Source organism: Corvus moneduloides, chromosome Z (genome assembly GCF_009650955.1).
Source record: "Corvus moneduloides isolate bCorMon1 chromosome Z, bCorMon1.pri, whole genome shotgun sequence".
In the NCBI taxonomy this organism is placed as follows: Eukaryota; Metazoa; Chordata; class Aves; order Passeriformes; family Corvidae; genus Corvus; species Corvus moneduloides.
This window is the reverse complement of record NC_045511.1, coordinates 74,090,319-74,162,407: the sequence shown is the minus strand read 5'-3', so window position 1 is coordinate 74,162,407 and position 72,089 is coordinate 74,090,319. Positions and strand designations below refer to the sequence as shown.

Genomic DNA, 72,089 nt, shown 5'->3' with positions numbered 1-72,089 from the left:
AAACAAAACTAAGTATAGTCTTGGGAGGCTGCACCCTCCTTTCACTCTTCAGATTGTTCACAACCCTTGCAGGCATTTGCCCATTGTTTTGTGCTGCCTGGAGGGTTGGATTTGTGTCACTGTCATCCAACTCATCCAACTCCTGAATTCATGGAAAGGCCGAGTCTGAGGGAATGGCCCAAGGCAGCACAGCGGTCTCACCCCGTGCTGACACCACTCGAATTCTCAGCGCCTTCCTGCTGCCCTGTGTGGTTGCCCTGGACAGAGGAGGCATGATCAAATCACTTAACCTGAGATTCTCTGGATGGCAGCAGATGATGGAATTAGGAGGTAGACTGACAAGACTGGGGAGTTGCTGGGCCATTTTAAGTCTTTCTAGCGTCTGCCTGACGAATTGTCACTGAAATTAGAACTTTATAATGTTGGCTATACTGGAGTTCCTTAATATATTTTTTTTTCCCCCCATCATTGCATGTGTGTCATGGAACGATGAGCAGTGTCTGTGGCCCCAAATGTGAAGGACATGCCATTTTTCTGTCTGACTTATTTAATTACTTCTGTGTCAGGGCTCTGGTGAGGGGCTTTACAGGATCCAAGCCCTGAACAGTGCAGTCATGATCTTCTGTCAGTCATGCTTCAACTCCATTGTCAGAGGTTTTATGTAGGGCTGAGGAACCTAATCCCAATGGTCATTTCTTAATTGTTGTGCTTTGCCCATATTCTTGACAATTGTATTTACCAGTTCTCTGTTAGTTTGCTGTTTTCTATCACCTTTCACCTTAGACGTGGTGAAAAACAAGCCAGTAATTTTGATAACCCGAGCTCTAATTGTAAAGCATGTGATTGGATTTCTGTAATAACCTCGATGTCAGGGCTGCTGGAAAAGTGCCAGAAGGTCTGTTCCTCCCTGGGTCAGTCAAGAATTGCTTTGTTGGGCTTTTTTTTCCCCTACATTTTCTGGTCACCAGTTCAATACATGAGGGGAAAAGGCAGCATTAGGAGAAGGAAGATTTTTCTGAAAGACACAAATTTCCACCTGAGTCTTGGGATTGTGTCCTGTGGTTTGAACAGCAGCAGGTTATGTATCACAACTTTTATACCTCAGTCAGCCAAAGCCCATGTTGATCTGTAATGTAGTAAAACAGTGTTAAGAATTTTTTTGATAAGCTGAAGAGGAGGGAAACATTTCTCCTTTAAAGAAAAAAACAAAAGAAAAAAAAATTAATTTTATGACAAAATAAATTTCAGATGGAGGCCTGAATGTGTTTTTTTCTGGTGTAGCCAAATTCTTCCTATTTCTCAGCTCTAGTGGATATCTCTAGTGGAATGAAAGCTGAAGTGAAGTTCATGTATCATGGATGCTGAGACCAACGAGTTGGGAATGACTGGAGGAAAAAAATTGGAAGTGGCAGAAAAATAAATAGTTTCATAATGTATTATGCTCCTGTCTTCCACAGAAAAGTTTGAATAGATACATGATCTTGTATAATCAAGAAATAATGCTGTCCTCTGCAGTCATGATGGTACATTGCTAAATATGTAACACAGACAGAAAGGAAATGCAGCACGGTTTCGCAATGTTATCTCTGCTGATCATCTGCTCCCTGGAGACCTTATCAAAGGGCCATGGAAGTTACTGGGGATTTCTTCTTCCAGATAATTTTAGTCCATATCTGTAGCTTCTCTACTTTTGCGTCCCCCTCATGTCTCCAGCAATCTGAGATGGGCACTGGGAAGAACTTCTACTTATGCTTTGCTTTTCTTGGCATCTGCAGAGCATCCTTAGAAATGAGACACTGTGCACTGGATCCAGCTGTATTTTCCTTACTGTTGGCTTGGACAGGGTCCCCAGTTTCCACACAAACATGCACAAATATGCACTTGGGTGTATCTGTCAATAAAGCTGCTCTGCTGGTAGGAGCAGTCTGAAACAGGTTCCCCCTTCCTGCAGCGTTTTCACAGCACTCATCTCCTCTCTCCCATCTGCCAAGGTCTTGCCCAGGAACACACCCAGATGCTTCATGGGGGGGACTCAATCTTCAGTAGTGTAGACATCCTCTTTTGAAAATAGAAGCTCATTTGCCAAGTTCTACAAATAAATGGCCATGATTTTTTTTTTTTTTTTTTTTTTTTTTTTTTTTTTGATGAGGGAAAGATTATTATGACCAGTTTAAGGACAAGAGCAATGGCTTCGGTTCATAGTTTATTTATTCTGTAAAGACACAACTGAGAGACCACACAGTGGGGAGACAATTGCCTGGGAACAATACATAGATGTGCCCTACAGCTGATGAACAACAGAGTCCCTTCATGTCAAAGAAAACGTGTGAATTCTTTTTGATCATGACTGAAGTCACTGTCGCTTGTATTTAATTAACAAAATGTAAAGACTCTCAAAGAAAAGATATGGAAGAAAGAATAGCCTTACCACTTAGGTGTAAGACTGTGTACTTCAGGCACTGTGAATGGTGGTTAACTTCTTTGTGCCTCAGTTACCTGACTGTAAAATGAGAATACATGTTTCCTCTATTTATTTGTCTGAGAACATCTAAGGAAGGAACTAATATGATTTCTAACCCCTGGGTGTGTTCAGTTCCTGGCACCACAGGGATCTGGCCTCAGCTGGGGCACTCAGGTGTCCTTAATACAAATGCTAATACCACATTAGCATGGATATACAAAATAAATTAATCTTTTTAAAAAAATTAAATATTTCACCACATGTACTAGATCTCAAATACATTCTTTATTTTGTATTCCAGTTAGTACATGTTGCCATTTTAAATGTTTTTTTTAGTGGGAAAAATGTTCTTCTTAACACAGAATCCTTGTAAGAAAGGACATTTGTGTTAAATACCATGGTGAATTAGGCTTTCATCATACAGAATGTCCCCAGAAACCCAGAAGGTTTCTGCACGTGCCAGACTGATGGGAGTCAAGATCTGTCCCAGATCATCCTGCGTGTTTGGAAATGGCAGAATTTCTTGTCAGGGTTATTTTTGCCAATAGATGTCCCACCCATGGCACCACATTTGCTGTTCCCAGCTGATGGCAGCTTTGTTACAGTGGTGAGTTCTTCCTGGTGGTCTCTGGATGACCTTGAATTCCAGCTGAAACCTGCACAGACAGTGGCACTTTCTCCCTCAGAACTAAAACCAGCAGCTCTATGAATTCCAAGCTGCCAGGCAAAACAATTGTGAGTAGATTACAAAAGACTTCTTTTCTTTTGATGATTTCCCAAGTCTGGAATTCCTACCTTTCAAGGTCCTGTTCACCAATGTCCTTATGCTGCCTCTGGGACAGGGTTCCCCCCATTCTTCTCATTTTCTCTTAATTTTATATTTTGCCAGGTCCTTTTGCTATAGAGGTCAAGCCGTGGGATATAGAATGACCAAGGCCACACATATCTGGGAACTTGAAGCCAGATTAGCCATGTCCTTGGCAAATTCCTGAGCTCTGGTTCAAGGCTTTCCTTTCTGATCCAGTCTGTCCTCTCTCACACTATCATGCTCAACTGTAGAGGAGGATCCATGTGATTCAGTTATACCTTATCCTGCCTGGTTATTCAAATGTCCGTCTCCAATAAATAAAGAGTAAAAATTAAATCTTGTGCTCCTGCAGCCCTTGGAGGAGCCCACGCTGGAGCAGGGGGATGCCTGAGAGAGGCTGTGACCCTGTGGAGAGAGGAGCCCATGCTGGAGCAGGTTTGCTGTCAGGATTTGTGACCCCATGGCAGACCCACACTGGAGCAGGGGAAGGACTCCTCTCCCTGAGCAGAAGGGGAAACAGCCTGTGATGAACTGACCATAACTCCCATTTCCCGCCTCCCTGTGCCTCCTGGGGGAGCAGGTTGAGTTGGGCAGGAGGAAGGGGTGGGGGGAAGGTGTTTCTAAGAGCTTGTTTTACTTCTCATTATCCTGCTCTGATTTTGTCAGCAACAAATTCAATTAACATCTCTATTTCAGTCTATTTTCCCCAGACAGAATTTGGTGAGTGATCTCTCCCAGCCCTCATCTCAGCTCATGAACTCCTCATCACATTTTCTCTCCCCTCTCCAGCCACAGCGGAGTGAGAATGTGGCTACCAAACACTGGCCATACAAACCCAACCCAACTGTAGGGAACCAAATTCTCAGATATGTTGTAGCACCCTCAAGTAATACTTGTAGTCCCAAAGGGCTAGAGGCAGCACAACCTCTGCTCTCCAGTGAAGTCAGTGAAACTTCCTCCAAGCCTGGCAATTCCTGGAGTGCCTTTCCTCCCACCAAGCAGATTAGGATCATGTGGAAGTCATTGTGGTTAATGGCACCTAACAATGGGTACAGGCAAGGCAATCGTTTCCCAGATTGGAGTCGGGGAACCCCATGAAAAATTCAGCCAGGTTGTTAACGGCAAGAAGTGGTGGTGGATGTTTGCCTTCTGCCTTATCTTGTCTTAAACAACCACATAACATTGTGGGACTATTGATTCAGATGTGACCCTGCCCCAAAGGTGTGCCTAAACCGGTGATACCTGGCAAGATAAGGCTGGTGTGTACCACCTCTGCAGAGTTTTAATCATTGCTGCATGACAGTTTTAGCTCAGGACTATACTAATTTAAGTGTTTTAAATGGTCTCCAGATGTTGCAAAATCACTACTTAAAAAAAAAAAACCAACCCAAAGCATCTACAGATTTTAAGAAGGCCATAAAAGGGTAGAAGAGAAAGTCAGATGTTGGGCCTCTTATAAGTTGCATAAAATGTCTAAGTGCATGTGCATGGCAAAGGAACATCATTCCTAAATACCTGAAACCTGCAGAAATGCTGTGCCCTGGGTGTGGTGGCAAGTTCCTCTGCCTCACTGCCTACTCTACTGCTTCCATCTCTTAGAGGGTGCTGAATCATGATAATCAGCACTTTTGTGTGAATTGTAAATAAAATAAAAACAACTCAATAATGGAAAACCTTGAGCTAAGGGTGTTGTTTTTGGGACTGTGCTCATTTTCCACCAAATGCTCAAGTTGTGCATTAGAAACTATTCCCTCTGGCAACCCATAAAACAGAAACTTCTCAATTTTTTCCACCCCAGGAAACATTCTGTCAGCAATTCACTTGCAGTGTTCATCTATGAATATTGAGATGGGGTTTTTTTTGTCTCCTTCCTAATATATTAACACAAGGTGCTCTGGGTATCTACAGTATACTACAAACTGCGTGAATAACTACAGCTTTAACAGCAGTAAGCCCAATCAGGAAAACAGAGAAGGCTGGAATGGAATTTTCAAACGACCACAGTCGGCCTGTGTCATTATGAATTTACTCTTCTTCTGTTCTACCACTGTCAGAAAACCCATTAGTTTTAGGGCTCTGGCCTTGTATATTACAGTATTTCTGTGTGTTCTTCAAGCAGGAGATGCTCCAGGTTCCAGTGAGCAGTGAGGGTGCAGAGAGGTCCAGGAACATATCAGTTGTTACTGTGGTGCTGGAAATGCATCAGGACATATCAGCCAGGAGTGGACAGGAGAATTCAAGGTAAGACAGGAGAATTCAAGGTATCACCGAACCCTTAAAGAAGACTTGGCAGAGCATGAGCAGCTGGGAGAAGGCTTTGTGCTCTCCAGGGTGAGTTTCAAGAAGTTCCTCGAGAAGGAACGATGTATTGGCTGTGTGGACTTCCACAGAGTGGAAGAATATTACTGGGAGAGGACTTCAAATTTGTAAATTGGATCTAAAAATTCACAGCGTCACTTCGAAAATTAACTTCCTTTTTTTTTTAAATAATGGAAGAGGGTTCTTTTTATTTGGTTTCTTATTTGTCAAGTCTGTCAGAGTACATTCTGTTTTTTTAATTAATTTATTGTTTATTTATGTATTTATTTATTTGTCGTGTCCAAACTCTAGAAAGAAAGATTTTTAAATTAAAAATTAATACTGTTTTGCTCCTTCTTGAGCTAGGGCTTCAAGAAAACAACAAGTGTCATGAGATTCATGATAAAAAGGATAGCTTTGGCAAAATGTATAAACCAGGGTTGGGGGTCAAATTTTTGCTTGATTGTTTGTGGGGTGGTTTTTATTTTGGTTTTTGTGGGGGTTTTTTTATTTGGTTGGGGGTTTTTGTGGATTTGTGTTTGTTTTGTTGGGGTTTTTTTGTTTCTTTATAGGGTTTTGGGGGATTTTATTGTTTGTTTTGGTTTTGTTTTGGTTTTTTGGTTTTTTTTCTTGTTCGGGTTTTGTTTTGTTTTTTCATTCATTTGGTTTGGTTTTGTTTGTCTTTTTGTGTCAACCCCAATAGTTTTGCTCTATTTCTAGGTTTTATTGACTTCCACTAAAATTATATTGGATAACTCTGTGGTACCTGGTCTGTTGTCCTTCTGATGTAAGGATGTGTTACTTTCAGGAGCCTTCGGTTGGAGCTGCTTTTTGCAACACAGACATGTCTGCTCTCACATCCTCTCCTCTTGCCCATTGTAACCCACCCAGGAAAAAATGCCCAACTCTGTTTTGGAAGCGTTGGGTGCCATTGATTTAATCACAGATTAAGGACTCTGTTTTGTGTGGTGGGGAGTTCTGAAATCCTGCACCCTGGTGAGAAAATGAGCTTCAGCTCCTAGAACTGTTTTAGGTGACAGCAAAATTCTCAGAAACAGAAGAGGAGGGGAAGAAATCAATGAGCAGAAATGATTAGGAACGAGCATGTCATCCCAGGAAAAGGGTGCTTTATCCACCTGCATTCTTAACCATTATCCATCACTACTAGTAGCTCAGTACCTCCAAATACAAGCAGTCTTTACTTGATTTTTTTCTGCATCTGTTGGGTACAGAATATGTAGATACAACTTTGAGTGCTTCCACATGCTTCAGGTGTGACAAAATACACACTTGCACCGGACACCATGACAGCAGCAGTCAGTCACCTGTGCAGAGAGCCTCTTTCTAAAGCACTGCCTCCTCTACCAGTTCTGCGTGGGCAGGGCCCACAGGGTGTGCAAGTCTGCTCAGGTGGGTGGAAACAAGGCCTTGGAGAAGCTGTAGGAGTGGGCATGGAAGTGTTGAGGTGGTTTTGCCCTTGCCTCCCTGCAGGACCCCTGTTTTGATACACACTCCGTGCTCAAGGCTGTGCTGGCTCCTCAGGGTCAGGACTGGCTCCCTGCACCTTGTGCCTTGCAGCTGCACCCATTCCTGCTGCTCACAACACATGGAGGAGCCACAGGAGACCTGGGATTTAGGGTTGACAAGCCTTTTTCATCCTGAATTCAGTTCTGTAGGACTGGTGCCCCTCCAGCGAACTCAGGAGACAGTTGCAATGTGGTAAAAAGAAGAAAAAGGGGCTTTGTGTCCAATGAGATTCATCAATACATGGCAGGTTTGCAGTCCAGTCCATCACGTTTATCTAGGATAGAATGACAAAGGATCTCACTTGTGATTAATTGATGGGGATTCCTGCACATGCTCCCGTGCATTTCCCTCCACATTCCTTTTCTTGGTAAGGAATCGTGTTTTAATGGTCTCACTTGGAAGGGCTCCCAAAGCCGAAAAGCAACCAGTACAAAGTTATTTATCTAGGATAAAATGGAAAGAGTGAATGAATACTGTGCTGCTCTAACACCATGGTCAGTTTTTGCCTAAGGTGTTTTTTCCTCTTAATTTTTAAGCAAATGAAACAGAGAGCCAATAGAATATGGTCCTGGCTATAGACACTGTCTAAATACAAGCAAGAATTTGCATATTTCCTGGTTAGGTTTTCTGTCTCTTCTGCTTTTTTTACTTCCCAGATGCCTCTACTGTCTATCATGGTGCAGATTTTGTCTGCAGCTTGTGTGAATAACTGCTCTAATAATACCTTGTGCAAGCATTTGCCATGACAAAAGTACCCTACGGTTATTTTTAAACGTCACCGTATGAAAAGACATCTAACTGCTAGCACTTGTGCTGCTGCAGTTTGCTGGTACAAATATGTGCACAGTTAATTGCTGGTATTAAATTGCATCTTGCAATTTAGCTGGGGCTGCACTTAATACGTTCTTTGAAATGGATATGCATGTGTGTGCACACCACGTGTTTGTCCTGAACGTGAATGGCTGGGACCACTGTAGTGTGTGATGCATTAAGCAGCAAAAAACCCCCCCAGAAAGATGTAGGTTTGGCCAGAGCCTGTGACTCAGAACAACTTTGGGATGCAGAACAATTGGGCAAACCTCAGGGAGGTGTGTTAGAGGTGCTGAGCTGGGGTGGAAGCTGGAGGTGAGCCGTAGCAGAAGGAGACTGACAGGTGTGGGATCAGGGACAGAGGAGGTCCCTGCCTGTCCTCTTTGCTGTGAGGGCTTCAGAGCAGTTTAAATGTAAATTTGAGTGTTGTTTTCATTCTGCAAGCTGTAATAGATAACCAAAGGATCCCAGAGCTAATACAATTGCTCAACTACCTTAGCAACCACGTAAATTTTATTAAAACACCCTCCTGCTTCCTCTGCCATAGCCTGTTTCAGGTTTTTTGGGGGGAAGTATTTGCTTCAAGTGTTCCTTAAGCTGTAAGGAGATAGTTCTGCATTCCTGCCCAGTCTGGGGCCTCTTGGCAGAGCCTGCAGATGGTGTGATATGGTGGCTCACATGACACTGATATATATCCAATATGAATGGAGGGGGGACCACACTCTCCACTTGCATGGGCCACAAAGCAGCCAGTGATCTCATGTGGTTGTTGCCATCACTTGTTGGCATGTCTGATTTGCCAGGTTCTGCATGAACTTCACCATTCTAACAAAAGTCCGTATTTGTCTTTATCATCATGGAGTAATTAATCTTTTTAAAAGAGTACTCTTACTGTTTACTTGTTTTACTGTTATTTTTTATTTACTTGTTAATTTTTTATGATAAGGCCATTTCTGCTTTTTTTGGGTCACCCAGCTTCTTATTACCCTCCACAAGCAAGGCTTGCCTGTACTGTGTTTTACCAGGGCCTTTCCACCATGGTACATTAGGATATTCCCTGTCAGTGATGACACCTTCACTGGGATTGATCTATGTTTTCTCATTACCATGGGTGATGATGTACTTCTATGTGCCCTTAAAAAAAGGAGGGTAACGAATCCATCCCAACAGCTGACACCCAAATATCAGGTTTTCACATGTGATTATTCTGATGTTATTGATCTGAAAGGTCCATCTTGACCACAATGCTGCACTGCACTGGGTACAACGGGGTGAAATGGTTTGGAGCACCCCAGCCCTAATTCTGGGTATCGAAATCCCTGACTGCCTGATAGCAGCACTATGAAGTTGACTCCCTGAGCAGCAGAGATTGATTTCTCCTCTGAGTAGCCCTACTCTCCACAGAAGTCTCCTTTCCAGTTATGTTTTGAAAGTCATCAGACATGCTGTTACAAATGATCACTGAAGATTACTGGAGATGCTGCAAAATAACAGTGAACGAAGCAGCATCTGTAATTTCCACCACTGGTCTGCAATCATTACTCAAAATGAATCCTGTCTCAGTTGTAGGGCTAAACTTCTTTTTTTCCCCTCCTCTTCACTGCTGTATAAGACAGCTGAAATAGATACTGTCTCATGAATTTTTATGCAAAAAGCTGAGCTGCAATCCTCTGTACCAACAGCTAGCATTCTTTGTGAAGATCAAGACTAGCTTAGAAAAGACTGGGGAGAAGTCGACATTTCCAGTTACTGTGAGTCTCTGTTACAGCTCGCGTGGCTCTGAGATGTATATCTCTGATGCTCTTTCTTCTTTATTTGCCCCAGCATAAATCCAATACCTCTTGCACAGCATATTCTTCACCATTCCTGTTTGTTAGTAGAGGTTTTAGTGTTTTATGAGCATGGTCACCTCCACAGCCCTTGTTTTCCTGTGAGTCACCAGTGTCATAAACACCCTCTGTGCAAAAGCGTAGACATTAATCAATTTTAATGGAAAATGGGCTGTGATACCTGTGTTTTTCTGTATCTTCTGTGCCAGGAATTGTCTCCACAATAATGCCTGAGGCCTTGCTTTGGTAACATGCACAGGCAGGTGCATAACTTCAGCCATGGGAGCAAGCCCAGTGACTGCTAAACTGTGCAAGCTTAAATGCTTGATTAGAGAACATGATGAACCTTCCACCTGACTTGGAGTTACCTCAGTGTTTCTGGTACAACTTCTCATGTGTGGGGTTTCTTTCCCACCTTGTGATCTGGAGTTGCCACAGTTTTTGAAAGGAAACCCAATCACACCTGGCTGTCAAGAAGAGGAAGGTGTGTGGCAAACCTCCAAAGTCTCTTCCTATATCACCACATTGAAAACTCAGGTGTTGCCAGTCAAAGGCAAAACCAGGGAAGAATGTCTGTGCTAGGAAATTGTCTTTTGATTTTGTATTTCATCCACAGAAAAGGCTTTGTTTGCACTTCCTTCGTCTTTCCCTAATTGAAATTTCTGTGGGGTCAATGCTCTCTTTCAAGACTTTGTGCATTCCATGTAATATTTAAGGGAGGTGAATGAGACTGCACCAAACCAAACTCATGGCATGGAGCTTTCTGAAGCCCATTTTGTGCTAATAAATTTCTTTTAAAATGTTAGAGGAACTCATCACTACCTGAACTAGCAACCTCAACTCCTGAAGCGGGATGGAAGCTCCATCTTCTTTTGAAACAGGTAGAACAGCCTGTGTTGAGGTCAAAAGCCAGGGATGCATTTTAGCCCTGATACTGGTGAAGAGGGGAGAGAAAAAAGCATAGGAATGGAAGATAGGAATGGAAGCAATCGTCATAATTTATCAGATATTGCATGTACAAAACCACTTTGTTCTAATTCTCTTCTCTCCACCTTTACATCTCAACTTTTACATCTTCATAAAATGAGCTGCATCTCCCTTCTTTCAAGAGCTACATGCTCTTCCTTCAGTGTGTTATGTGTTCTTAGGGCTGGGCTAATTTCTGTATACATGGTAGGTACTTTAGGGTGTTTTTGAAGCCCTGCAGCTCTTTACTCCTTTGAATTTGGTGCTCTAACGCACTTGAAAGTGTCTGGGTTCTAAGTTTTTACTCTTGGACTTCTACATTCCTTCCAGGGCTCTGATTTCTAGTGTTAGTTACTTAATTTCCTCACTTAGCCCAGAGCTTTGATATAAAAGCCCTTACCTCTTTCACAAGGATTCAGAAAGTAGTGAATTTAAGAATAAAAAATGTTTCACTTTTTTATTGTCAAGTTTAGGTTTAGTCACTATTAGCACTTTCACATGGATCAGATTTAATGGTACCTTCTTCACAGCTTAGCTCCAGCAGCATCAGTAGACTCTGTTCCTGTCAGCCACCCCTTCTCAATAGTTTCTGCCAATGTGTAGGTTTTGTCAAGCTACAAAGCTTGCAACATTTCCTACAGAAATTAAAACAAGAATTTCTGGCTGCTTCTGAGGAATCACACGATATGAAAGCAAAATGATTTGTACTATCTCTTCTCAAAAAGTTTTTTTCTTTTTTTCTTTTTTTTTTCCTTTTTTATGTTCCATGAGAACTTTTTTTGTGAATCCTAAACCACGGATTTTTTAAATGGGCTTGCAATGAGATGACTCTTTTGTATGATTTTGAGAACATCATTGTCAATTCAGATCAATAATTCCTGAACCAATGAGTTTTTTAATACAACTTACTGAAGAAGAAGAAGAAAGTACTATGGATTTGATTGCTTCCTTCAGCTTTTGAAATGTAAAGAACAAACACGGTATTTGAATAAATTTTTCTCTCTCTCTCTCCAGGTGAGGCTTGTGCAGTGTGTATTTAGTCATTCTGGCTGATTCATAGCCAGCGGTTTGCATCTCCAAGAGCAAGCACAGGGTGTTCCTTGCAAGATACAATGATCAGTTCTGCAAACACTGCTTAAATGATATCTTGCCGTATTATGGCAGCTCCTGCCAAGCACCTCTGTAAGTCAGGGGTTGTATCAGCATTTCCATTATAAATATAACATTTACATTACTACCACCTCCCTTGATTTATCTCATGCTCCTGAGCTATAACACAGAACCACATTTGCTTTGTTCACTGCAGCTGTACAGTGCTGTAGATGGGGCTGGGGGCTCAGGGGATTTTTCTTCAAGTGCTCCCAAATCTCTCTCCCACACTATAAAGCGTGGCGTTGCCTTTTCAGCAAATATTGGAGCTTTTTATTCTTTGCTTCAAGACATTATTCTGTCTATATCTTGCGTACCTGGGCGAAGGTGCATGTACAGTTTACGGATGCACGTACTGCAGGTGCTTTAAATCCTTCTCTTTATTATCTACATGGTCAGTCAGAAGGAACAGATGTCTTTCTGCACCAAACACATCATTCTGAATTCTCCCTGTCCCTGGTTTTGCCACTGAGTCAGGACTCAGGTCCCAAAACACAGGATGTGGACAAGTGACAGAAGAAGGAAGCAAGTCTAGGAATGGAACTTTATTAAACCCATGTGTAATAAGCACCCACTGTATTCACGGTCCATTTATATATATCATTACAAATGGTTAATAAATCATTAATACATGATGCTACAGACCCAAATAGCAAGTTATTACAAATGGTATCATTATTCTATCAGCGAGCGGTGTTGGAAATGACATTTAGAAGCACACAGTTGGGCCCACTAGCTTTCTGTGACAACTGACTTTCCAGTTTTTTCCTATTTAAGGACATTAAAATGTCTAATTCATCACTGCTAAGCTATTTAGAAATGGGCACTCTAATATTCAATGCACCTCTTTGTGGGGTTTACTGAAATGTTTCTCTGGCCTATTTTTTATTTCCTGTTGCTCCATGTGATTTTGTACCTTCAGCACTTCATCTGGAGAAGACCATCTGTGAATTGCTTGTTTGCAAGTGGTGAAAATGTTATTGTTCACTTTTTTGTTTTAATTTGGGTTACAAATCGTTTGGGCAACAGCTCTCTAGTTTTGACCATAATTTTTAAAAATGCATTTGTTTGGAAAACCTGGACTTGATGCCATCACCTCAGGCATTGTGCAGGGCAGGGAGGGCAGGGCCAGAGTGGGCAAGTGGACTCAGCCAGGCTGCTCAACCCTCCTTCCCTCACTGCAGAACAGGGCATGGAAGTAACCTCAATTTGTAGGTATATGGGTACCACCTGTTCCCTGGATTAAAAGAATAGTTCTGTAGACTTCAAGCTGCGAATCTAGTACCTTATAAATAATTACTTAAACTAAGAGAAAGAAGAAGTGAAGAAGTGAAGAAAAAAAAATTGAAGTCTATTATTACAAAAATTACCCAGGAAGGTGCCTACATTTTTTCACCTGCTAACACACCTGCAACTTTCTTCCCACCTCACGAATTATATTTACAGTTTCCTTGTGGTTTTTGCCCTGAAGTCAATTTTCACTCCAGCAACTTTTCTTCTGTACTGTGCCTTGGCTCCTTAGGTCATTAACCTCAAGCAAGGAACTTTGTCAAATACTTTGAAAAACGAAGTCCACTCTATTTCCCTTGTCTGTCCTGGTGGCAATACAGCACTTTCAAAGAATTCCAGCAATTTTCTGAGGCGTGACCTGCCTCTCCTGAAACATGCTGGTATCTTTGCAATCTTTTAGCAAGCTGTGCTGTACCAAATGTTCCTCCATTTGATCTTCTTAAATATTTACTCAACTGTTTCCAGTGACTCTCATTCAGTTAACTGGTCTCCAGTAACTTGACAAACTCAGCCAGCTTGATGGATTTCTTGTTTGTTTTCCATAAAAATCTCAAAGTAAACAGTAGAATATATTTTATTCTCACAGCTTACAGTCTCTCCTGATGTAAAAAATTGCTAATCATTCAGTGGCTTTGGGGAAATATGTTTGGTAGTGCAGTAGAAATAGTTGGATCTCTTAAAGGTCTATCTGAGAGCTAACTTGTTAAATAGCCACTGCCCATGTTTACTGTTATGTGCAATGAAAATACCATTTTACTCACAAATGCAGTAGAATTTGTGTTACCTGTGGAAATGTGGTGATCGTTATGAAATGATAATGTAATTGCTTTCTTAGCAGTAAAATGCTTCAAGGAATGGAAGCTCAGGAGGAAGTGGAACGGCTTCTGTCACATTTAAAATAGTAACAGGGTCTATAATGTTAATCCATTGGATTAACTGCTGATCTGAATGGACATGGTGGGCAGCGGGAGGCAAGGAATACTTCTGGCCTTTATTTCAGGTGACCAAAGCATCAAATGAATTGTTGTCTGTGTTGTGATGCTCAGGAATTATCCTCAAAAATGAACAAACACAGTTTTTGAATATATTCCTGGGCCAGACCCTCGGCTGTTTTTCTGAGGTATCCGTCACATCATTGCCTCCAGTGCAGACCTCCTTTCCTCTCTCCTGCAGGGCCTGGCCCCTGCCTCACCACCACAGAAGATCATTTTAAGTTGCGAGTGGAGGAAATTTTTAGACAGCTCTGTTCCTCCCCATGTTCCCATCCCTTCAAAGCTCGCAGGCAGTGAAGCCTCTCCTTTTGCTTAAGCACAGGGAAGTTTGAGTGTTTAGATCAGAAAATCCAAGCTTGCTCTCTGCTGTCACTGAGGAGCTTTGAATGGCTGCATTGTGAGGCACTAACCGTAATGTCCTAGCTGGTCATTGATCTTTTCAGACACATTCTCCTAACTGGGGCATCCTTGTGGCATGATGAACAGAATAATAATTTAGGAAGAAAACATTCTAATTCATCCAAAGGCAGCTCCTTTGGTCTCCAAGATGGTCAGAGCAGGGCAGAAGTTTTCTGAGAGGAGTGGGTGAGTGAGGGATGCAGCAGCAAAACTTTGTGGAGGAGATGAAACACAAGGACCTGAAAATTTCTGCATGGAGGGGAGACAGCACATGTTTGGCATTTCTGTTGGTGTTTTCTTGGACAGCAGAGAGAGACTGGTGAGGAAGTGGATTTTTTCCCGGTGTTCAGCTTTTCAGCCTTTTCTTTCCCCCTTCTCTTTCCTGCTCCCCCTCCCCTCATGCCATGGCACTCACTGGCTTGCAAACTGAGCAGCATTTTTCTTCCAAAGATAAAAAGATTGAGGTCCATCTCCTTTGCATCCAACCCAGGGGCAAACCTTCTCTTCCTACTGTGCTGCAGTGGGTGTAATTTCACACCTCAAAGCATTACTCTTGCTGTTTGGCAATAACTAGATATGTTTCTCTGAAGCTTACTCTAATTTACTCCTGAATAAGTACCAGTCATTCTTGTTTGTTTGGCTACACTGGGTATCCAGAAGTCACCCCAATAAAACAGATGGCACAATCAAGAATGTATAGACTAAGCAGAATGTACATTTTTGTTGATAAAAATGTTTTTTTATTGAAACTTCTTTTTTTATCAGGGACTAGTATTTCAGTTAGACTAATTTTCTTCTCTAAAATGTCAACACTCTTCTACTTAATTTTTCAGAAGCTGGAAAAGGGTTTTTTTTTTTCCTTCAGCCACTGGAAAGTTAAAGTTTTCATAGATTTTTGAAAGAAAAATTTAAAGGGAAATGTTGATACTAATGAAAAGAAATTTACTTTTTGAAATACTTCTACAGAACCAAACTTTTCTTAATTAGCTTTTAACATGCTGCAGCTATAAAGAGAATTTGAGATCTCTGGTTTTGTAAGCAGTATAGAAATTCTCCTTACGCCAACTGGTTTTGCTTGGGTTGCCTGTTTTAATATTGATTTTTTTATTTCTTGAAGAATCTAACACTGTCAATTCACTTCAGATAATACATGTATGGATACAGTAGTACTGCTGATCAGTTTTCTGATGCAAGGCTTTGCTAATGACTGTGGAAGAGATCTCTGCAAGGCAAACACTGCTCCTGGGAGCCTGGGGAAAGGGGAGAAATTGAAGCAGGTGTTGTTGTGTGGACATTATAAGTGCACACTCTAGGTCTGCATTGGAGGTTATTGCTATTTTATCTGTGGTTGGAATGCTTTTTTAGTCCCATCCTTGCATTTCTGTTACAGATGCTTCATCCATTAACATACCTGAACCCTTTCAATGCACTCAACACATACCTTTAGCAGGCTGCCCTGCATTTTAATAACCAAAATCGTCTTATGGTGTGGCCATCAGCCTTCCAGTCGAAGGCTTCAAGGGGTGAGGATCTGAGACTGCCCTCTGGTACTGGAAAATGTTAGCTTTATTCACTGGATGCTAAACATGACACAAATCTGCCCCTTCTTTTTGGCAATGAGGTGACACATTTTTGGTTTCAGCTGTGTGCTGATAATCCCCAAACCTCTTCTCGCTGATGCCGCTCTCTCCACCAATGCCAGCCAACAAGGATCCTCTGCATGTCTTCAAAGATTCTGTGTGGTTTTTTGTCCTCCACTGCTCAGAACTTCCCTGTATTCTCCCTCTGCTGGGTTACAATTACAACTCCTGTAAAGTCACCGCTGTGCTCAGTGGTTTAGCAGCAAGAGTAAAGGCAGGATCCAGAGGTGATATTGCTGCTCTGTATTTCACCCTGTCAAAAGTTATGGATGCATACCAACGCTGGGAATGGCACGGTAAGAGAACTGCTTGCACCTGAAAATGCATTGCTGTTTATTGTCTCCTTTCCCATTTCTATCTCCTGAATGCCATTTCTTAGGAAACTCCTCCTCATAATACCTTCAGGATTTAATTTTGTTTGGGGCAAACAGATATTAAGATGCTTTCCACTCCTGTAGACTCATTTTTGTTCATGATCCATGAAAGTTGCATTTGCTCCTCTCTAAAAATTCAGCAATTCCTTTGTTCATCCCAATACTTTTTATTTGTGTCTGATGCTTCCCTGTACTCTCCCTACATAAATTGTCATTTTCACCTCCTGACACTGGAAAAACTTTCCTGGTACAGGTAGAAATAGTTAGGAGAGGATGCAAAGTAAGAGGAAGGTTTCAGTTTTCCAGCCCTCTCCTTGCCCAGTGTGTGCAGACCTGATGCACTTTGTTCTCCACAGTGTGTTAGGGTGTCCATTATCAACAATGGAAGCTTGTTAACACAGTAGCACAGAGACTGTCCATTATTCCTCCTGCTCCTTTATAAAGAGGCCATTAAAATAGAGCCAAGCTCCTTTCCCTACAGGTTGAATTTTGAACAAATTTAATTTCTATTTGTTAGGGAAACTTGTGCTGCTGGGGGGGGAAAAAAAAAAAAAAAGCCAGATTGACAGTTCTGGAATATAAAGTCCTTTATTCATCCACAGCGCAGGTGGAGGAAGTGGTTGTTTCACTTGTCTTGCCAATTTTTGCTCATCTCTGACCTAGAGGTATCACCTCAAGCTTGGAGTTCACTCTCCACATCTTTCTAATCATTGGGCTCTCTGCTGAGGTAGGTGCCAATTAGCAGAGGTTATTTTAGTGATGTGGACAGCTGACCGTTACAAGAGGACGGAAACCACGAGTTTCACTTTGTGCAACGACAGTTCTTCATATTGGCTATGTTGGACAAATTTGTGCTGCTGTCCTGAAAGAGTTTGGCCAGGCTCGTGTCACACTGCCAAGGCATTCCAGGCATCTCAGCCCCGCCAGCTGTGCTTCTTTTCACACAGGAAAGGACAGTGTGTAGTCTACTGTCAGTGAACCAGCCACCGCAGCCCTGAGCTTTGCTTCTCTCCTCTTTCTGCCTGAAGGCTTAAGTCACCCTGGTCAAGCCAGACAGTGAAATATCACTGTCTGCCTAGAGTCTTCTAGAAAGAGAGGAAAGACGACCAGAAATACCCAGGAGTGGCGAAAACACATTGAAAACCTCATTTCAAGTTCATGAGAGAGCTCACATTAAAAGATCATCCTGGTGTTTCATGCTGGGGGGTGGTGATGGTGGGGTTTTTTGCCATCTGGCTGACAGTTACTGACTGCAAAACCAGGTGCTGTTAGTCTCCAGAAAGCCAGCTGAAAGGGAAGAATGTCAGGGTCTTGAGCAGGAGTGAATGAACTTGAGATGATCCCCAGCTTGGACATATTCACTGTTTTTAAGTCTGGGCTGAAGTTAATGCACACAGAAGAATCTACTGTGATTACAGATGTGCCCTGCACTGCTTGTTTGCACAGCAAGAGGCCAAGCAGTCCAAGAAGGCTTTGAAATGTGCTTCTAAGCCAGCAAAGAAGGGGGTGGAGGATGCTGGCACTTTTGGGCAGTGTTACTGACATGCACACAGAGTTGCTCAGTCAAAGGAATTTGCAGCCAAAGGCTCCTCATTGAGCCTGGTGGGCAATGGAAGCCCCACCTTGTTTGAAAACTTGAAAACATCCCAGGCTATAAATCTCATTCATTTGCATTTCTTTTCAGAGGATGAGGTGGAGCGTGGAGGATAGCAGTATTGATGAGGATTAAACCAGCAAATGGGATGAGTTTGTGGAATACCTAGTGCTAAGCCAAAGTGCTCTGCTCCTGACACATGTACCAAGTGAGATGAGGAGGCTGCATGTGGCATGGTTCAGTTCATACTGGATTGTGTAATTGTTTTCATAAAGATGAAGAGCAATTGAATCACCATCCAGAATACGAAGTATTTTCCTTTTGTTTTTTAATGAAATTTACATAGATTGAGATAGTATTTACAAGTTTCTAATTTTTTTTAAATTATTTTTTGCTGGGGAGTTGTTGTATTTTGGTTTTGTTGGCATTTTTGGTTTTTTTTTTCTTTTTTTTTTTCTTTTTTTTTTTTTTTTTTTTGTTAAAATTATAAAACCCTACCTCTTGAATTTGGAAATTTCCCAACGTCTTATATGTTCTTATCAGTCATATCCATGACACAACAATGTTGATGTAAAGTGGACTCGTGGAACTGAGTGGGACTCACCATGTGGAGCATGGTGTGTCAATCTGGCAAGTGTAAAAGACATTGTTTTCTGTTAGCTGATTTATTTAGGGTTTTTTTTTTTTTTTAAATAAAAAGCATTTCAAAAAAACACCCAAAAAATATCAGGCCAACCTTAAAGGAGAGAATTAAAAAGGAGTTGTTTGCCTGCATGAAAACAAGCAGAAAAACGTCCTTGAGAACAAACTGAACAAAGTTGCCTCCCACTCTGTCTGATGTGAGAACGATGTGTGTGATGATAAAACACAAACCAGGCGAGGTCTCCCTGAGTCAAGGGAGACACTCCCCACCAAGTTGCCAGCATATACTCCAGGCTTTGAATGGAATGAACCTTTAGACTACATCTACAGCCATCATGGAAATCTGGTGGGTCTCCAAGATATATAGATATAGATACAGATATACAGACATATAGTTATATAGATACACGCAGAGGGAGAGAGAGAGAAAGGGAGAGATGCTGCGCAGCAAGACCCTGACAGTCACCTTTATGCCTCTTGCAAAGTGTCAGGAAGGGAAGGTTCTCAGAATATTAAGAACAAGTCACGTAGAGATCTCCCTGTCTTCCACTTTTCACTCACACTTGATGGGCAACTTTTCCAACATCAGCCTTAAGGTGGTAGTTTTAGTGTTAGATTTCATCCAAAGCGAGGAGTTTTGAAACCAAATGTTCATGAACTGAATCCTCTTTTCTACTCATGCTCTGTTTTTTTCTGCTAAAATATCTTGCTGTATAAAGACTTTTCTTTTTTGGCAGCCACCAAAATCACTTAGTTATGAAGCATCCAGATTTTATCAGACAATTAGCAAGCCAGCTCAGTGTTTGTGTGTGTGCATGTGCGCGTCTGTTAGCATGTGTCCGTGTGGTAATTGATATTCATGATGTATGGCTGGCTGGCTGGAATATCTCACTACCCACACAAAATGATTGCTGGTGAGAAGGCCTTTTCCAGCTCAGCATTAGCATGCTTCATCTGAAATTTGCCTTGCTGACAAGCCTTTTGCTATTGATTTTGTGCTCCTGATGCAAAATGCATCATTGTGCCTAATTTCAAGCATAATACTTCTGTAATAATCTCCTGAGGAGACATTAAGTTATATCTATTTATGCTGTCTTGGGTGATCATGCAAGTTGCCAGCATGACAGCAGCAACAAGGCCTGGATACAGAACAAACAAAGGAAGGGCCTGCCAAATCCACAGACGTGTGCTCCAGTTGTGGTGGTAACATATGAGGTATGTACTATGTCTTTTTGGGAGTGCTGGGTTCCCGGCCTCTGCAGGTTCAATATTCCCCTCTGCCTCATGTCAGCTGAATTGATGGTTTTGCCACCCAGCAGCCCCAGGAAGATAATAGCTGTCAGTCACCAACAATCTGCACTGCATTCGCAGTAACAAATAGGATGCCAGTTTGGGGAGAAGATGATATTTGTACAAATATGTGGCAAGTGACCACATATTGTTGCAACAGTTGTCACCCCTCTATACATATATGTGTGTCCAGACACGTGAGACAAGTGAGTGCTACACACACGCCACTCAGAGCTGGATCTGGGCTTTGTGCAAAGGCATTGTAGCAAAGTAATTTCTATACCTACCTTGATGGAGAATGCGACACGGATGCGGAATCCCTGCAAAGAAATGCATTATGAGATTTCTTTTTTTTGCTGGTTCAGCCTTATTAATCTGTTCAGCACGAGCTCAAGTATTTTAATAACAGGCATGGAATATTATGCCTGCTCTGAAATGGCTTGTTTTTAAGCACAACTTGGGCTGTGTTTGTGTTAACCTAGTTGGGGGGAAAAAAACAGGTTTTAAGATTATCCTCCTTTCTTTCCCTAATCACAGCTACAGGGCAGAACAGACCAAGGCTCTAATAGGAGAAATAGCATTATCATATGCTAATTTACAGTAATGGTAAGAATAGCACAAGGAACAAGCCTTTGACTGTATGTACATGTTGAAATTCATACTTGTGAGTAGACCTGTGGCATGGATGGTTGTTCTTTTGGGGACAGAATTTGTGTTCCTGAGTAAACTGCATTTCAGGAACCGGTGCTGATGTAAGAGTTCTTACTCAGAAACAGATGATTTTTTTTTTTTCCCCTGGTTTTACCTGTATTTATTTCCTGCTGAATACTCCTGCAGGGAAAGGTACTCAGTCTGCAGCCAAAGACCATCTGCTCTCTATGATCAAGAGCAACATCTCCATCTCTTACAGGAATAGACACTGACAGCCTCCAAAAGAGTGTCTGTTCCTCTTCCTCTGGAAGCTACAGGCTGCTCTGGAGAAGTCCAAGGGCGGGAGAAACTGCAAATGGGGAAGAGAAAGGACATCTGAGAGTCTTCACTAAATAATCAGAAGATTGATTGATTTCAGACAAAGGAGTTATATAATGCATTCCTCCTCTCTGAGTAATCATATGCAAAGATTGACATGTTTGTGAGTGTTCCCAAAACTGATCCTGGGCTTACTGTGGCCGTTCCTGCATGAAAAAAACATCAGTCAGAGGGAAAGAGAAGAAAAAAAAAGAGAGAGAAGAAAAAAAAGGAAAGAAGTGTGATTGTACTCCTAGGACAACATCCTGAATTTTTCCCTGGTGGACCCTTGCCATTACCATGGCAAAATGCCTGGAAACTGCCGTTCTTTTCCACAAAAAAATGTTTTGAAGGAAGAACAAAAGAAGTTTGAGCTTTTGGCAGATCATTGAAGATCACTGTGTTCAGATCCTCAGCTGGTGTAAATCAAGATAACTGCAGTATTCCTACAGTAGTTAAAAACTGACTGACTCTCCCATCCATCATGGCTTGCTGCTATGGGGGAATATTTCTTCACAGCTTAGATAGAGAAAGGAATTGCTTTTACTGCGTGGTGCATGTTTTCCTGTTAAGAAAACACTTCTTATCCTTAATTGCTTAAGCTCCCTTGTATATATGAGGTGGTGGTGCCTTCTGTCATGGAAGCATTTTTTGTGTGCGACACCTTGCTTTATTTCTTTGGTTTGGTGGTTGAATGACATGTTAATCTGCTGTGAAGGTGCATAATGGGATCAATGGGAATCAGGATGTATGTTTTAAATTAAAAAGAGGTCCTTTCTTTGTCTGATTCACGTTTCTGTATTATATCACAGCATGTGTGGCCGATGAGTATTCCCACTAGGCCAAGACAACCTGAGACTGGCCAATAATTAAATAATAATCTGTAAAATTGAAAGGCTTTATGTTTCAGAGTGAAGGGGTGTTTTTGTGGCTGATGGTGGTCAACAGGTAAGCACCCTGAGACCTCATACATGTAAATGCCAGATGATCATTTAAATACAAGGGCTTGCAAATCCACTTTCATAGTTGCAGAAGGATGAAGTCTATAAACTCTCCTTTGCTTATGAACCAAGGTGCAGTGCCTCTGACTAGTGTGCAGCAGTGAGATTGTTGGGTTTTTTTTCTCTTCTACATAGAGAAAAATATCTTGGGGAAATTAAACTCATATGAGCTATGTCAGGAATTGCATGTGCCCGCAAGACTTACTTAGGTAAGTCTAGGAAATTCCATTATCTGTTCATACCACTCATTACTTGATGTCCCAGTCTGGGTTTGTGATGTTGTTGAGGTTTGATCACTGAAGCAGGAGAGGCAGGTGTGTACCTCCACGTGTCTGTGTGGTGGGTGGTAAGTGGCTGAACCAGCAGGAGTGTTCCACGTTCAAGTGATCAGGAAGCACACACAGGAGTGGAGAAGCAGTCTCAGAGATAGATCCCACATTGTCTTACAGCCCAAATTCATCCAGTTCTGTCCACCCTTGGCAGTACAAGGGCCCAAGGCTTTCCACAGCATGGAAATGCTGCAGCAAAAATTATCTTTAAAGGCGTTCTGGAAGACAGATTTTCATTTATGTTGAGGAACATTCGTTTATACATGTATTCACTTTTTTGTCTTCTGTTGGTAAAGGGTATTATTTCAGGATCACCTAGCAGCTGATTTGATTATCTGTGTTATCTTCCAGAAAGTTCTAATGCTGCTTTGTCCCCAGACCAAGGGAATATGAGGTTACCAGGGCAAGAATTTTAGGTAGAAAATAAAATGCCATTAAGGTGGGGAGAATTGGACTCAGGTAAGGAATAACAGCCCTCTGAACTTCCACTTTTCCCCAGGAGTGTCCCAGAGGGCACTGTGCTGATAAAAGGAGATAAGGTGGTTCTCTCAGTTAATCCAGGAATGAGATCTTCTCCCCAAGGAATTCACAGCTCAGGCTTCAACCAACACTGTGCCCATGCAGTGGTGACTGACTGGTCCCGTGCTCACCCAAAGGTCACCTCTGTGATGAGCATTGTTGTGAGGAACTCTGTGTAGGCTGTTCTAAACCCCTCGTGCTGACAGAAAGTGCAAGAGTTGGGAGAAATCTCTGTTGCCTTGTGGTTTTAATGATTTGGAATTAAAAAAAAAAATTACTTTGTCGCTTACTCTTGCTTAAATGTAAGTTTCAAAATAGCATTGTTCCTGCACTCTTTCTTTTTTTCCTGTGTTTGGTGTCACAAGCACTACAAAAATGAGTAGAATGTGGGGCTGTTAATGGGGAGATTTTAATTTTCTTTCTGACTCTACCTATTTGCTGCTTTGTTACCTGAGGAATACCACACCGTTTCTTTCTGCCTTGATTTACTTTTGCAAAACAATAGTTACCTCTTTCAGTAAAATGTTACAGCCCTTTTAGGTGGAAACTGCCCCATTAATGCACCCAGTTTCCTTGGACTGCCAAAGAAAGTGGAGAAACTTCAATGAATGAGAGATTTCTGGTCATAGTATTCAGGAAACTGTGAATTCACTGGGGCAAAACAGAGCTCTGGTAGGCAGTACAATACTAACAGGGTTGAAATCTTTCTGAGCATGTGGCTGGGAGAAACCTTGCACAGCATGCCCCTGGCTGAACTCCTTTATGATTGGAATCATTGAGTAATGAACAGTAATGGCTTTGCCCAATGTTGTGGGTTGCTACACCTCTGCTGGGCTACCAAGCCTGCTGCTGCTATTTCCCACCAGTCTCCTTTTGGCTCTGAGCCTGTCCTTTAAATGCCCAGAACCTGCCTGTGAGTGAGGCCTCCTTCCTTACTGAATCCACCCATGACCTTCTCCATGAGGTCGCTCCTTCTAAGTTTCTGCCCACCAGCATTTTGTACTCATTTTTGTTCCATGCTTTCTACAACTTTCCCTCCTTAGTGTTTTCAGTCAGGCCCAAGGAGAAAGAAGCTTCAAAGTAATTTGTATCTGTCATACTGGAAAACTTCCTTTCCTTTCCTGGTGCTTAGTCACAGAATGGCTGGGGCTGGAAGGGAGATCACCCAGTCCAACCCGCTGCCACAGCAGGGTCACCTGGAGCAGGTGACACAGGAGCACACCCAGGTGGGTTTGGGCTGTTTCTGGAGAGGAGGACTCCACACCCTCCCTGGGCAGTTGTTCCAGTGCTCTGCCACCCTCCATGGAAAGAAATCCTTCCTTATGTTGAGGTGGAAGCTTATGTGCTTTAGTTTATGGCCATTGCTCCTTGTCCTGTATCTGGGCACTACTGAAAAGAGTCTGGCACCATTTTCTCAGCACCTGAAAGATTTTTATATGCATTAATGAGATCCCCTTTCTGTCTTCTCTTCTCCAGACTAACCAGGCCCAGCTCTTGCAGCCTCTCCTCACAAGAGAAATGCCCAGACCCTTCCTCATCTTTGTGGCCCTTAATGACAGCACTAAGCCTTTCTAGCTGACCAACCTGAGTGGTTTGGTCTGCATATTTACAGCTGGTGTGTGCCACACACCCTTCCCTCCCCAAGGATTGAGGTTCCCTGCATATGCATACTAATTTTGATCCGCCTGCTGCATGCACCGCACACCTGTAAATGCTGCTTTTGATCACTCTGCTTCTGAGCTGTGTCTTTGGTCCTTCACTAAGGCTTCCTGTAGTGTGATCCTGTCCAGATCCTACTTGCTCTCAGAACAGAGAGTCTTTGGGGGTGGATGTCGCTGATACCATAGCGAGTCTGGTGTATGTTCGCTTCTGAGGACCCTGGAGAAGAAAACTGACTCAGGAGTGGGGTATAGTCAGGCTGAGTTATCTTTGCAAGGCATCTGCTCTACTGACAAATGGACTTCTGTGTTGTCTCCAGAATATTGGGGATTTCTGAGGGCTGAGCAGTTCTGTGGGTGCCCTCATTAATAATAAATGCCTGTCACCTCCAACATGGACTGACTGCACTTCTGTCTATGCTAGTAACTCCCAGCATCATCCAGCTCCTGGTGCACCCAGGAACAACACCTTCCTCAGGCCAGAATCACAAGCTGTATCCTCATCCTGGGGATTTTACCATGTCTTGAATGCTGTACTCATTTTAAGCCGACTCTTGATCTTCCGGGGAGAGAGCTGCAATGAGCTGTGAGAGCTGAGGAGACGAGTGGTGGAGCAGAACAAGTGTGCCAGAGGGATTTTTGGTGTTTCTTTCAGGTTAATGCAATCATCACTAAAGATAAAACCTCTCCAGCAGAAAGATAATACAGCTTCCCTTTCTTTACCTCCACATTAAGAGTGCTTAGAAACACATAATAGATACTAGAAAAATATGGGAGATGAGACTGCACAAGCTTTTGATAATGGCTGCAGAGAACAGTAAGTTATCGTCTCAATCAAGAGGTCTTGAAAATGCAATAGGGAAGCTAGCATTTCAAGAGGACATGTTTGTCTCTGTCCTTACCAATCATTTCCTTCTTCCTTTCTGTGCACAGGGCCCCCACGAAACTTCTGAACTTGGTTTATTGTTTTCTGTCTGCTTAAATAATTTGAGAAGAGGGATTACGTTGTGGTGAAAGAGTTGCAGTCGGGTTTGAGGGATCTGGCATAATTTTCAGATCCATGATATTCTTCATTCCCAAGCTATGTCTTCCAGTCAAAGACAGCGGTGGGTGGTGGTAGGTACACTACCTTTCCTTCCAGAGGAGTGCAATCATTTTAGGATGGGTACCACCTGTCTGATTTGCTGGATACGATCAGCATGTTTGCTTTGAGTGAGCACACATTTATGTGGCCACCTTTCCCTGCACTGCTGAGATGGACTGTTCAAAGCTATCTGCGTGCGTGATGTACTGCCATGAGCTTACACCCTTCCTGTCTGAAAGCATCTCCTCCCCACCCAGATACAACAGCAGCGGCATGACTGTTTTCCCAACCTCTGTCTCTTCTACTTATTTTCATTAGAAGCCCTTTTTTGCAGAGGCTGTCTCATCTGCTGTTCTTTTTTTCAGTCCGTCTCTCAGAAATATCTTGCATGAGGAGAGGAGGATGAACAAGATGGCTGTGACTTAAAAAAAAAAAAAAAAAGCAGCATATCTCTGTATTTATCTGCCAGCTGATGCAGCTATTACTCTGAAAGCTGATTGTCAGGAGAAAAAAGGTCTGTGACACAAAGTCAACAAGCAATGGACACTGAAGAGGTGACATTCTCTTTTGGAGTGGACTACTTTGCATGTTGCACACTGGAACGGGCAAACAGCCTACAATTAGACCATGAAAGTGTACTTTTAGAAAGGGAATTGGGCTTTTTAACCTGCTGGCTCAAAGAAGGCCTATGATAATGTGTAACCATGGCAGACAAGCCATTTCAGCCCCCACAAATGGGTCAGGGAAGCTCTTTGAATGCTCCTTTCCCTCGGCAGATCTGTAACAAGGTGGAATCTTTTCCTTCTGACACTGAATCAACTCATCTTTGCTGTGACTGAATTTGAGAGAATATGAGCAATCCTTCTCTCCCAGTATCTTTTCTGTGACTCTTAGATAGTGGGAAACACTGCCATCATTTACCTATGCATCCCCTCTCTGTCTTATTGCTGCCCCATAAAACAAACCCTCAGAAAGGATGAACAGTTGTCAGTTTGTTGCCTGCACTGTCACTTCGCAAACTCTAAATAATAGCGAGATTATGGCATGCTGTAAAAGTACCTTGAGATAAACCTGTCTGAGTGCAGGGCTGATATTTGCTTTTGGATTAGATTTCAGTATGATCTCTTTTTTCTTTCTTTTTTTTTTTTTAAGATAGCTCTTGTAATTCTCTTAGAAACTCAAAGAATGGCCTTGAGAGTGAACCTGCAGAACACATTGTTAAGGCAGAAAGGAAGACTGAATTAAGTTTACTTTCAGCTGATTTGTTTGTGCTCTTAGCTGAGTTACTCAGCCTTTCATGTAGTTTTCCCATGCAAGTACTAATCTGGCCCACTGGCTTTTGAGATCTTAAAGATCCTAGCCCAAGCCTGAGCAAAGTACATGTGGTGTCTAGACAGAGAGTTTAATTCGCACTCAGACTGCAAAAAAATTCTAATGTTGTTTGCCTTTACATTAGAAAGGCTGAGCTTGCTTAAAGCTTGAGTTCAAGAGCTTGAACTCTGGTCTTTCAGAATAAGAAGTTGCGCTTACTAAAACAGAAAGAAAAGGTATGACTTGGGCAAGAAATACCTTGGTCATCATAAGCTGATGGACAGGCAGACCCTGGAAAGTAAATATAAATAAACAAACAATCAAAGCTCTTCTCCTTGTTTTCTCCCTTGTCCAGTTTCACTTTCAGAGCTGTTCCAGAAGGAGTTGGTGGTTCTTGATATGCTAGTGCCTGGTTTTACAGCTGTTGATGGCTGACTTCTTTTTCATCTATTTTTTTCAAAGTGGAACCAGAAAAAGGGAAGTCTGTTCTCCACCAGAGAGACCACCTTCCTCCAGGACAGACTCAAAGCCTCCTCTGGCCCCAGAGAAATACCTGTTGTTTGCTATCCTTGGACCAGTGAGTTAATCTCTGGGGGATGGCCAGGCGGGGTGAGCTTTGTGAACCTTTCTCATCAAGAAAAGGAATTTTTGGAAGAATTTTCCAGAAGCATGGCAAGCTATTGAGAGGCTGTGATCTCAGATTGCCTCAAGAGCTCATTCGGGGAACCTGTGGTTAGTTCAGTTATGAAATATCTTATTCCCCATTCCTTATTCTCAGGTGTTGTTGACAGAGCTCTCCACATTCTCTAAGTCCTACAAGTCCCATCAAATGAAACTGTGACAGTTTTGTTTATGAAAAGTAAAAAAAACCCCATGTTTTAGGTGAGCTTAGGCTGGGACACCAGTGTGGAATTAGTGCTGGAAACTGGAATGACCTTTCACCTTTCTTTCCCAAAGTTTGCAATTAACTTCACCCAGTTCTGGTGAGAGCAAGCACCCATGGGCAAGCACAGGAGGAGGTGCCAGGCTGCCTTTGTGCTGCAGTCATTGACTGTGCCCACTACCTTGATTTGTTTTGCCAAACCCATCCACAAGTGGCTAATGTGCAAAAAAACCCCAAGCCATTTCATGTCATCTGACAGGCAGCCAGGCAGCGGTTGAGGCTCTCATGATTTATTAACCTGGAATGGCTGTGAATTGACCACATAGAGGTACAAGGCTTTGTATCATGTTGTCAATCCCTTGGGCTGCAGAGCATACCTAAATATATTTTAGTGCTCAGAACAAAGCACTTCACAGATACCCATTGTTAATCCTCTACCACCACCTCCATCACATCATTAGCTGTAAAGTCTGTCTCTCATCAAATTGAGAGAAAAACAAATAAAAAGCCATGAGAGAACAGAGTGTGGGTGAACCTGAAGATTTGTTCAATAATTATTGTCTCAGTTGAAGAATAGGAGCAGCACTTTGGAAATGAAACCACGTCTCCCTTGACTATTTGACTACATTGTCCTAGGGGCCTTGGTTGAAGTTCTGACAGCATTGTCAGCACTTTTCTTATTTCAAGTTCACTGAGTTTCCTGCTGTGGAAAAAAAAAAGTCTGGCTAAAAAAAGAAAACTGCTAGAGCTTAAAAGCCCTCTGTTAGCAAAAGCCAGCAGTGGAGGCCTTGGTTGATGAGTCACTTCACACAAATAAGTGCCACTAATCAATGAGAAATACTATAAGGGGCACTCATGGGCAGGAAAAAGCCAAATCAAAGACGTGGGGATGTTAAGGGTGGGGAAAATGGGGAGGGCTGTATGCTGGTGTGTGGGTTCTTCTGTATGGGATCAGAGAGCAGGTGGGAGTTGGGAAGTGGGGTAGTTCATTGGAGGATGCTGTTCTGGAGGTAAGGACAGGTGTCCAACAACCCTCTGGCCCACGGTTTTGTTTGTGGTAATACTTCATCTGAGGGTTTCACAGTGAGGAAGGAAACCTGACATTTTCATCACATATTTATGACCTGCTGTGGAGATTAATGTTTCATATGCATTTGGAAATCCAATCACTGACACAACTGGCTTTGTTATGCTTAGCATGAATTCTGTCATTATATATCTGTTATGTATGTATTGGCAATTTATTGACATTACTATTCAAATTAAATTCTTGAGTAATTAGTCACCAGTGGATTTGCTTTCCCAAGCTGCAGCAATATGTCTCAAAACCTTTTCAAGCTTCTTCCAAGCTTCACTCATTGGCATTTTTCCAAGATGTTTCCTAAGAACAAGCACTGAAGCTGATATTTAGAACATATGGTGATGATGTGTTTGTATGTTCATTAAATCAAGATACCAATGAAAGAAAAGTGTAAGGCTTTCTATCCTTTTAAACGAAATTGTCAACCTAGATATCTATTGCCTTTGCTGAAATCCAGCCTGAAATGACTTGTAAGCAGTGCTCTGTTATGATGACAAATTAATTCACATCAGACTTTGATCATTGCTTGAAAAGTTTTCAGGCATCAATTTCCAGCAGTTGCATTTAGAAAATGAGAATTCAGTTTGGAGCCTCAGATTCAAAACAACAGAAATAAAAGTGCCTTCATGTAGCTGGTATGCAAACCTCCAGAAGAAAATGCAGGCTATTCAGTAGAAACTTCTTCTGTGTGTAAGATAAGGAATTTCAGCAGCACTGGCTGATACGTGCAATTAATGTTCTACATACGGCTCTCTTTACACAAAGCCCCTCATGGTACTGTTGCTCATGTGCACAAATGCATGCACTCACACAGAACATGCCTGTCTGTCTGCCTGTCTGTCTTCTCCCATTGGTCTGTCTCCTTGCCATGCAACATGTCAAAAGGAAATGAAAAAAGGGAGGGGGGGAGCGAATCTGTCTTAAAATAGAATGGAATCGTATTAGCCAGCCTAATAGTGAAGGTGCATTTTGGAAAAGCGGCTCTGTATATCTAATGTTTACCACTTGACTACTCATGCCTCAGGCTCAAAATGCATAATAACGCAAATTAAAGCACGGCAAATGGAAGAGCCAGATCTCAGAGATAACCACACCTAATGCAAAGTATGACAGAACATCTGCTCTTTAATTAATCTTACGTAAAGATTGAAGCTGTGCATTAAGATGCAGAGTGTTTATGACAACTGTTTTTATTGTAGTTAACATGCTCCTGGCCTCTCCCATGTAATTGTTTCTGCTTTTTAACACACAAAGGTCTGATAAACAACAGCCACCTAGAAATAAAAACGCTGGGAGAGGGATGGTTCAGAAAAACAAAGTCAGAATGTTTCCAGGGAAGCATAGGACTAGCATTTAAGTAAGTGGAAGTGGATTTTGATGATGACAAGAAGAATCTAACATCTGGTTTTAAGAGTACACAGATGACAGGTGAAATCCTGTGATTAAGATTAAAAATAAAGAAAAGCAAGAAACCCACTGAGGTCCTCAGTTTTTAGGTGGTCAATTTGAGCTCTGCTTTAGGAGTCAGATTTTCAGAATGTGTTCTGGCCTCTTTTCCTCTGCTTTTCAGAAAAGGAGGGTTACTTGTAGGTTATTTGGATCCAGCTATCCCAATGCACTACTAATTTCTGACATTTTCTACCATTTATTCCATTTCCCCTTCATTATGAATGTGTGCAGGTGTTTGCATGGATACAGTTGCTACAAAGAGCAAAAAATGTACCTGGAACCTGCTCATTCCTCTTGTTAAAACAGTTTCCTCATTCCAGGATTATTTATTTAATTGAAAAAGTAATTTTCCATTTATCCACATGGACATGGCTGCACTGTGATGGACACACTGGGTGGAGATTAATTTGGAGACAACTGGACAAACTAACTTGCTTTAATCAAGATAACTCTAAAAACAGCTAAAATCCCTTTCTGGCTTCTGTCTGGGTAAAGGGGGTATGAGTCTGCTCTTGGCCTCAGTACAAAGGTGAGTGAGGATGTTGTCACAACAAAATATGAGAAGAGATATCAGTAGATAATCCTTCCCACTGGCTGCATTGCAAAATGCCATCACCATTGGGCCTTCATAAAGAACTCATGAAAGCTAACAGGTTGACTGTCAGTGTGGCTTAGACCTCTGGAGAGAAGAAAAACTTCCTTCATCTTTACTCCCCTTCACAGAGTGGTGCAGGCTTGGACACAATCTGACACTCAAGAGGTAGATACTTCCTGTGCCTCCATCTGGAGGAAAGATGTTCTCATCTAGATTTGTGAATCCAAATCTCTTCCTATACAAATTCAGTCCAATTCTAAATGAGAACCTCAACTTTGTGTTATTAGGAGATGTTTAGTTGCAAGACATATACCAGTTGTATCATCTGTGAGGGAGAAGGAAAGGAGGTGAAAGAACTGTAAAAATATCTATTTTGTGACTTGGTTGTGTTTTCCTAAAATAGTGTTTGGGACTCCATGAGGCACCTTGAAACCTTTTCACTTGGTACAAATGGCTGGAGTCCTGAGTAAAAATTATAGGATGCACTTTAAGCTGAATGAAAATAGGTTACCTGCAGAAAATGTGAAGCTGGCATGTGGGCTACGTCTGTCAAGAATAATTTTTATTTGCCTAAATATGTATAAGGGAGGAAGACAGATAAATTGAAAGAAAAATGCCATCACAGTAGCATTCACTCCGGCAAAAGGTTTGTAAACAACATAAAATAGCTGCCTCTCTGAAATGATAGCCTTACTCAAAGTATGTCCAATATATATGTGTGTATATATGCACATATGTATAATCCAAAGGTAGCCTTTTTGCCATGGGAATTGCCTGCAATTGTTTTCCCCTTCCATGCCGTATTATAATTAGCGATTTCTGTGTCATCATGGGATGATGCAATGTAAATGCAGGCTTTCTGTTCATCCACTTCTTCCCATGTGTAGTATTATTCCTCCAGCTGAGCCTGTGCAGCAGATGCCAGCGTTCACTGTAATGAGGGACTGGAGAAGGACCTAAGCTTTACCAGCATTTGAATTGCTCTGGACTGCTCATCACCACTCCTTTAATTTATACCCTTAGAGAGATGGCAATAGGGTCTATGTCTCCTATGGAAGTGATTTGAAATCTTGCCAAGAAAGGGCCTCAGTCCCTTCCTCCTTATAGTCCTGGCACGTAAAACCACAGGAGAAAACAAAAAGCATTTGTGAGGAGTCATCCAGGAAGAAAGATTAACAATATAAACCAAAGGAGAAGAGAGAAAAGACCCTTTCCTCATTGAAAGTGGGTCTGTGCTTATTTTAATGGACCTTTTACAGTTCCTGAATGTCCTCTAATCTGAGCGTAATGCTCATTGCTGTTTCTGCTGCTTCTTTGTTTGACATCCTGCCTGTTCTGCTTGTGGTTGGGCGAGGGGAGGGGGAAGTGCAGTCACTGGCCAGCTTTATCTTTGTGTGAGGAACAAATGTTGTTGTCATCCTCAAGGTTATGGAGCATGTCTGCTCTGCAAAACAAAGGAGTAGCCAGGGCCTTGTTTGTCCACCTAGTTCTCAGCGCACCCTGGACCTCTCATGAAAAAACCAGGAAGGTTTCTAATTTTTTCTTTTCCTGAAACACATCAAAGACCGTGAGTAGAGGAGGGAGATGCTTCCCCCGCTTCCTATAACCCCCCCCTTTCCTCCCTCCCCCAGCCATCTCTTTTGGTTCTGAAAATTGTGTGGCTTTAACCTTGCTTGTCTAATAATGTGTGACCTTGACTAAATGTGGGTTGGAAGGATTTCAGAGTTGGTTTTATCAGGATTAGCTTTTCATCTGCACAGAAGTATCCAAGGAAGTAAGTCATCTCATCTTCTTTCACCTTAGACTCCGAGCTTTCTCCTTTAGTTCTTAGAACAGTGAGGAGAAAATAGACTGAATTATTGTGATGGGTATGGTGATATCACATTCAGTGCAACACATGAAAGATGAAGCCACCACTTGGTGCGGGGCTCGGGCTCAGTGAGGTAGGGAGCACGCAGCTGCCTCGTGCAGGAGTTCAGAGCTCTCCTCTTCCAGCACCATGTACTCCTTTTCATGTGCTCTCTGCACAGGCATCCCTGCAGCCTGTGCTAGGGGAAGAGCAGAGCAGGAGGGTTGTGGAAACCAAGTATAGAGGATTTTATACCTCTTCATGTCTTCTCTGCTTCTTGGGAACACAAACTGACTTTGAAAGATTGGCTCAGAAAATGAATACCCAGGACATTGCTTTCTGTTACTTTGCTGTGAAATTACTTTGCTGAATGAAAATATTTAATTCCTTTGAAAGCAAGTGCACAACATCTCACGAAGTGAAAATCCTGTGGAAATCACAAAAGAAAGAGGAACGAGGGATATAAAAGCTTTATATCTATAGGTGTTAGTGAGGCTGAGCTTCCTTTACTTTCTTTTTGTGTGTGTTTGTGTGACAACAATCATAAATGCTCTTTCTAATGTTGAATATGGCCAGTGCTGGCATCTTCTCATTACTTACTTTGGATTTATGTTTTATCTACAATAAACAACTAATAATGTGATCTTTAATGCATTGGAGAGCTTATGAACACCCCGAGTTAACAGATTCCAGGTTCTTAGCAACCCCAATCTGCTGTCACCATACCCTGTGGAAGTTACTGCCTTCCATGGGGGACTGCCTCATCCAAGATGGAATAATATAAAATTCCCTTGCAGTGAGCCAACTCCTCAATCCCTTAGCCTTGATCAGTAACACCAGATTCTTCATGTGTTCTCCATGCAGCTTCCATCAGAGCAAGGTGCTATTCCATATGGGAGAGCTGGCAGGATGCATAAACTTCAGCGAAGACTGATAAAATGCATCGGACAGATTTTTGGATGTAGCTGGCACCTTTCTCCTTTATATGCTCCTACTGCATCCATCCCAGGCATTAAGGGATGAGGTTGTTCCCCGTAAATAAAATTAAATAGGCAGCTCTGGAAGCCAACAGCCAGTCTGAGCATCTAAGAAGACACAGGACTGTGCAGCTTGGTGGCTGTGGCCATCAGTTTTCTCTTGTTCAACCCACCAGACTGAAACAGAAAAGTCTCTTGATGGAGGCAGCCACAGCCCTTTGTTGTTCACTGCAGCTCCCTGCCTAAAGTCTGGTATGTGTAATATACAGAGAGCTCTAATGTGCTCTAAATCAAAATGTCCAAACAGCTCCTGGGTATTCCTTTAATGGAGTCACAGAGATTTTGTTGTGTGGGAAAGAGAAGAGAAGGGATGCTGGAAGAGGAGCGAGGGGTCATGCAAATTTTGATCTAATTTTCTTCAATAAAATACCTTAGGCCACACTTAAGTAACAGAAATCTATATAGGAAAAGGGGGTTTAAGTGTGGCTCCAAAACAGCCTCTTCATAAGTTTTGACAGGAAGGTAAGCAGGTTCCATAGTGCAGGGTATGGATTGATTAATTCTGTATGTCATTCTTCTCTTACTTATTCATATAATCTTCTTGCCTTGCTCATGATTTACATCAGTGAATCTAAACAAGCCACTGAGATGTCTTGCTACCATTTTGTATCCCCACAATTCTCTTTCACATTGAATAAGGTTCTTAAAACGTAGAATCCACTGCAACTCTTGCTGAAATCAAAGGAAGATGAGTGTGTAGAGTTAAATCAACATCAAGTACATTGGAAGTTCTCCCTTTTGGACTTGTGATTCAATATTATTTTTAACTCTAGAACTGGAACATATTTTAGGCCCAATTATATCTGCTTCTGGCCATTGTCAGAAACAGGATACTAATGGTCTGGCTCATGTGGGTGTATAATGATCTTTATGTGCACATATACAAAGCTACATATGAAATAAGGAGCTGGTGCTTTCATTTTCCAAACTTCATTACAGTTACGTGCTGTTGACAAAGAGATCCACACTGCTACCCAGACCGGTCTTCTTCACTCTGATCTAGAATCCAAGCCTGTTTGTGAAATCCACCTGGGGGTCTAGTCCTTGGACAAAGATATACACGTCTAAACCAGAGTTTTTAGGTGTGCCATTTGCTGAGCTTCTTCATCAACCTGTTCCAATGATCATGATGGAAAATCACCTGTCACACTGGACAGTGTCTTCAGCTTTCCTTACAAACTCAGATCCACGCTATAACTTAATCTTCACATTGTTTTCACATCATGTGTTACATGACTGTGTCTCCACTACCTACATCATCTATGACTGGTCAGGGTCCTCACACCCTGTGCCTTAGCACAAATATTCTGGTCTTTGGCAGAGACTTTGGCCACCTTATCTCATCCTTATAAATCTCTCCAACCTGTCATTTTGACCGAAACTCCATTCAGATAATATCTGTCCACTTATTTTTCGTTCTTTAGCATTTGGGATGTGGCCTGCTTGCCTTCATTTATGAGACCCTTCAGACCTTTTCTACCTATTGCCTCTCATCCACTGAAAGATGCTTCATTAAGATAACACCTCCCATCTCTGGTCTGCACCTTTGGTGTTTAATATCTCCAAAAGGGAATTTTTGTGCTTTTCCTGTGCTGCTGCATTAATTTGAAATGAGGTGTCCATCAACATCTGCCTCATCTCCACCAGAAATCCTTGCTCAAAACCCTTCTTTAAGACAGTTTGTATGGTCCCTGGTGTGAGGATTGACTGGTTGGTATGTGGAGATGGCTTCTCATGTGCCTAACATGGCTCCACTGTTTCTTTCCATCCTTTCTTTCTCCTTCTCCACTGCGGCTGTTTTTATCTGCTGGCTTTCTCAGGCTTTCATATTTTTTTATGCTGACTTTCGACAGAACTTACAATAGTGAATTCTTAGCCAAGACTTTGAGAACTGGTGGCCTCCTGGAATACAAATCAAGAATATGCATAGAGAAAAAAACCTGTGTTACTTTTGGGTCTTGCAATTAGAAAAGATAATACTGGCATAAATTCCTTGAGCAGGAACTGAAGCTCTGTACAAGGTTTTAGCTGCCACAGTCTTCTTGTATGGCCATTAGAGAGCCACTTAATCTCACTGTTTTTCAACACTCCCCTCAAGACTGATAAACATTCATGAATATTTTGTTGTGGTTTGAAGTTATAAAGTAGTGCACTGTCAAGTCATAGCAGTATTTAGATAAAATGCAGGGAAAATTCTCGATTATCTGGATATGCAGTGGAGAAAACAAGTTTATTCAAGTAACAGTATCTACGATAGTTAATGTTTGTGTAGAAGGATGATGATGGTAAGAAATATCTTGCCAGTGTCTCAGCAATATTTCCTTAGCAATCAAGAAATTAAAGTTGAGCTGCAAACATTTTTCTTGCTTTGTGAATGATTATTTCCTCTAAGGATCTCCTGAAATCTGAGATGTGCAATAGCTCTAACATTTCTTTTCCCATACAGACTTAGTTTCGTAAGCAAGAAATAAAATTAAACCCTGGCATAGCAGTATTTTAAAAAGGAAAGGCAGTAGCCTTGAATTATCCGTGTTGATTTGACAAAGCCAGTGATGCTGCAGATATAATACACGGCACTGCTGTCACATCACCAAGTGACATCTTTTTATCCAAAGTGAAAATGAAATGTCAAAGTGAAGGAGTTCTGCAAGTCTTCTTGTGCTGTTTGCAAAACATGTAAAGCTCACTTTTGTGCTGTAAGGTGGGCGTTTACCAGAACTTTGCTTTAAATTGGAGGTTGCTAAGGTGGCGAGGTCTAGCTGAGGTTCCCTAACATTCTTCTTACCTAGGACCCTGTTGTAAGTTACTTTTAACCTTGCCAGACATGAGTTTTTTCGGCTTGAGATTATCAATCCTTCATATATTTGCATCTTGGGTTTGTTTTGGAGATGCTTTCACCATTTAAACATTTTTTGAGAATGTTAGCAGAAGGAATGTATCCATAATAAATGTTTTACAATTGCTTTCATGGTAGTCCTGTTCCTCTTCATTTTGGAGATTCTCCTCTGATTTGCCAGGAATGCTTTCCTGTTGTAGGGTCCTGTTAATACCGATATGGAAACTTCCTCCAGAGGCCCTTTTCAGTTTCTTTGTGCTCTACAGAAACTTCCTGACTTATGACCAACCCTCTGTGGAGATTTTGTCTGCACTGAGAGATGGCTGCCATTGACAGAAGTGTGTGCAAACCATTGCCCAGGAGAGGATGACCAAGGTACAAAGAGTATTGCTGAGCTTTCTTGTCAATCCCTACCACAGCTTGCTGAAACTGGAATTAAAAAAACCCCCCAAAATTGCAAAAAAAAACCCAAACTCAAAACCACAACAACAACCAGCCAAACAGAAAACAAACGTACAAAATGCCCACAAAAAAACCAACCAACCAAAAAACTAAAAATGCAAAATAAAACCACACCAAAAAAAAAAAAAAAAAAAAAAAAGCATCTCTTAACTGAGCAAACTTGAGCTGGTGGCTGCCTGGTCAAGATACACAAAGATGGGACACGTGAAAGAAAATAGAGTTAGATCCTTAAGCTAAAGTAGGCATTATAATAGGTACTCAGTGGCTTCTATGCTGAGATGTTTGCAAGAGCTATTCTTAGATTGTCTTCACCACTGTGGGTTTGACCTTGCAATCTTAAATATTTTACTTAACACAGCTCTTGAAATGGGTGCAGAAATCAAGCAATGCAATATGCAAGTAAATTCAGACCAGTGTTTACCTTCTGTACCTTCTATATGCTTGTCATCTACGTGCAGACAAAAAGGAAGATTGGAAAATTTCCCCAGCCCATATAACTTCATCAGCGTGAGAGGAAAGCGTATATGAATATAAAAAGGAATATATTGGAATGAATTTAGTTTGCCCATCTACTTCCAACAAATTTTTCAAAAGCTAAATGATGCCAAATCATAGTCAGAACACAGTGAGCAGGAAAGACCAGCTATGAGCAGTACTTGGGTTTATGAGATTGACAGTGCTTGGTTGATACCACCAAATAATTTCTTTTCCTCACTTGCTCTCTTGTAATCCTGAACCTGTTAATTTGTCAATTTGTCACCTGTTAACTCTTACATGAGGAGAGCAGAAGCTGTAAGAGATTTTAGCTGGCACTCTTCAGCTTGTATCAGCCAGTTCTTGCAGGTAGGACATGATCCTTCTGTTTGTGTTGCTCTTGGGGCCTGTCCTGGGATTTCATTTCGTTTTATTATAGGACAGGCTGAGGTCCAAATGTGTTGCAGGTCTTATATGAAGAAAATAATTTGAAATGTGATTTACAGGTAAGGAACTGAGACACAGGGAGGTAAAACTGACTTAGCTTAGTCATGAATCCTTTGGAAAAGCCATGGGGTGGAACAAGTCCCAGTCCAGTGCCCTAATCATACAGCCAGCCTTCTACTTCAGCTGATGTTCAGCTGAAGTCGTTGGAAGAGTCTTGAGGGCATGATTACAAGAAAGACTCAGGTATGGTGTGTGTGAGACAACACAGCAGGCCATAAGTGAACCAGGAGGTTCCTGGAAAGTGCTGATGTCAATTTCCTTCTCCAAGTGGCAGAGGAAAGATTGAGGAGAGATTCTGTCATGGGCATTTTCCTCACCAACAGGGTGAGGCCAGTGGGGAATGTGAAGCTCAAGAGAAGCACTGGCTGCAGTGATCATGAACTCCCATGATTCTCTGAAAGGCTGGAGTTCAAGTTTTTAGGGCAGTGCAGAGGGTCTGCAGCAAACTCACTGCCCTGGACTTCAGGAGAGCAGATTTTGGCCTCTTCAGGGATCTGCTTGGTAGAGTCCCATGGGATAAAGCCCTGCAGGGAAGAGCAGCCCAAGAAAACTGATTGATATTCAAGGACCTACTCTGAGCTCAGGAGCAATGTATCCCAACAAGGACGAAGGCAGGCAAAAATCCCAGGAGACCAGATGAACAAGGAGCTCCTGGACAAACTCAAACACAAAAATGAAGTCTGCAGAGGGTGGAAACAAGGACAGGTAGCCTTGGGGGAGAAATAAAGTTTCCTGAGCTGTCAGGGATCAGGTTAGGAAAGCTAAAGCCTGGGTAGAATTAAACCTGGCCAGAGGAATCAAGGGCAAGAAGAAAAGCTTCTATAGGTACAGCAGGGATAAAAGGAAGCCTGGGGAAAATGTGGGCCCCCTCCAGAAGCAAATGGGAGACCTGGTTACCTAGGACATGGAGGGCTGAGGTAATAAATGACTTTTTTTCTTGGTCTCCACCCACGGGTTCTCCAGCCACACTGCCCAAGGCACAGAAGGCAAAGGCAGAAAGGACTGGCAGAATGAGGAACCATCTTCTGGAGGATAAGATCAGGTTTGAGAACATTCAAGAAACCTGAAGGTGCACAAATCCACGGGATGTGAGAAGATCTTGAAGGAACTGGCAGATGAAGGGTTTAAACCACTATCCACCATATTTGAAAAGTCATGGCAGACTAGTGAAGTTCTCACTGAGTGGATAAGGGGAAACCTCCAATCTTTAAAAAGGGTAAAAAGAAAGGCTGAGAGAACCACAGGCCATTTAATTTTACCGTGGTACCTGAAAACATTATGGAATAGATCTTCCTGGAAAATATGTTAAGAGACACGAAATATAAAACATAATTGGTGACAGACAACATAGCTTCACTAAGGGCAAATCACACCTGACAGATTTGGTGGCTTTCTATGGAGCAGTGAGATTGTTGGTGGGTGAGGGAAAAGCAGCTGACATCATCTACCTGGGCCTGTGCAAAGCATTTGACATTGTCCCTCACATTATCCTTGTCCCTGAACTGGATCTGATGGATGGAATACTGGGTGGATAAGGAATTGGCTGGACAGTCATGCTCAGAGTTGCTGCCAGTGCCTCAATGCCTGGGTGCAGAGCAAGTGGTTCCTCAGGTGGGACATCTCTGTCAGTGACATGGACACTTTCATCAACAATTTAGCAAATTTTCTTAACTATGTGCTGTGGTGGACATGCTGGAGGGAAAGGATGGATCCAGGAGGACCTTGATAGGCTTCAGAAGTGGGTCTGTGTAAACCTCATGAAGTTCAACAAGGCCAAGTGCCTGGTCCTGCACATGGGTCAGGACAATCCAAAGCACAAATACAGGCTGGGCAGAGAACAGATGGAGCGCAGCCCTGAGGAGAAGGACTTGGGGGTGTTGGTTGGTGAGAAGCCCAACATGACCCAGCAGTGAGAGCTCACAGCTCAGAAACCAACAGTGTCCTGGGCTGCATCACAAGCAGCAGGTCAGGAGAGAGGACTCTGCACCTCTACTCTGCTCTTGGGAGACCCCACCAGCAATGCTGGTGTCCCCCCACCATAAGAAAGACATGGAACTGTTGGAACAGGCTGGAACAACAATTATTATATTATTTCTGCTGGCACAAAAATTATTAGAGGGATGGAACTCCTCTCCTATAAAGACAGACTGGGAGAGTTGATAAGGGTTGTTCAGCTTGGAGAAAAGAAGGCTCTGAGGAGACCTTACAGACTCTCCCAGTATCTAAAGAAGCTAAAAGAAATCAAGAGGGAGCCCTTTTATAAGGGCATGTAGGCACAGGACAAGGGGTAATGGCTTTAAACTGAAAGAAGGCAAATTTAGATCAAACACTAGGAAGAAATTCTTCACTGTGAGGGCGGTGAGAGACTGGCACAGGGTGCCCAGAGAAGCTGTGGCTGCCCCATCCATGGAAGTGTCCAAGGCCAGGCTGGATGAAGCTCTGAGCAACCTGGTCTAGTGGAAGGTGCTCCTTGCCCATGGAACACGGGCTGGAATGAGACGATCTCCAAGGTCCCTTCCAACCCACACCTTTCCACGGCTGTATAATTCTGTGAATCATTTGTTTTGCGCAGCTTGGAAGTCAGCATGGCCAGGTCATTCTGCTGCCAAAGGGAGGCCAGGAAGCAATCAGACATCAGGCAGTTTCCAGGCCAGGCACTTCATTAAGTCACCCTTGCCCAACATCTTCACTGTCAGCCCCACAACTGTAAACTGCAGTTTATTTCTGAAAGCTGCTCCCAAGAGAGTTGATCTTCTCTAAGGACAGAATGTTGAGTACTCAGTCCGAGATCCCAGACTCATACTTACTATTTATGTGTTCTCAGCGTATGGTGGTCCAAGCATACTTTATGCAAAAATAAATCTTCGCCTAACTAAGCTCATTTTCCTCTTTGTGGAGTCCAATTTGCTGTAGCTCTGTTTATGTAAGATACAGATGAATCTTATTAGAAATATTGGATTACAGTAGTCTTGACAGATTAAAACAATTGCAGGAAAACGTGGACCTATTTACACATTGGAATGTACAAGAGTATATCGTGACCATACCAACATTACTCCTGATCAGTAACAGTGATTTCTGTTAGGAAAAAATGTCGACTTTTAACACATGGTGATACTTGAAACTTCGGGTTTTTTTGAAATTTTAGAGAACTGTGGAGTACTAAACTAAAAATGGTTGTAGTGACCAACAGGATTTACTGAAATGCAAAGCCTTCAATAGCGCAGTATAATGCAGATTTAGAAATTAATTTCTTTAACTCTTCAGAGATGCAAGAAAGGGCTGCTTATACACAGTACAGCTGTGTTAAATTATTTCATCATCAGAGAGTCCCATTCCACATTTGACTGAAGATGGTGAAATCTGTGTCTATCCCACTGGGTAGTAATTCTTATTATGTTAAAATCTTCCTGATGGCCTATGGAGGTGAAGACAAGACCAATAGTTTGCATTTGGCCTTTTTTTTTTTTAATGAACCTGTAATGGATACTAATTAGCCTGTCATTTCACTTATCTTCTCATGACACATCTTAACATATACAACACAATGTCACACATGCTTTAGTTAATTTTTATGGATGCCTCTGACAAGGAGGTTTTGGACCCAAACCCTTTATCTGTTTTGAGAAATTCCTCCTTCTCCTGCATGAACAAAAGCATAGAAATATACTCCACTTTTACCAATTCAAAGATTCTTTAAGCCACTTTACTGAGCATTTTTAATATTCTTTTTTAAAGGGCGTCTTTCTAAGTTGCTGTTTTAGTCAGTAATTTGTGAAGCATTGTTTTAGGTAATGTTCAACAATTACTCAAAAGACAGGAAGTGATTACTCATGTTCTTCCTTTAAACTTGCTTTCTACCCATATCACCTCATATAGACTTGGTTTTGGATGATGAAATAAACAAAATTAAGCAGTGGTACTCAAAATCTAAAAAACTCTTTTGAGTCTGAATGGGCATAGTTACAAGAATCTCATATGTCTAAAAGAGGAGAATTGTACTTAAGAGTCCTGTTAAAAAAATCTATATAGTGATCAAGAGATACTCAATAAGGTCTTATGGGGTTTGTGCACAGTTTCTCACTCTTGAGTGTCTTTTTCCAGAAATCTGGCATCAGAGATAAATATTGTGCTGATGTAAGCACACCTGTGTTATGCATATGCAGAGCCTTATTCCACCTTGATGATCTCTGGTGAATACTCCATTTATGTCTGGTCTGAACTTGTGAAGTGAGTTGCTGGCAGAAGCGCCAAGGATGTCAGAATCTTGTCCACAGAGAGTGTGCGACAGAGGAATCTCAACAGTGGTGATCAAGCTGATCCAAACATTCCCTGTGGATGGAGAGCTCTGTGAACACATCTCTAGCAGAAGGCCAGGTGAGATGCCATGTGCCTGGTCACGGAAATGTGACTTCACCCACTCCCTTGGTCAGCATCCAGAGAAGAACTCATGCAACAGCAGTGATTAAAAGCCTGGATCTGGGTCCGAGTCTGAACCTCCATATCTCCATGACTTGGTGAGCGTGGGTATCCACCTGCCAGTCAAATTCCGTCTTCAGCTTTGACTGCTCTGTGACTGTAGATTCAAAATATGACTGTCAACCTGTCCTTGGAAATTTTGGGGACAGGCATAGTTGCAAAAAAATGAACCCTACCCAAGGCATTCAGGCGGCCTGCTACGGAGACTGCAGTCCTTGGAGTTCACCCAGCTCAGCATCCTCAGAGGAAAGCCTGTGTTCTGTCCCTCATCTCAGTTATCTAAGAGATATCTGAGTTTAGAGAGAGCTTCCAAACCCTGTCTGGCTTGTAAAGTTGTTTTCTCCCGGTGGAGGTGGATGGGGAAAAAAACTCACTAGACTAACTACAGTCAGTGAAAACATCACTGAACATCTGGGACTAAGGAAGTGTTGGCACTAAAAACAGCCACCACTTAAAATGCCAGCACTTACAGAAGTTGATGCGTTATGGCATCAGTATTAGGCTCCCATACTCAGCAAGAGAGAAACTTTGGGGTATCTCATTTAGTCCCGGTAAGTGCTGGGCACCAGGAGGTCTCTCATGTTGCGTGTGCTGTGTACAGGGCTGTAGCTTTCAATGGATTCCCTTCCCAAAGCTCTATTAGGAAGGAGAACTCATCTTCATTGTTCACTGTCTGAGATGAGATAATGGGGGAAGGCAAAGCTCCTCCCCTGCTATCTCCCCACAGACTTTGAACAGGTAACTACCTGGAAAAGTCTTTGAATCTCTTAGAGGGAATTCATGGGTCTCCTTTGTCAAGCTGAAAGAAGTGTGCCTGCTCTTGCCAATGCTGAGCTGTGTGACAGCATGCTACTAAATCTGCTTTTAGCTGCTTCAGAGGTATGTGAAGCAAGGAAGAAAGCAGAGTATCAGTGGGTGAGCTTTTAATGGGGTGGGAGACAGACTGCAGCTCTTTTCTCCATCATTCTGGAGACCATCACGAAAAATGTTGCTATTTCCTTCTCTCTCCTGAGGTTTCGTACTGTTACTGTACCTTCACTCAAAACAGTCGTTCTCCAGGTGTGCCACCCTGAATGACCCCTCAGATTTGTGTACGTCTTTGCAAGAAGGTGTGATACACAACTTTCATCTCCAGTTTGGTGAGAAAAGAACAAATGCAGCTCTCCAGCAGCCTAAAGCATGTCCTGCTGTGGTTTTCCACCCTTAATAGTATTAGACCAGAGCTAGAAATAAAGGGAGATAGTAAGAGTCTCTAGGCATAAATTTGTTGGTTACAGCTTGGAACCCCTTCAGATAAATAAAACCATAATCCAGCCCCATGTTACCATTCAATGTCCCATCATTCCTCTTACATACAATATCTGAACACATTTGTCTGGGGCATCTAAAGTTGTCTTTTTTTTTTTTTTTAAGGGAGACTAGTTTAATGTTTACCTGTCTCCTGTACCCAAGTGAGTATTTAGAAGAAATATATTAAAAATCTTTCTTGCTACAGGTGTCATACTGATTATACCTGGTTTGGTTCTTCCTTGGACAGTTAAATTGAAGTAGCTCTTGCTTCCCACCAATCTTTACCTCATTGCTTTGTACAGACAGTGCTGGGCCAGATATGCATTAACTGGGAGTTGAAAACCATTCTCCAGCTCTGACACATTTAACCTGATTTATTTTTTTCAATGACATCTCTTCTTTCCATCAGAACTGCTAATGACAGTGAGTCTGTAACATGCTATTTCTGCTTGAGGTGAGATTTTTGACTCATTGTGCAGCTCCTTGAAGACGTGGAGTCTATTTAGAAATGCTGGTTTTCTCCCCTCTCTAGGTCTTTTACATTCATTGAGCATTTAGTGAGCAATGCTCTGTGGAGTGGGGTATCCATGGAGACTCCTGGTTTTCCAAGTTTTTGTTGGTTGTGGCTACCACCTAAACAACACACGTGTCTGCTTTCTGGTAGCCTCAAAATATGAAATGTAGCTTACACTGAAGGTAATCCATTTGATTTCAGGGAGAATTCTGTCACAGTCAAGGGCTGCTGAGCATGGTTGTATCTGCTCTCCTGCTTTTTAAGCTTCCATTCCCACTTTGGGACACTAATCCTTGACAGCCTGGGGATGAGGAAACACATGGCTCAACAGAATCACTGAATTCATGGTGACAGAGAGTAACTAGTAACAGAGCTCTGACCAGACATTTCAACCCCAAGAACAAACCCAGAGCCTTTTAGAGTTCTCAAGTAAACTTTAATCAAGCCTTTTGTACAATTACTCTTTCTTTTCCATGACATCATCTGGAAGCAGAATCGCAGTGCGTGTATGTGAATGCAGAATGTGACCTATGCTTAATAATCTCTTAAAGATTTGTTGTTACAGACAGTCAGGTGGGAGTGCAGCATCACTTCCCCAGCAGTATATTTTTAAAGAACACGCTCTGATTTTTAGCCTATTTTTCACATTAGGAAAAGTAGGCCTCAAATACTTGTGAAAATGTGGATACCAACAAGAATTTCGGCTGCTCTCTTTCATGAGATGAAGAGATGCTTAAGTCTAATAATCACAGTAATGGATTTTTTTTTTAAATAAGAAAAAAGAAAATCAATGAATACAAACATCCATACCCTGTTACTAATCCTACACTTAATCTGACTAAGTGCTGCTGGTGATTTTGCATGTGAGAGAAGATGTGTCTTTGACAGGGAGTTTGAGAAAGTGACTATTTAACTGGCAATTCCCCTGTTGCTACTGAGATCAAAGGCACACCAAAGCTGCTAACCTGGAATATAAAGTGTGCTAAGAAAGTGTGAAAAGAAGCAACAGATACCTCAGGAAAACAGCTACTTTACAGTATTGCTGCAAGAACTAAATTTGTTCACTTGTTTTTGGCATTGCTCCCTGTATCTGATTCAGTGATATTTTCCTAGCTGCCCTTACGGTATTTTTTTTTTTTTTTTTTTTTTTTGCTCCTAAGAACCAATTTGGATAATAATGTGTCTGAAAAGTGTGTCTTGCGTGCCTGGTATTTGTCATAGAATCTCTAGTTCTCCTGTGCAGGATGGCTCAGTCATTCTGCTTTGACAGTGTAGACAGGCCTTAAAAGAGAGTGCAGGTGCAATATCCTTCCTCCCTCCACCTGCTGATGAAAAGCTGGACCAGATCCCTGGAAATGTACCCCTAGTGGGCTACATGTCCCAGTGCTGTGAATGCCACAGTGTTCTGGACTTGCATGGAACTGATGATCTCGCCTTTAACTGAGCACTCTGAATGTGCCTCTCTGTCGTAGAAGAAATATTTGCTCTCGGCTGGCAAGGCAGGACTGTAGAAAGAGGAAGTGAGTCTGTTCTCCTTTTTTAAATGTTTCTTCTTTCTTCAAGCTGTTAGCTGGTTAGATTTTTCACTTGATTATTCATCAAGGTTTGGTGAGCTGCCTACATGCAGAGGCAGACGGGGGTTTCCAGAACTGTGGCTTTACCTTGGTAATTCATGGAATTACCCATGGAAATGTTTTCGCTGACCTCTGACTAGGGGCAGGCTTGGACCTCTTTAGTGTTTTGTTCCAGCCATCAAAATCAGGGCAGCCTTTTCTGCAGAGGAACTGGGCACCATGTAGCCATCACTCTGCCCAGGACTTTCTCTGCCAGCACTGAGACTGGAGTTACCTGTGGAGAGAATTCAGGCCTTCCCTGACAAACAAATGGTACAGGAGAAAACAAACATGATGGGAAGTGCAGAATGTTCTTCCTTGTGCGGATGACTTAAAAATTTTATTGTGTTTTTTCTAAAGAGAAACCAGCCCAACTTTGCAATGAATCAATGAAGGTTTAGTAATATGAACAAATGAACTTTGAATTGTGCAATTGAGTCTTTCAAACTGCACTATTAGGAATGATATTGTCTGCATCTCTTTAAAAGTCCAATTTGTTCCTAAGCCACAGATACTTTAAATTGTCAACGATTTTGTGAAAATCAATGAGAATCATGTAGACAAAACTCAGAATATCATTTTAACCATAAATTATGCACCTGATGAATCCCATCACGTGGTCACAGTAGACAACAGAGGAGCACAGAAGTACAGTGCCCTCGTTGCCTTTGTTTTCAGTCCATGCGCTACTTCCAGTGTTGGTGATCAGGAGGGAAACATCAGTTACAAACCTCATGGGTCTGGAAATTAGGCAACATTCTTAGCGATGCAGTTGAAAAAGTGCTTTTAGATAAATAGTATACATCATATAATTCAGCATATAATTTATCTTTCAAGTGTTCTGTCAATTTTCCCATTGAGAAAACTCCTCAGGTTTTCCAAAGCTGATGTTCTCTCTGGTGAGCTCTGTCTTTTCCCAACAGCGGCTCATGATTCTTGCAGCTACAAGAAGGTGATTAATCAGTTTAACCTGACAGATCTTAAGTCTTCCAACTGCCAACCTCACAAAAATTCCAGCAGACTCCCAAAAATATCTTGATACAATCTTAGTAATATGGAGTCTGATCCTCCAGTTCTTGGAGGTTGTTGGCAGTTCTGCTGGAGCTGGTGGTATGCACGATATGTGCATGTCCCCGTGGAAGGTTATTAAAACCAAAGCTGTTTCCCAATCTTGCACAGAAATTCATTTTCAGATGAAGAAAGGTGGGAGGGGGAATTCCTTATTATTTTAGTGTTGAAGATTAAATCTCATGTTTTTTTTCTTGCTGAACTCCTTCATAAAAATTATTTTATCAGCCTTTTCCTTCCTCATTGCTCTGGTTTTGGTGGAAAGGTGGTAACTCCCAGCTGAATTTACATGAGGGATGTCGTCTTGGATCAAATGGGAAGAGTTTTACCTGAGGCACAGTGTGTGTCTATGATTACTGCTTGGAGCAGAAAATTCTTGATGGATTCCTCCCAGAGCAGGAGGCATGGGCAGGGATGGAGAGACAGTGATAGGCTTGGTTCAGGAACACATGCTGGGTCCACTGTGCTCATTCCCAGCCAGCAAGAAAATCAGCAAGAGGCGCAAAAAACATTGAGAGATGTAGATGAAAGTATATAAAATTAAAAGGAAGAAATTTAAACAAAACCTTACAGCAGAAATTTTCTCCAAAATCTGTCACTGCTTTTCATGCTGGAGCAAAAAAAAAGGAATGGAGCCTTTCAAGCATCTTCTTGGCAAGTCCTGTTGATAGTGTGGACAGTTTTTGTCTCCAAGGAGGTCAGGAAGGATGGGAAAATACAGAGGTAGTCATGTCCATAAATGAAGTTTCACAGTAGGCCACTGACAGAGGAAGTAGCACTGGCAAAAGTGCGTCTTGCACATGTCTAGATGAGGTAGAAACCAAGGCCAGTTTCTTCCTTAAAGCTTTTTGGATCCTACTCACATATTTCTCATTTTTGCATAAAACCTGCTGAACTGTTGCTGTGACCAGTTGCTTCTTCATTTGAGTCATCCCCTTTCAGTACACAATCCAGATGGTGGCTGTTCTTCATGAAAAGAGCTATTGTTGCATCCTATTTTTTTGGTTAGTAAATGTGATTTAAATGACTCGGAAAAAAATATTGACAATTTTTTATTGAAAAAGTTTGCATCTCTCAATTTTCTGCTTTCCTCAAAATTGAGAAATTACTTAAAATTTCAATTTGCCAAAATCTTGGGATTTTCCTGCATAATATAACTATTGTGTAAGTTTTAAAAGCCTATTTTGAAGTTTTCTGGTGGTTTTCAATGATGAAATGCAGGGAGAAATAAAATAAATTCTTTGCTTGTTTGTTTTAAGGTCATCATTTTAGAGCTGTTTGAAGTGAAAGCAGCTTTAAACCCTTCTGCAGAAAACCCTTTTCATTTTCAATCAGCCCCAGTGTACTTTAATGCCTGGAAGAGCAGATGCAGATTCCCAAGTTATGAAGTTAGGGTGAGTTAAACTCACACGGTGTGGTTGCAACTCTGACACACTAATTTTAATTTTCTTTTGGTATTTTACTTGGATGCCTGCAGAGTCTAACAAAACATCCCCTTAGTGCTGCTGAAGAGAGCTAGGAATGGATCATAACTGTTGGAGGGTCTCCACCACTGCAAGGTCTTGTAAAAAGGATTTAATGAACCTTTGACAGGAGTAGTTTTTGTTTTCCTGACCCAGTTTTAGTGCAGTGGGGTAAGATAGATAATGGCTTTGTATCCCTGTTTCCAAAAAGGATGGTCTTACTAAACATTTCTAAAAGTCAGTAGGCTCCAACAATATTCAGGGACTCCTAAAGCTCAGTGGAGACTGCAAAACACACACTGGAAAACCTACCCACCCTGATATCAGGGCTGCTCTGGTGGGCACAGCCATCAGTATCCCAGCTTAAAGAGGTTATTTTTTCCTGGATTGCCTGAAGGGGTAAAGTCTCCTCTGCAGAAGAAGTTATTCTGAGTGAAGACGAGACATGAAGTCAAGCTGCTACAGCTTCATACAGAAGTAAGCCAGAAAAGTCTTCAACAAGAGCACATCTTTTGTCTTCTGTGCTGACAGAGCTGCAGAGCACACAGTGGTCCTGCCTGGCTTCTCTTTGTCCCCTCTGCAAAACTTGGTGCCCTCAGTGTGCATAAACTTCCTGAACAGAAAAATGGAACATTGTCTTATCAGAATAGAGGCTTTGATGCTTTGATTTCTGTGGGCAGAAGCTCTGCTCTTTTGTGGACAATTCTGACCAAGAGAAGGTTTTGTCCTTGTGGTGGGGCAGCAGCACTTTGTCTTGTTTTCTTCACACCTTTGTGCTCAGGCTTGGTTTATATTTCAACTATACAGCAGTTTACCAAACAGTAACTTTGGAGTTTTTTGAAATTACTGAGAAGTGACTTAGAAAAAGCTTCTCTTTGGAAGGTACCCAATGCTTTGACTTAATCTTGAAATAATCCCTGAAATTCACTGCAATCAAACCTTAGTCAAAGACAGACTGTATTGCATTCTCCGACTAACAAGCTGCTTTTTCTGAATTTAAATATCTGAGTGAAAACAATAGGTGAGATTTTCCATTACGCAACGAAACCTGATTTTTTCAAAACCTATCCTACTGAGTCCTTCTAGCTCATCAAACAAAAACTGTTAGGTGTTTTTTTCATTATCTGTTGTTGGTATGCTGACCTGTTCTTTTTTTAAACTTTGATTATTAAAACGTTACAGTAAAGCATTGCTGTTCTGGAAAGAATAAGTGCATGAGCAGAAATCTCTCAATTTCTACAGATTTCTACCCATGCTTCAACTTTGTGTAGAAACTGATTTACAGAACCAAGGAAAATAAGTTGAAAAGTAAACACAAACTTCTTCCTTGGCTACAGGGAGAAAATAATTCTGAAGTCTGCTTACCCAGAGGAAGGCTACAGAAATCCATGTGTACATGTGTATGACAAAGCAATTTTGCATCGGAAACTTACCTTGAACAGCCATGTCCCCTGCAGACTGAAATATTTTGGTATGGTTTACAGGATTAAGCATTACGTGGGGGTTTCTTGGAGAAGTGTAATCACCATTTTCATGCAGAGGAACAGCATGCACGGCATTCACACCAAGAACTTTCTGTGACTGTTTTATTCAACTAGTGCAGAAAACGACTAGTTAGACTGGAAACCACTGAAAGTGGTTTGGTTTGAGAATGGTGGGGTTTAATGCTTTTAAAATGCACTTAAGTCAAATTCTAAGGCAGGCAGTTTGTTCCTATATGTGCATGCAGGGTATTTCTCAGCAGATCTTTTTGAAAGGCAGAAACGCTTAACTAGGTACAGTTCACCATTTCCTTAATTACAGTAATTTTTGGTTATTCATGTCCAGATCTATAATTTGGAGGGATTCAAAGACCAGCCATGTTTAGTAGTCACCATGTCTAATGTGTTCAGCTCTGCAGTTCTCAGCCAAGAATGAGTGGTATGTGCATACCAGAGCAAATGGAAAAAAAGGGTCTGTGAGTATTCATTGAAATTCAAAAGTCAGTTTTAATTCGGTGATGTTCACGGAATGTTGCCATTCACTTCCTACAATCAGATTTTGAGCGTTTGTGCAAGAAATCAACCAGGCCACAATTTTGCCCTGGGTTTTAATTGCAGGTTAATTTAAAATTGAATATTTAAGGCATGGATTTATGGGAAAAAATTGAAAGCATGAAACATTAATAATATTTTCAAGTTGGGTTTAGTTGGTTAGGTGTCATCACGCTCTGCCAGTCCCCTCTTGGGTGCTTTTCATGCATGACCAAGTGTCTGAAGATCAAACCTTATAGACAAATCCAGCTACTACTTTTTCTTACTGATTTCATGCAAAAACCCAGTTTGGAGTGATGAAGTCTTGGGGCTGGTTCACCATGAATGTGATAAAGAAAATAGATTATTTATTTAAAGTAATCAGGAAAAATTTAAAGTAATCAGGAATCAAGAGAGTATATTTGATCCTATTAAATCCTAATTTTTTCCTCTCTCTGGTTTGGTTCAGGAATGATGGTCTCTCCATCAGCTGAGATACATTGGACTGGATTTTTTTTAAAATGTAGCCCCAGCAGAGACAGGATTTTGCATTTACCATTAATAAATAGGTAAGTCAGGAGATGCTGAACCTCAGCTGCAGCTTCTACAATCCTTAAGTCATAGTATTTCCTGAGTTACAAATACCCATAGAGACCCTATGTCATAGAATCACAGGTTGATTTGAGTGGGAAAGGACCTTAAAGCTCATCCAGTCCCATCCCCTGCCACGGGGACACCTTCCACTATCCCAGGTTGCTCCAAGCCCCATCCAACCTGGCCTTGGACACTTACAGGGATGGGGCAGCCACAGCTGCTCTCTCTTAAGGACATAAAGGATGAAAGGAGCTTGGTAGGTGTGATATACGTGACGAATGTTCTCTTTTGGAGGCAAGAAAAATGTTCTGCTAAAGAAAAAAAGATATAATTTCATAAGGGACTGTGGAGAAATTAATTTTTCAAGGTGTTAGTTTAAAGTTTGAAAGTTTTTGACATGTAAAGGGCTTAGCAGCCCCATGAAACAGTGTAATCTTTTGGTTATGCTGTTGCTGTCCATATCAGTCTATTTATATGTCTGCCTAGGGTTAAGATCAAGGGCATTTTTCAAAAACTTTCTTTAATTCCTGGATTGCAATTCAAATAAAAATCAAAGATACCTAAGAACATCTTGTGACTTGTAAAATTTTCTCTTCTTGATGCTAAAAATGCTGTTGAAGATCTCTCTTCCTTTAACTTATGATCAGTGCTACCCAGTGTGATCTGGGTTACTCAATTCTTGCTAAAAATTCTTTGGTAAAGACTATTTTTTATTTTATTTTTTAAAATTTTTTTTTACAATTATGTTTGAAATTTCAGATGCCTTGTTTAATACATTTCTGCTAAGCTGCTAATGAAATGTAGAGGACAGAGAAATACAAGCATTTTGTTTTTAAAAAACAGAAATGAGATTTAATTAATGAAACGGCAATCACTGCAAAGAAGAAAACCAGTGAGAGCAAACTAAGGAGTCATGAACCACCACATGAGAATTTTATTTACTACAGTTTTCAGTGTGTTCCTCAAGTAATGATAATTTATACTCCTGAGAGTCCTAATAATATGCTGAGGGTGAGGTGTGAGGTTTCTGTGACTGTGTGGTTGTGGGGTCAGGATCTCTAACACATGTGTAGGAAAAGCGAATGTGTGTGCACATTCCTGTTGTGCCTCCTGAAAAATGGTCAGTTTCTGCATACTGGAATGGCACCAGCTGGCTGCTTTGATACTTTTGTTTTTTAATAGTTTTTACAAGTAAATTAAAGGGAATTGTACAGTGCCCTTCTCTGTTAGAGGAGTTATTTCCACATCTTCAGGTTAGATGTGAAACGAAACCTGGAGTCGGTGTACACCAAAAAATTCCTTCCACTGGAAAAATCTGGGTGACATCCCTAATGATGACTGCAAAAAGGTTTCACTGAAAACACTGGACACTTCTTCTCAGCTGTCATCTCAGTTTTCTTCTGAGTTAGAACAGTAACTTCATTATGGTTCTCGTATGGCACACACATGGAAGATACTCCAGACCCTACAGAGGCTTTGTTGTAATGTGTAGAAACAGTGGCAAAAATACAACAGCAGCTTGAGTGGGGGATCCAAACCATGGGTTTATATTAATCCATGACAATTGACTAATGAAGTCATCCAGACTGGGCAAGGTTACAGGAGACTGGGCTGGAAAGCCAAGAGCTGGGCCGTGCTTTTAGGATGTGCAGATGTGCTTAAGGCAATAGGCCTGCACTCAGGAGTATGTGGAAGCCAAATTGTGCCTCCAAGATTCCCCAGCCAGAACCCCAGTGCATGTGCCTGCCTGATCAAGTATAATTTGTCATTTGTATAACATGCAACAGTCAACCAGTTTATTTGGACAGCTTTTTGGCTGAATTCTGGGCTCAGTTCAGTCCCTGCAACCTGTGACCTTAGTGCTGCTGAATGGGTGTAAGAGAGCAGAGGATTTATTTTTGTGTGTTTCTTTTTAAACCATGGATGTGTTGAAATCCTAGGAAAAGCTGGAGCTATTTACTATGTTCCACAAAACACATCCCAATCAAGTTATAAAGTGATGGTTTTGCTCTATCAGGCTTCCTGATGGAACAGTAAGAAATGCAGGTGAAGGAAGACTTCTAAGAAGCAACATACCTCCTCTGCTCTCTTTTTTGAGGTTTTTGTCCTTAATTAATGAGCAATGCAAAATTTAAAAAGTTCTGCTGTATTTAATGGAAATGAAGAATCTATACCATGTAAATGATACCTTAGGAGAGGTGGGCATCAAGTTGCCTCTGAATTTCTCTACACTCTTGTGTGCTATGCCAGCATATATTTCTATAGACCACTGAGTATGGCAACTTAAAATATGATAGTAAGTATACCCTTCTCATGCTCCAGTAAGTTTTGGTGGCCTCTGTAGCAAGGGAATCTTCTATATCTGGAAAATATTGTTCAATATTTTTGGTTCTGTCAGGCAGAGGTGGACCTGTAGCTCCCCTGCAGGGTTATGCTGAAGGCCAGCACAACTCCTTTGTGCTTACTTAATCATGACAATTGTCACTACATATCTTTATTTTTTTTCCTAATTTTCAATAGCTTAAGTGTATATTCAACAGGGGGAATATGTTTTCAAAAAGAATACTATCTTGGAAACTGTTAATGTTGACACAGACATTTCTGACACACTTTTCCCTTGCCTCTGCTGCTTCTGATTTCCAGCAATGCCTTAGATCCCTGAGCCAGAAGAGTGGGAGCAGTTCCCCACTTCTCCCCACATCTCTACTATTTAACCTACAGTAGTTTGGGGTAGGTAGTTGGAGTGGGCAGAGCAACACACAGGCACAAAAATCCCCCCTAAACGGAAACCAAAGTATCCAAGAGCTTGGGTTTTGGTGGCTAGGAGAAGGCATTTCAAAACAGACCATGTTACACAGCTGACTTTTGGATGGAGAAGCTTCAGGGTAAAGAGGGACACAGGGACCCAGAGGAGGCGTGGAGATTTGAGTTTCCTTCACAGAGGTTTGTTTGGAAGTTAAAAGCAGGAGCATTTCTTGAGTATCTTGTGCTGATGTCAGCGCAATCTCTGGGCAGGTTCTGTGCCAATGATTTGGAATTTCCTGGGGAAAAATTGTTGTGTCAAAAGAAAATGTCTGAGCAGCTCTAGAGCTTAGTCAGTATAACATCACCACACATGGGACCACTCACAACACACCATGGAGCCACACACCTCACCCTGCCATTTCACTGCCTGGAATTTAAGATCTCTTAGCAACCAAAGGAAGATGGTTGGTGTGTTTGCCCACATTATTTCAAGTCATAAAGCTGACAGGAAAAGAATTCCTCTTTTGCAATTAGTTGTTCCCTTGGGAGGGACCATCTGCAGCGTTCCCATGAACCATTCTGAATCCTGTGCAAAGAAAAGGGTTAGAAAGCTGATAAGCAGAGCATTTTAGGTTGAGGGACCTTGCACACAGGGTTTTCTGGGAAGCTTCAAGGACTTAACCGTGCTTCTCCTTCACAAGCCTGTTCTAAGGCTTGAACTGAGGCTGAGAGTAAAAATTTGATAAAAAAACAATGGTTCCCTTAATGTGGCAAGGATGTTTGTAACTTTGCATAATTAGGTGAGAACTACAGGACAGATATTTTCTACCCACAAAACACCTCCCCTATGGCATTTTACTGAAATGGCCATGCCAATGTTCTTTCAAACAGAAAAAAATTCTGCTTCAAAAAATTCTGCTTCTGTCTCTCTAGTTTTGATATATATTGTGCTGTTTTACTAATTTATATTTGTGCATGGCAATTATCTCTCACTCTTTCAGAGGATCTCGACAAAAAAAGGATTTTCTTTCTTCCTCAGTGTACAGTTTGGACTGCTTCCTATGTACAGATAGAGGCTCATGGTTGATTAACTCCCTGCTTGTACTTGTACCTAAAATAGTGGTAATTTGCCTTTTCTGCCCTCACCTCTCCCTATGCCAGCGAGTCAGTTCTGGTGGTTTGAGTTTTTGTGGATTTCTCTGTGGTTTACAGAGCAGCCTGGAGCAGCTGTTCTTGTGAGATCCTCTGATTTAACAGTCAGCCCTGGGCTGGACTTTATGAGCTCCACGGTGCCTTGACAACTCCATCTTGTGCTGGTTCAGAAGCAAACTTACAAGCCCAGTTGTGCCCTTGGGTACACACAGGTGTTTCTGCCCGGGTTAAGAGGTTTGTCGGTGTCATTTGCTCTGTGGTGCTGCACTGGGCTGCTGCTCTTGAGCTGTCACAGAACCACAGAACGATAGAACAGTTTGGGTTGCAAGGGACCTTAAAGCTCATCTTGTTCCAGCCGCTGCCATGAGCACCTTCCGCTACCCCAGGTTTCCTCAAGGCCTGTCCGACCTGGCCTTGGACACTTCCAGGGATGGGGAAGCCACAGCTTCCCTGGGCAGGCTGTGCCAGGGCCTCACCATCCTCACAGAGAGCAATTCTTTTCTAATATCTGATCTAAACCTACTCTTTTCCTGTTTGAAGCCATTCCCCCTTGTCCTGTCCCTCCATCCCTCGTCAATAGTCTCCTTCCACGTTTCTTGTAGCTCCTTCAGGCACTGGAAAGCCCCAGTGAGGTCACCCCAAGGCTTCTCTTCTCCACGGTGAACAATCCCAATTTTTTGGTGTTATTTGGGATTTACATGAGTCGCTGAGAACAGGGAGCAAATTGTGGCAAACCCAGCTAAAAGGATCAGGTTTTCCTCATCATCAGCGTTGCTTCCTAGCTGGTGTGTAAAGAAGGTCTTTGCTGAAAAACATTTCTCATCTTGACTTCTTTATTGGAAATAGGGCTTTCGACAACAGCCATCATTGGCAAGCTCCACCCAGACACACTCTCCCTCTTCTTTTGTTTTGCTTTATGATCCAATGCTAGACAACATCTGCAAGCCTCAAATGTATACAGATGTCCCAAATTCACTTCAATTGTTCTGTTGCTTGGGTTGGCTGATGAACGTTGTCATTTTAAGTTTATGAACCAGTAACCCCTCATAAGTAAATGCATACTTGATTCTAAATGGTGAAACATTCTTTTTTTTTTTTTTTTTTGGTCATAAGTCCACATATTCTACTTCTTAGGTGAGTATCAACACTCTCAATCGAATCACTGTTAAAAGATTAAGAATCTTACTTTTGGAAATGACTGAGCTGTTTTGCATTCAAGAATAAAAATCAAAAAATTAAATTCAGGCAGATAATCACTGAAGAATATTATGGAATAAGTGGGTTGGGTTTGGCAAAGTTATAAACAAGATTTAATAACAAAAGTTTAATGGCCTGGGGTTCCACTAATTGTGTCTATTGCCTGTCCACATGCATGCTGTTGAATGGATATATTGGAATGGTATGGAACAAAACTATGTAAAAATGTCCTACTTGCACACATGTTAAAAGACATAATAGTTTCAAGAATTTGCTTTCTCAGCACTTTCCAGTTGTGAAGCGCCATTTGCAGCAGTCTGGTCTTCTCAGGGAGCATCTTTCAGGAAATAATCTGGTAATCTGGTACAAATAACTTTATGTTCTTGTGCCAAAACATCCCTTGTGCACAAGGATATTTGCATTTTGCAAAGAAATAATGGGGACTCAAGTCTGATTTTCCTTCTTCAGAACTCTTATTGCTCTCTCCTGCTGCTGTGACTGCTTTGGACTGACTCCAAACCACTGACTCTTCTTTCAAATGTACTGTTAATATGCTATTATGTTAAACAGGCTGATAGAGTAAAATGGAAATGAACATGTGCAAAAGTCATTTAGGTCAAATGAAGTAACATGCTTTCAAAATATTAGCCAAAAATTTTAGCATAAAACTTTGATGAGGCTGAGAAATCCTCTATTGAGCAGAAGCGTGGAATTAGCCCTTGTACAGACCATGTTTAGAACCTTATGATACTGTTTAATTCCACAGTTCCCCAAGGGCTACTTATAACCAAATTAAAGGGCGTCTTGTGCATGTTCTGGACACTGATTACGGGACCACAGACTGAAGCTGAAGACAGCTCTACAGCCACTAAGTATGCAAGTAGAGACACCCCTTAATTCAATTATATGTACCCTCAGGGATCTCAGTAATTATAATAAGAAGACATTTTGCAATTTATCCGAGGCCAGACTTAGTGCTGGTGTGGTTTTCTCTGGTGGTTTTTTTTTTGGCCCCCTCGTTGTTTCTTTTGTTTATTGTTTGTTTGAGGGTTTTTTTTTTTTGTGTATGGGCCTGTGAAGAAGGTATTTTTTCAGCCTCAGAAGATTCAGCAATTCACCTGTGTCTGCTTTTCCTTGAGATATTCACGGGATTGTGGTTGCCCTGCAGAAATGTCTCGGAATGCCTGTGGTTGCTGGAGTGCACTTGAGACCATTCACGAGCTCAGGTCTTGGTTCTGTCTGGTTTCAGAGAACACATTCCTGGGAGTGCAGCCCTGCTGGACAGCCCTATCATTTAGAGTCTGCTGTAGGTTGTCAGTGAGTCTCTGCCAGCCTGGAGATCTTGGAATGCAGTAGCTGAAATGGCACTCGAGTAACCTGAATGTCCCTGAGTGGTCTGGGAGGTGGCAGACGCCACAGTGTGGAGCTGGAGTAAGAGAAGGAGGCTTCTGCCCATATTTCTCTCTTTCTCCTCAACAGACTATGTGGCTTGTGAGTATAAATCAGTACAATTCCTTTGACTTTGGCAGACGTCTGCCAGTGTGCACCATCTGAAGATTGGCTTAGTCAGTAAATTGGGTTTTTTGAAACAAATATGTATATTTTAGTGCAGAGTCTGGTCACACAGATTCCTTTTTTTACTCCCTGATATGAAATAGCAGATGTTCCTTTGGATGTTCATCAATACCTCCAGGACCAGAGGCATTGTCACGCATTTCCAATGGTTACATCTCGTAGAGTCTAGTGTAAAACACTGTCTGCACTCTCTTTTCATTGTCAGTGAAGGGCATATATTGGTGTATATGAGCAGTGTTCAGCTGAAGCTGAGTGCAAGTAATCCACTTTGCACACCATATGCAGATTTCACTGGTTTCAGACCCGTTTTTTTTTTTGTTCAATGTTACTAGAATGAGCTAAAGATTATTTTCTTCCTATTCCCCAGGCTGGTCTGGCAGCAATGGAAATTCCCATCTCACTGTTACTTACAACAGTGGTTTACGCCAGCTGAGGGTCTGGTCCTACTGGGTTTGGTCACAGCTGTAGGCTTGTGGCCTCTTTGTGCTGTCTCATCTCCCCTGAAATCCCCTTGCTCAGACAGCAGGCAGTGTCCAGAGCAGAGAAACTGGGACGAATACACGGATGTAATAATTATCTGCAGTCTACAAAAGGGTGTCCTGAGGTGACATTGCAAAGAACACCTCATGCACACCTTGATGGGAGCCAGTCACCTAATGGACTTGTCTGGCCATTAGGTCCAGGAACTCTTGAGTGCTTGCACCTCTTAATGACATTATGAGGCATTAAGGATGGGAGTGCAAAGATCTAAGTGGGTGATAAGTTGTGACTGTCCCTGAGACTTACTTCTGCCACCTTTGAATTCGGAGTGGTTATGCAAGCAGTGAGGTGCTACTCAACCCAAATTAAACTGGCAGACCACGTGTTGAGAGCTGTGAAAAAGTCTAAAGTACTTGTATTGTGGTACCTAAGAGGCTCTGTAGCCCACAGTGCTCTGCAGCAAGCAGCAGAAATTAAGGCAATAATATAAGCAAGCAGGCTGCTTACCAGCACTGAAAACTTAAAAGAAGTTTTTAAACAACTTTCTCTGCTCTAGTTCTCCCTAGACCTGTGCAACATGTTGTCTACAAGGAAAAAAGTCTTTTCCTGGAAGTGAAAGGAGGAACAACAGACTCTCAGTGCTGTCAGAGCTAATGACAACCCCCAAGAGTGGGACAAAGGAAATCCTTGAGGGGAGAAAGTCCATGGAGATTGATCAGAAAACGAACAGTTTGAAAGAATTCAGAAAATATCATGCATTTGTATAAACCAAAAGCAACTCTCAGCTCTTGTGGAGAAGTCTTCCCTTCGCCTGCTGAAGGTGAAGCAGGTAGCAACCATAAACAGAAGCAGGTTGGTTCCTCCGGCTCATGAGCTGCCACTCCTCATCTGTGCATGCAGTGAAATCCAACCCGGGAATGCTACTGAGACACACAAAGCAAGCTTTGTGAAGGACCTAGGAAGGTGGAATGTGAGAAGTGTCACATGCTTTCCTTGCTCTTCCACCCTGCCTTAGGCAACTGGTACTGTTTCCTCTCATGGACACAGTACTGAGTCAGGGGAATTTGCAGTCTAATCTAGCACGTCTCTTCTTACAATGCCAGAAAAACCTCAGAGAACGACTTAATAATCTTGTCTTTGGAGTGGAAAAAATTAAGAGTTTTTGTGGGGAAAATAAAAAACATTGGATGGAAAACATTAGAGCTGTAGCCTGGAGAAATGAAAAGGCCAACACGAAGAGCAGGTCCCACCAAAATGCTTTGCAAGCCCTCAGGCAGATCATGGCTTTTTCTGGCATTCAGTCCAAAAATGCATTCCACCCACCAGGAGCTTATTGTGCCATATGTTCCGCTTGGCATGTCTCTCCTCCTCTGAATAAAATTAACTCCTGTAACCGGCAAGTGATAAATTCTGGTGAACACTCCAGGCCTCCTCTCAGTAAAGCTCACCTGGAAAACATCAGGTTGCCATCTTCAAACCCATAGATTTCCTGCTTGCTAGTGTTAACCAAAGTAGACCTTTTCCTCTCTTTTTAAGACCCCATCTAACTCCCTACTGACCACAGGCATCCTTCCTCCCAGGGATGTGGAGCTTGATCAAATACATGGCACATGAATGATGCACTGGGTGCATGGTCTTCTAGTAAGAACAAGCCAAGGCTCGTGCCAAATGAACATCTTAAAACATTTCTGCAAGAGCCTTTATCTATTCAGGAGGATGAAAATAAAATCCAACTCAACCATGAAGGTTCCCCTGCAACGGTGTTGTGTTTCCTTGGCATGAAATCAGGATGGGTTTCTTTGTGCTATTATCATTCTTCAGAAAAGAGAGGAAGTTCCCAGTCCTTCTGGAAGGTTCTCTGCAAAGCCTGCTGACAAGGAAGTGTGGTATTTCAGGGGTTGGTTATCATGCAGACAGTGAAGCAAGATTTAGCATTTCAAATTCAATGATTTAGCTATTGGAGACAGGATTGTCCCTGATTCCAATGAAAAGAAAAAAAAGGAAAGTCTGTTTCTAGTCCTAGTGGTTGTAGAAATTCAAAAATTTGACCTCTTCAGGCCTTCACACCAGAAAGCAAATGAAGAATGAAAAAATGTGCTTAAAATTATTCAGGCCTTCGGGTGGGCTCGCTCATGAATTTTGGATACCTCAAAGATGATGACATATTTTAGTTTTCTAGTTCCCCACTGAGTAAGCATAGCTCAACTCAGTTGCAGGCTGATTACTTGGCAGTTTTCATAGTACTCAGTCTGGCAACCAGTGAGGGGTTAGAGACAAGTCACAACTGATAAAACAGGATTTTCTCTGTCAGGATGGCAATTACTTTGGCAGGATTTGTCTCACAGTGGACCGTGCTAAGCTGAACTAGCTTTCTCCTGGTGTGGACTAAGAGACATTTACCTTAGCTCAGCAGATGGGAAGCCCCCTGCTGAAGCATGGCAACTTGAGGGCAGACCAACACTTCTGGGCAAAATAGATCTTGTGTGAGGTATCTTTCACTGAGAACATTGTATGGGAAGAAATAACGGTGGAGATGATTTTTCATAAGGAATGGGATGGAGAGAGGAGACAGGAGAGAGGAGGAAAGGGAAAAAAAGGAGAAAGGAGAAAAGAGAAAGGAGAAAGGAGAAAGAAAGGAGAAAGGAGAAAGGAGAGGAGAGGAGAGGAGAGGGCAGAAAAATTCCCATTACTTTGTTTTACAGAATCAGAAGGGCAACCCAGATTTGAAATAGTTCAAATTTCAATTTTTTTTTTTCTCCTGTGGCACAGTAAGACTGTTTGGCCTCCCTGTTGATTAGAGGTCATCCATTCCAGCTTTCTTCTCATGGGAAAGCTATAATATTGGTAATACGACATCCACACAGTTACACTGTAATCATAATAGTATGTTAATCCTTATAATTACCATGAGAAGCAAAGCAGATTTGACCATAATTATCTGTATCTCACGTAATCATGGAAAATTCATGTTATTTTGATTCTGCTGATTGATGTGTCATTTTGGAGCCAGCATCCGGACATTATCTCTTGATGGCTACCTAGAAGGCTTTGGATTAGGTACCTCCAGGCTGAAAATATGAGGCCAGGTCCTAACGTGACAGATATCAACATAGTTTCACCTAAGTTAGGGCAGCTGCCAAGCCATAGCTGGGTGTCTGCTGGTAGCATGTGTTTGTTCCTGCTTCTTCCCAAAAACACAGGGGAAAATTGCAAAGTTCAGAGAAGGACAGACAAAGTGATCTGTGAAAAGACATCTTGTGACAGGAGGAACAGACAGGCTGTGGGAGAGCATGAGGGTTGTGCATTTCCCCGTTGCGCACTTCTGATTGATTTTGAGAGGAGAAAAGTTCATGAGCTTAACAGGAAGAGAGGTTTCACCAAGGAGCATCTGAGATAAACTCTGTTATTTCTCTCTGTACATATTAATGGTGATTTTCCACTGTAACTGAGGGCAATGCAAGAGAAACTATGTGTAAAAACATAAAAATCCAGATTCCACTCAAAGTAGAAGGAAAAAGTGACTGATGAACCTCAGATGCAACAAACAGAAAATGAATGGCTGAACACGAGTGACCTTAAATGTGAAGATTTGCAGAGGGTCAGGGTGACAGGAAGTGAGATGAAGCCTATTTTGGCCATCTCAGTGTATTACACTGGATACTCCTTGTACTTATGTCATAGGAGGAGATCAGAAATTTACAGGCTCCCTCATTGTCTTCCTGCCTCCCATTTATGTCAAAACTGCTCCTGTCCCTTTCAGTAGTACAATTAATCCTTGAAAGTCATCGGAGCAGAAAATTATGCAAATTAATTTTCAAGTTTGAAAAAAGGATTAAGAATTGAGAGGAGCCAAAGTAAAAGGACTATATTTTGGTCTTGCACACCATGCTTTCTTCTCACTGTGTGTCAGACAAACACATGACTCTGACTTGTGAAGATTACGCCTCTGTAAGGGATCTTTACAGATGAATCTGAGTCTCCTGCGCAACAACAACAGCAGATATTCACAGACCTCATACCAGCAGTTTTTGTGGAACTATTCCTTCATGCCATGGATTGTTGGGACTTTCCTAAATGAACTTGGTAGCTGAGATAATTTGCAGGCTGGTTTAAAAATGAGAGTGTCACAGTGGTGAAGCAAAGCTGTTTCTGCCCCCTTGGAACTGGAGTCTGCTGTGACCATTTTCCCTGTACTGCCAAGGTTAAAATCACAACAACATTAGAAATTAGTCATGGGCAGGCTCAAAGGCATTTTATTCGTGGGAAAGGTCATTTACTATGAATGTAAGTGATGTAAACAGTGCATGGTGACATGTTATGCTTCTTCTCCTTTTTTTTTCTTCTTTTTTTTCTTTTTTTTTTCCTGTGAGTACCCATTGATATTACAGGCCAAGGGCTTAAATGTACATATCTTTTTTTCTTTCTCCTTTTTCCTTCCTCCTGGTCTGGCAGTTTCTGTGCTTCTGCTTGTCTTTGGATTTTAAGAACAAAACAGTACCTGTTTTATTTGTGGATTCCAAGCCTGCTCACAGATTGCTCCATTCCCCTGCCTTGGCAGTCATCATACCATGTTTGTGCTGGTTTTTAACAGAGCTAAACCTCACCTGTCACTTTCATCTGCTAACAAGGTTTCCATAACAAGCAACGGAGTGCTGTGGAAGATGCATATATTATCCTCCTTTCACTGTCATTCCTTCTAACTGCTCATATGAGGTAGAACACTCATCCTGGCTACTTATATCCTTCTCCCTTCTAAATTTTCACCCAGCAAACTAGAGCACTTTCACCCACAGAGCAGAAGCAGGAGCTTGCTCTGATGGGTGGTAATGGGATTCATCTGCTTTCAATAGATGTGCCTATGCATCACCTTGCTGCTCCCAAACAGTCCTTTTAACCCTTTCACGTACTCTGTCAGATCCCTAAGTGCCATCCTGTGTCTCTGAGTGACTGGGAGGAGAATAATGAAATAAACAAGAAAGAGTTAAGCGTGGTTGAACTTACTGCCCAGGTGACTTCTTTCCACATTGATGTCATTCAGAAGCAAGTGGCATTTCAACATTCACTGGCTCTCCTTCAAAGGTACTGGATCTCTCTTCAGATCTCTAAACACCCTCCTAGATTATCTCATACCACCTTTCTAGAGGAGACAGCCTTTCCTGAAGCTATCAGGCCAAGCTCTTCAGAAAGTTTGTTGTAGCATATCTATCACATGGCTCCTTTCACCAAGAGATTATCTCTACTTCCATCTATATTTGCACTAAGCTGAAACCCACAATGTCATTTTTTGTCATTGAGTGATACCATAAACATCAGAAAGTCAGGGGTTTGAATTCAGAAGTTGGTGAAAGTCCCCTGCATTGTTTTTGGGGTGTTCATTAGGGTGCATAATTTTCAGTATTACTGGTGAATGGGAATTCTGCTCACTGATAAAAGAGAACAGCAGGTTGAGTATGAGGGATTCATTTCAAGAAAGTGAATTGCCAGTGCAGCAAAGAGTAAATGATAAATATGTAAATTTTGTGTTTCTATTTCTCTTATTATGATCTATTTGCAAAAACTTTTACTAGAAGGGATATTATGCAAAAAGCACTTTAATGTCTCTGTTACTTGGTAGTGTTTAGGCTAAGATATATGTGCATAAGTCAATTTTATATGCGTCTGCTTCATATTTAGATATCACCTCTGCTGAAATTATAGGCAAAACGTTGCTGCAACAAAATATTATACTCCACTCTGCCAGGTCAATATAGAATTTTCCAATCTGCCAAGCTGATATTGCAATAAAATTTCCCTGTGATGCCATACTGATCAGAGAGATTTCTGCTTTATCATGCTTCTCCAAGCCCAAAACAATAACCAGTTTTGCTAGAAGAAATGTCTACCTAATTGTGAGCAGGGAACCAGCTAGTGATAGAAAAGTGCCTCTTTCACTTGAGATGAAGAAATGGTAAACCAGACCAATGAAATCCATGTTTTCTTGTCAAATAGTGCTGAAAAGTCAGATTCTAGCCAGTCTGATGCTCGTTAGTGCCTCTGTGTACCCACAAGTTGGTCTCCTTCAGTTGGGCCAGGTTAGTACAGCTGAGCTGAGGTGTGCAAAGCATTCACTGACTTTGGAAAGTTTTTTAAAAAGCTTAGGAGATAATTGATTAAAGTCTGGACTTGCTGAGCTGTGAACTTAGCTATGTTTCTTTCAACACCAGCCATCTTGCTGCCTATGATTGTATTTTAATGGAGGGTGGAGGTTTTGGTTGTGGGGGGAATTGGGAGGGGGGAGCCAAAGCAGCACATTTCAGAAGTTCCCTCAGATTTTGGGACTGAAATCTCAAAAAGCTAATTGCTCTCCAATGACATTTGGAGAGAAAGCACACTTACGCAGTGTGCTTGAACTCAGGAAACTGAATAAATTTTCTTCCTCCTAGCCTAAAATATTTGACTGGAATACTTTTTTTCTTCTTTATTTCTTCCTTTTTTTTTTTTTTTTCCCCAAGTGGTTCCTCTGCTCAAAGCATGGCTTTGTTTTGTACTTTCTTACTTAATTTCAACTATTTTAGTTGATTTGTTTTCAGCTGGTGCCTTGTTGTTCTGGTTGGGAAGGCAGTATCCAGCCACAGCTTGAAGAGAGGAAGATTATAGATTGCTTTCCGAGGGTAGGCTGAAGAATGCCAGTCTGGAATTTCTCGTGTCCATCACTCAGGGGGCAAAGATTTGTCTTTGCAGCTTAGAGTTGTGATTCAGGTCACATAATTTGAATTTAGATCTACTGACATTATGGTTATATAAGATGATGCTCTCCGGAGTAAGACTCTTGCCTCTCTTCAGCCCATTTCTGGTTATGAGCTGTTCACTTGAGACAGCAAAACTATTTCAGGAAGCTTCCTCTGCATGTGCACTGGCAGGAGAGCAAGCAGGGAATCTTGTGGATTAGGAAGGAAAAAAAGGCGTTTTATAAGAAAGAGTCATTACAGCTGGGTTTGTCTCAGAAAGGGTGGTAGTCATTAGATGAATATAAAATGAGAATAGGTGGTAATATTCTTCCAAATACTACTTTCTGTTTCTCTGCTTCTGCCCTTTACTTCATCTTCTGTTTCACCCAGTTGAAAAGTCTCAGTTGTTTCCACCTCTCCCCGTCACACCACCGATTGCTTTTTCCATTACTCCTCTTCCATCCTCTTTATTCCCCTTTTGTCTCCTTGGATTGCCTTTGGCACTTTCAGCTGTCACTCTAATTTTTCATTTGTGAGCTCCAGCACACAAACACAGGCTCCTGTACACACATCCACGAGCAGCCACAAACTCACTCCTTTGCTCCATCTCTGGTAACACCTTCTCTGAGGACAAGGATTCCTCTCTCAGTTGCTTCCCGATTACACAAGTGGTTCCCACAAAGTCTGGGGGTTAGTTTGATACCACTGTTTTTTCATTTTCTCATTTTGTCCAATCTGACTGTAATCATAGCCTTGGAGAGGTTTTGGTTCTCTTGTTTTATCAAGACGAAACTGTTTTGGGGTTTTTTTGACTCATTTTTCTCTCTGGCTCTCTACTTGTTATTTTATTAAATTGCTAAGAATGAGAGGCTTTTTAATGTGCCACTGAAGAATGTAAATGGTGTGAAGTTTTGAGGGAACATTGTTGCTCTGAAATTGCAGGTCAGCGCCTACTCTCTCACCCTCCTTTTGACTGAGGGTGAGCAGAAAAGACATTCAGAAATACACAGGGACCTGCTCAGCCACACTCTCCTTTTCTCTCAGAGTATATAGCTCACTATTATCTCTATGCCACTGGAAAGAGGAGGGGATAATATCTGTAAATTGCCACAAGTGTGATTACTTCCAAATAACCACGACTGCGTCGTACCTGATGGCTCAAATAATACTGGGACTTGGTTTTCCTTTTTCCTTTATAACTGTGGGTAATATCTTGAATGAAGCCTTGAAGGAACATGGGCATGTCACGCAGGTCAGACAGGACACATTTCCTCCTAGAAAGACTAGGATTAGGTTTGATTTTTATGTGCATGAATACACACAGAGCGTGGGGAGGCCCTGGCACAGGGTGACCCAAGGAGTTGTGGATGCCCCATCCCCAGAGGTGTTGAAGTTCGAATGGGGCTCTGAGCAACCTGGGATAGTGGAAATATGTCCCTGAGACCATCAGGGGGGTGGAATGAGGTGTTCTCTAAGGTGCCTTCCAACCCAAACCATCCTGTGATTCTATGATTATACACATATATATTGGATCTTTTTTGTGACCAGTGCTGCTCTACAGCTGGTTAAAGAGTGCCTGGCCTGAAAGCTACTCCAAAAGCCCAACTGCAATATTATTTCTCCAAGCTGCACCCTAACCTAATATTCTGCCCCCTAAAAAGATTAGAAAACCTCCTCTGTTTTAAACTGTTCTCCCCCAGTGCCCCCTTTCCAAAAGAACCTCCCTGCATTATTGTGCTCTCTGGCTGGGTGATCTCATTAACAGATGATGTCCTTAGGAAATGGTTTAGGTAGTATACTTGTGTGAAATTCTTATGCAAAACTCTGTAGGGCTGGCTGACCTGGTTCACCAGGCTGCTTCTGCTCCTGCACTGAAGGCAGAATGGAAAGGCTGTGTGTTTCCTTGCTGCTCCAGCAAAGTGTATTTTATTGCTCTGTGTTATCTACTTATTGTGCATGTATAAAGCTCTTTGGGTGACTAAGTTGTTTGCATAACACATTATATTTCTGGCAGTAACTCTCCCCTGCAGGGGGGATGTGTGTGAACGCCTGCTCGTGGCTACCGGCGGGCTATGGCACACGGGGCACATTTGAGACACAGGAGGACAACCACCGTGCTGGCCAGGTGAAAATTTCTGCTGCATTGCTCTCTCCTGGCAGTTGTGGACTGCGAGAGGGATCCTGTGAGCTCAGGGGTGCATGGTGCCAAAGGCTGAGGGAGCACAGCCCCCGGTATCCAAGGGCTTTTGCAAACAGTGCTCAAAGCAGCATAAATTCCTCATCAAATGAAGCAAAATCCCAACTCCTCCCTGAACCATAGTCGCTGCTGGATCAGGACTCTTGTTAGGTTTGTAGCTTTTGGATTAGCGAGACCCTTTATTAACTGGGACCAAAAACCTTCTCTGAATGGCTAAATCCTGAATTACTGAGCCTTATTCTCCTGGTCTCCAGGAAAGGTCACTGGTGTAGGCCTCCTTGCATCTTCAGTGTAAAAATATGTCACTGTGGGTGGTCACTCTCTCAGCTACCGTGCACCAGCTTTGTGGAAGTCATGGCCTATTGACACTGAGGACATCTCTACCTTCCCTTTGTAGGAATCTGAATTTAAGCCATGAGGTATTTGTGTAGCCAGTTAAGGGTTTAACCAGTTACTTGCCCTGTAGAATGAATAAAATCCGAAATTACAAGTTTGCAGGGAGTAATTTGACTACTTTAACTTGAGAAAGAACTGTCAAGGTTAGGATGTCTATGCTGTACTACATTGCTGAATTTGTTAATAAGCACACATAACTTAATAGATCTAAACCCCAAACACTTTGATCATGATAATAGTGTTTCCTGATATACACAGCGTGATGATGGCTTGGGACTAAATTAAAACATTTCCAGTTGTTTCCAACTTAGTTAAATCAAAGTGTTTAATCCCACAGATATTTTGTAATTAATTTTGTAAGACAGCTAAACTTCCAGCAGTTTGTTTTGTGTTAGTGGACACAACACAATTCTTTTATACTTCGGCTAGGAAAGTAGATAAGCATCAACAAGCAGACATGAACAGTCATGAATTTAACATGGTAAAAACAGTTAAGTTTCAGGTCACACTCTGCCCTATAAAATTTGTATCTTCACTGAATTGTGCAGGTAGCAGGTCTCTTTTTATTTATCCCATTATGAAACCACGTGTCACCACGTTTATTGATAAAAGCAAAATTTGGATTTTAAAAATGGCCACGTCTGCATTTTTCTGGCTTTGTTGACTGTTGGCAGGAGAAGACAATTCAGGGTGTGTGGAATAAAAGCCAACTTGGGGTGAACACCAGTGATTCAGATCAGCATTCTTCCCGCAGCTGTGTATCCCAGCCACGTACTCCATGCTGCTGCTTTAATGCACAGGGCACACAGGATTCTGTTCTGAATAACTTTATCCAGGAATCTCTGGCTGGAGCTAATGTGGCACACTGAAAGGAGCATAAATAAGGTAAAGGAGTAGTCTTCATGACCTTGTTTAGACAGTGTCAGAAGAGCCACAACATTTCACCGACGAGCTACTCCAACTCTATCACCAGGACCTGAAGCGCTTTCATTTTCTTGGGAAGAGTTGGTTGCATCCAGTTTTATGCCCAGGGGCTGTGCTGTGCAGCACAACCTGCTCTCCCTGGTGCAGTATATACCTCTTTTGGAACTTAAACAGGTGAAGAACCACTGAAGGTGCTCACAGAGTCCCAGGAGACTGGTGGGGAGTCGGCAGGTCACAAAGGGATTAAAAGCTGCAGCAGGACAGCCCGCTGCCCACATTCCTACAGACACACACGCTGACACAGAGCTGGGAACAGCCTCTGACACAGCACACATATGCAAATCACTGGGGACACTGCTTAACTTCAGAGTTCAGGGAGAGGGCTGGTGTTGGGAACTCGGGGCTGCAGTGGCACGTTACTGGTCACATTAATCACCCGTCTTGATTGAGGCAAAGGTCTGCAGGGATCGTGGGTGGATCAAGGGGAGGTGATGTGCAAACTGGAGGAGTTGCCACTTGTGCTTGCTGTGGTATCTGTTGCCTGTTCCTTCCAAATATGAGTTTCTTTACTGTTTTCCTCTTTGTCCTCTTCAGATGCACTTCTTCCTTCTTCATCTTGCTTCTTTTTTCCCTTTGAGGCACAATGTTCCTTCCCCCTCCTACCCTCCCTCTTTGTTAGTTGCCTTTCCTATTATTCTGCAAATAGATGCAAACACCGAGGGACTTCGAGCAGATTCAAACTGGTACCTCTGTCTAGCCACAGAACCAAGCTGAGTTTTGTGTATTCTCTTCCACTTTGTTCTGGTTTATTGTACCTCTTCCTTCTGCACTGCTTTAAATTGTTCTCTGAGGAATTCCAAGTCTTTATTTAATGATTTAGCAGAGCTTCTCTCTGAACTCACCGTAAATTTCACTGAGCATCTGTGAGTTTGAATTTTGTCTTGCTCTGAATTCTTTCACTTGCAGTGCATGGTTTTATAGCACTCTTAGATTCATTTAATCTTGTGTAACACATGAATGATCCCTCACATTCTAAAGGCCACATGCTTGATTTGGTAATTACTATGGGTCTGTCTCTGACTAGTTTGGTTTTGTCTCTGTTTCTTGTCTGTTAATTATTTCATGAGATCTTGCTGTATCTTATCTCTCATCTCCAGTTCATACTGTTGTTTATTGTTCTAATTTTTAATCCTGAAGTTTGAGTTCTGTAGAAGTAGTTTTGTCTTAATTTTTTTTTCTTTTAATGTCAAGACCATGTTTAGTTTATCAGGTTTGATCACTAAGAGGCCATCAGACACATTAGCCTTTCACACCAAGTCTGTGCTCTTCCAAGACCATCTCTCAGCTCTGGTAGCCTGGTGATTTTTTGTAAGTCAAAATGTCAAGGCAATGACCAGGTAGGTCTTAGACAAGCTTGTGAGAAAGCATAAACTTTACTGGCTTTAATTGTTCAAAAATCCTCTCTTCAAGCTCTCTCTCCTCTACAAAAATATAAAAAAAATCCCCCTCCTCCTCCCCCCAGCCTGTGGTTGCCTTCTGAATCATTTGACCTGGTTTTGTGGGTGCATGTGTGGAAATAAGTCAGGACGTTCCCTCTACAGCCATTTAGCAGGCCTACAGGCCTAAAAGACAGGGCCATCTCCAAGTGTCCTGAATTCCCTTCCGTGTCCCAGCCCCTGGCAAGAGAGAAAGCTAAACATTTCTGAAAAGTAGAGCTTGCTTTGGGATGTGCATGCAGCTGGAATTGTGTACTGCTTGCAAAGGGTTCTTCCTTCCCCTCCTTTTCCTTCCTTCCTTTTCCTTCCTTCCTTTTCCTTCCTTCCTTTTCTTTCCTTCCTTTTCCTTCCTTCCTTTTCCTTCCTTCCTTTTCCTTCCTTCCTTTTCCTTCCTTCCTTCCGAATTCCTTCCGAATTCCTTCCTTCCTTCCTTCCGAATTCCTTCCGAATTCCTTCCTTCCGAATTCCTTCCGAATTCCTTCCGAATTCCTTCCTTCCTTCCGAATTCCTTCCTTCCGAATTCCTTCCTTCCGAATTCCTTCCTTCCTTCCGAATTCCTTCCTTCCTTCCTTCCAAATTCCTTCCGAATTCCTTCCGAATTCCTTCCGAATTCCTTCCGAATTCCTTCCTTCCTTCCCCTTTCTTTCTTTCTTTCTTTCTTTCCTTCTTTCTCTCTTTCACTTTCTCTTTTTCTCTCTCTTGCTCCCTTTTTCTTTCACTCTTTCTCTTCCTCTCCTCTTCCTCTCTTTTTCTCTTTCTTTCTCTTTCTGTCTTTCTCTCTTTCTCTCCTCCTCTCTCTCCCCCCACTCCTTCCTTTTCAAATGAAACCCAAGACTCAAAAGTGCCCTTGTTATGTCAGAAGCCAGAGCTTTCAGAAGACCCCTACATATGGCCAGACAGACAATAAATTTGTTGAGTTGACAGCAGTGTAGTGGTGGAAACACAGATGAGATTTTGTGCCTTAACACAGCCCTTGGAGCTAACCAAGGTTATTGGGATGGTGTAATGTTCCTGAGGAACTCCTTCTGATCCCTGCCCCACCTCTCAGGAGATGCTTCCCGGAATTCTGGGTTATTCTGCTTCGTGCCTCTGCTGTGTGCGTCAAGATATGTGATATTCAGGGCAGTGAAATAGACTATCATTTCTAAGAAACTAAATGTCTGCTGTGGCAGAATGAGTTTTGAAGTCCCGAGCATGTAATTTTGTCTCGAGCAAAGTGATCTCTGAAATATACAAGGGTAGCACGATCTACATGACAACTAGGACTAAAAGACCTTATTTCTGAATTGGAAAAGCTTTTCATCCAGAGGCTGTGAGAGAGGATGAAGTTTGCAGTATGATGATTCAGGTGCGAGTGAAAAACTGGACCATCTCTAACAAAGGTCTTAATTTGAGATATGTTAAATCAACAAAATTAAGATTAGGAGAACATACAAATAATAGAAAATCTTGCCTGTCAAAACTTTTGAACAAACTGGCAGCCTTTCATTTTGCTGAGAATACTTCATGTAGTTTTCTGATATTTAGTGAAATGATTTGAATTTTAAAAATATTTCTTGATTCAAAACAAAATGTAGCTGCAGAGAAAATAGTTAACTTCTGTTGGTTTTTTCCCTCCTTTCTTCCCCCTCCTTGACTGAGGAGATAAACAAGGAAACCAAATTATATTTGTTTTAATTCCTTCTGATTTGAAAGGAAGTGAATATTGTTTCCAATTGATGAGAAATACTTTTTAGCATGAATCACTTAATTGAAAAAAATCAGTACATTAAAATATTCATATATTAGCATATTTTCAGATGCAGATTTTCCCACTGAACATCTTTCAACAGTCCTGCTCGGATTACAACTTTTCCAATGCCTTCATAATTTTGGGAAGTCTTGGGTGGACAGCTGCTCACACTGACCAATTCCAGAGTCAAAAATTCTGCAGTCAAGTCCGAGATGTCCAAGACTGTAACCCCCCATGACCCACCTGAAAAAAGATCTCATCCTGAGGGCTTGGCTGCTTGCTGGGTTGGGGTATAATTGATGA

At 41.9% G+C, this 72,089-nt stretch overlaps 1 long non-coding RNA gene across 1 annotated transcript in view; it reads left to right on the top strand.

The window, feature by feature from the left end:
- The first annotated feature begins 71,666 nt into the window (after positions 1-71,666).
- LOC116438621 overlaps positions 71,667-72,089 on the top strand; it is a 5,847-nt gene continuing 5,424 nt past the window's right edge. The window contains exon 1 of the long non-coding RNA XR_004237847.1: positions 71,667-72,089. This exon is cut by the window's right edge and continues 1,103 nt beyond it. This is a non-coding gene — a long non-coding RNA (uncharacterized LOC116438621).